The 72089-nt window shown below is 46.7% G+C and overlaps 1 protein-coding gene and 1 pseudogene across 1 annotated transcript; both read left to right on the top strand.

Annotated features, from left to right (window-relative positions):
• Positions 1 to 25223: 25223 nt before the first annotated feature.
• On the top strand, positions 25224 to 26998 carry LOC146210263 (uncharacterized; annotated as a pseudogene).
• An 8634-nt stretch (positions 26999 to 35632) lies between these two features.
• LOC146210262 (uncharacterized) lies at positions 35633 to 38150 on the top strand. Its single transcript, XM_084608724.1, has one exon. It carries the CDS (start codon positions 36044 to 36046, stop codon positions 37349 to 37351), a length of 1308 nt encoding a protein of 435 aa, XP_084464850.1. The 5' UTR covers positions 35633 to 36043; the 3' UTR covers positions 37352 to 38150.
• Positions 38151 to 72089: the final 33939 nt, after the last annotated feature.

The following is a 72089-nucleotide window of genomic DNA, read 5'->3' as shown; positions in this document are numbered from 1 at the left end:
GATATGACGGATGTTGTCGACATCGATTCAAGCTTCATGAACAACCTTCTGGAGCTGCAAAAGGAAGGAGCAGATATAGCACGAGCGAGCAGGAAACTGCTAAATGACCCAGAAAATGAAAAGAATGGCTCTGAAAGCATTCGAAGCAAAGGTTTTTTGGAAGGTAGCCTCACAGAGAGATCCATTAGAAAAGAGGAGGAAAGTAGTGGAGTGCTAAGGCAATGAGCCAAGATGTGGTTAAGCCAGGCGGGCAAGCAGCATTGATCATTACTGAACAACAGGGGAGTGAGGAGTCTCCAGCGACGATCAGACAGAATGACCCAGAAAATGAAAAGAATGGCTCTGAAAGCATTCGAAGCAAAGGTTTTTTGGAAGGTAGCCTCACAGAGAGATCCATTAGAAAAGAGGAGGAAAGTAGTGGAGTGCTAAGGCAATGAGCCAAGATGTGGTTAAGCCAGGCGGGCAAGCAGCATTGATCATTACTGAACAACAGGGGAGTGAGGAGTCTCCAGCGACGATCAGACAGACTCTGGAGACGTCTTTCAAATCTCAAGACTTCGAACTGAACGAGGTCTCTTTACGACCAATCAGAAATGGAGTCGTCGTGTCGGCCCGAAATATCACGGGGCTGCAAAAACTGAAACTGCAAGAGGTGAGCGCATTCACAGTGTCAGCGGCCGCTCGCTGACTCGGCTGCAACGCGCAATGATCCTCCGTGCACGCATTGGATGTGTGTGGCCTGGGGAACGACGGATGCGCCACGGACTTGCCAATAGTGACGTGTGTGACGGCTGTGGCGAGGTAGAAACTCTCGAACATCTTCTACTGCGCTGCACCGCGCTAGCTGAACCACGACGTGAGTTGCTGGCGGCTTACAGAGCGCAGGGGGTAATCCCGGACAGCGTAGCTGTGCTCCTGTGGCCGCCGGGCTGTGTGCGCGCCCGCGAGCGAGCTCACGTGAGCTTGTGTGAGTACATCGAACAGGCGGGCTTGATGACCCGCCTATTTCACCTCGCCAGATAGTGCGCGCTGGGACTGAACGCTCCACGTGTGCTATTTCCCACAATAACGGCTGATCGCCCACGACAGCCGTCAGTGTTTTGTACAGTGTGCAAGTGCGTGCGTAGTGAACAGTTGCCTGGACGTGGAGCTATTGCGGAGGCCCGCCCGACGTGCCGAGTACTCAATGACCTAAGACATTTGCGGGTGGGCCTCAAGCAAACTACTGTATATTCTGCCATAGTGTATATTTTTATTTTTACCTACTCTTTTCTTTCTCCCTATTACTCACCTCTTTGATTTCCTCTACCTTCTCCTCGCTATCCCTTTATTTCCGCCGCCCCAGTTCAGGTGCTTCAGATATAAGATAGCAGATACCGGGGCTGGCAAACATCTTTTCTTTCCTTTTGTACATACAATAAATAACCACTACACATCAAATGGAAAGTGAAACTGTCTGCTGGCAATGGAACCTGAAGATCACTGAAGGAGTTCAGCCAGAAATAAAGGTAGTGGGGATTAGTTCTGATGTGCCTAACGAGGACATAATCGACAAACTAATCATGCAAAACAAACTGCACTGCGAGAAAGCGGCTATGAAAATAGTATACGTAAGAGAGAAGGACTCTCACAAGAACGTGACCATGCGCATTAGTGACCGCTGTGTCGCAAGACACTTAGTGGAGAAAAGAAGAGCATACATTGGATGGAACTGCTGCGCAGTCTATGAAAATGTGTTCCTTAAGAAATGCACGAAATGTGCATCGCTGGGGCACACAATGAAGTTTTGTAAGGCGGAGAGCCCTAGATGCACAGAATGCAGTGGACCACACTTCTACAAGGAATGCACGGCCGAACACCTGAAGTGCCCTCTATGCTTCGAAATGGGTATAAAAGAAAAGGATCACTCGATGTGGGATGGCGCATGCCCCACATTTCAAGAACGCTTCGAACAACGGCGACGAATAATGGGATTCGCACCTGTGGACGAAGGCAACTAGAAATTGCAAGTACACAATTGAAAGAAGCAGAGAAACAGGTCCTTTAGTTCGGTCAGTCGAGGCCGAATACTAGGAAAAAGAAAATAACAAGGTTCTAGAATAGTGAGATCACTGAAGGTAATTCAAATCAACTTAGCAAGATCGTTTAAAGCAACCCAGCACTTAAGTAATGTGGAGTGTCAATTTAAACAGGACATAACTTTTATTCAGGAACCATATGCTCTACAGAATAAAATAATTGGCTTTCCTATAAAACAAAGTCTTGGCAGGTTTAAATAACCCTAAAACAGCAATAGTAGTGCATAACGAAAAGATAGGAATTTTTCCTATAAAGTTAAGTCAAAACATTGTAGTGGTGAAAATTAATTGGTACAACAGGGAGCTTCTATGTATTAATTGCTATATTCCACCAACTCAAGAACTAAATCCAACTTTAATAGAAATAGAAGAAGTAATCAAAAAGTATTCATCACATAACATCATTGCAGGAGACTTCAATGCAAAAAATCATATTTGGGGAGGAAAACAAACTGATGATAAAGGTATACAGATGGCTGAATTTATTATCACAAATAACTTAAAGTTACTAAATCAAAATAAGTCCCTGCCAACATTCGAGACTACTAATGGAAAGAGTTGGATAGATCTATCAATTGTTTCGAACGAACTCCATTCGAATACCAAAACTTGGGAAGTTCTCGATGATCACTCAGCAAGTGATCACAGGTACATAAAACTGGAATTTTTCACAGAACGACATAAGGATGAAATCAGACTGACAAAAATGGGAGAATTTAAGCTTTTGGAGGCACTAAGCAAAGACAAATGGAATGGGACACCAGCCCATACAATCAAAACATCAATTAAATGAGGTAATTAAAACCTTCTATAACAAAGTAGGAGACTTAGTCAAAAAATTCTCAAAGAAGATAAATAATAAAACTGAAAAAGCAAAGGTATGGTGGAAGCCAGAACTTGAGATGGAGAGGAAAAAAGTAAATGCGCACAGAAGAAGATATCAGCATGCTCAAGGAGACATAAGAGATGTTTATAAGAAGATTTATAAAGAGGCCGTTAAGAAAGATGAGCAAAACTTAAATGAAGCAAAAAATAAATCATGGAAAGATCTCTGTTCTCAAACGAGTAAGAATCCATTCACGCTTCCATACAAGCTAGCAGCCAACAAGATTAAAAAAGCAATAATAATACCTAGCATCACAACTCCAACAGGGAATGTCACAAAAACAGAATATGAGGCAGTAGACTGGATTCTGAGAAATTGTAAGATGTGGTCGACAACAACAGTCAAGAAATACAGGCAGAAACTAATAACGAGGCAGACATCAGGCAGACATTTCCCGATTGTGGGAATGAGAGCAGTAGTCGAATTAGGGTAACAGCAACACAATGGGACATAGAGTTCTCTGAAGAAGAGGTCAGTCACGTAGTGGCAACACTAAAGAAATTTATAGCACCAGGCCCTGACAACCTAGCAACACACTTCATTCAAGAATTGTATAAAAAACAAAAGCAATTTTTTATTAACATATTTAATTCGGCATTTAGGTTAGGGGTTATCCCAGATATGTGGAAAATAACTAAAGTAATACTTATTCCAAAGAACAGTGAAAAAGCAGACGGTTGCAATTCCTTCCGACCGATAGCTATTAACTCCATCTTTGGAAAGATACTGGAAAAATTATTAAATGATCGGGCATATTTCTACCTAGCAAGTAACAATCTTCTTCCAAGTAGACAGTTCGGGTTTAAACACAAAACTTCGGCAACAATGGCATTGAGTTACCTCAGAGAGAATATACACCAAGAAATGGAAAGACTTAAGAAGAAAACATAGAACCTATACTCGACAAGGTAAAGTTCCCTAGTAATATAAAAAACCTAATTCTAGATACGTTAAGGAATAGAATAATAAAGTATGAAACAGACAACGTTAAAGTACAGTATGCCTTACAGAAGGGATCCCCTCAAGGGTCCCCTCTAAGCCTGCTCCTTTGGAATCTAATCATTGCAGAATTGTTAACACAAGAAAGGTCAGAGAAGTTTAATATCCAAGCATTTGCGGATGATATTACAGTGACAGTAAGTGGTTGTTTGAGGCTCAAACTAGAACAAAAAAGTGAAGAAGCGCTAAGAGAAATCTCAAAGTGGGCAGAACAGAATCATTTACAATTCAATTATGGTAAATGCAAGTTTATATTAATTGGAAAGCAAAATTATCAAAAGCGACCACCGCGAATAAGGCTAAATAATGTGACTATCCAGAGAGTAAAAGAATTGAGAATCCTGGGAATAATAGCAGATGCATTCAATCACTATATAAAAGAATGTGGGATTACGAGAGCATTAGCTAAAAAACTTAAAGAAGCACTCCCACGTAACAGCACTGGAAACAAAGCGGAAATAGCAGCTAACAAAAAGCTTTAATAATCACAGAAGAAATGACCAAATTGATAAATGAGAAAATGCTCTCAGCTTAAAAAAAAAAAAAACGCTAACCTACGATTTCGTCGCCGGACGGAGGCAAAGGGGAAAGGACAGGCTGTCAAGGAATTCCAACCGGCTCCCTCTGGGTTGAGCAGACTTCACTTGTGTAAACTGCCCTAAAATGTTACTCATAGTATCAATTGAGGTGGCTATCATACCCATCCTTCGACCTCATATGACATGGCTCCCTTCGGGTTGAGCGGCCCCTGATACGGGACCATCAAAGGAACAAGCTCCCTTCGGGTTGAGCACCTCTACTAAGTGGAGATTGAAGATAACTGCTCCCTCCGGGTAGAGCATAAGCCAAGCTTACCCAACCAAGGGTCAACCAATCGAAACAGAGGTCTAGTCCCATCTTGAGGACACTTTGAGTCAGCTCCCTTCGGGAGGAGCATGTTAGACTCATTTGGGGTCAACCATATAGTATTTAGGCCATTCTTTATGAAACGGCAAGCCAGCAATCACTCTTCTGGACTTCCCAGAGGGTCACCTTCCCCAAACCCCGAGGCGGCACGTTCCGCAGTTAGCGACATAATAGTTTCCCATTGGAATAAAATTCCTACGCTGTTACGCTGATATGCTGTTAGAATATATCAAGCCATGGAGGCTAAAAATAACAGCTTTTCTGAACATAGACTTAAGAATGGAAAAAAAAAAAGAAACAATAAAAGAAAGTTAATACAGCTGGAGAGATAGGGTCATAAATGAAGGCCACTCCACCGAGAAAATAAACAGATCGGAACGTATTCACGCAGCCTTTCAAAAAAAAAGAAAAAAGGGTACGTAAAAAAAAAGAAGAAATTGAGGAACATGTAGGTCAAAAAGCAAAAGAAGAAAAACGGTTAGGTTTACAAAATTGAACACTTCAGAATATTCTTCCCAGCATTTTCAATATGGGGAAAAAGGGAACAGTAATTTAGAACAGAGTAAAGGGAAAGAAGGGAAGAGAAAAGAGGGAAATGGGACAATCGAGATGTAGCCTAAAATTGTTACTTTATCAACCAGCTGTTGGAAATTAGCCGTCTAATGCAGCTTAGTATTATACTTATTCTCCCCCCCTTTTTTTTGTGTGTTGTTTTTTAGATATTGTTATTAATATAACTTTTTATTTATTTATTTTAGTAGATAGGGACATATAATATGGTGAGGCTTCCCAAAAAAAAAAACAAAATATTTTGCCTCTGCCCGTGCCACTAGGTATAACGGGCTTAAACCAATAGTAAGAAAAATGAATAGGGATTGCTCCAATAAAAAATTTAAAATAGAAAGAGAAAAAAAAAGGAAGAAAAGAAAATTATCTACTATCCAGCCCAGCCGCCGCCACGGGAACGGGCAAGTCATAGCGGATTTATTTGATTAAATGTTTGAGTGCAGTTATATGAGTTTTACATGGTTCTTGTTGATAACATTTGTAGTTACTGGATTAGATGCTTCAGTGGAATTGTATCGCGTTTTACATGCTTCTGGCTGCTAACAATTGTTAGTTACTGTAGCCTTCGGGGTCGTCTCAGGATCGTCGTGGAGGCCAAGGTTTTGCTGTGTGGAGGGAGCAGGTGGAGCCAAGCTTGTGTTGCCTGGATGTTTCTTGCGAAGATGTTTGGTGGACGGGTAGGACACTGTAAGATCTTAAAAAAGATTACATTAGAGGCCCCCCACCCTTTTGTTCCTAGGTGTTTTCCCCTCCCCCCGCCCTCGTCAAAGGACCCCCACCCGTTTTGTAGTATAGAGGAAACTTTTGTTGCAGAAATTAGGGCGAGGCGGGATGAGGGAAGGCCCTTTGGTTGGGCTTCCTGTTGGGTATGATGGAGGTGTAGGGAGGCGGGGAAGAGAGTTGGAGGGCGATATGAGGGAAGGAGGAAAAGGGAAGGAAAGAGAGAGAGGGAGAAAAAAAGGTAATATAGTATAATTAAAAGTGTGTTTAAGAATAAAAAACATAAAAAAAAATATATATATATATATATATATATACACATACACGAATATATACAGACATATATACCTGTTATGTTGTTTTTGAAAGGGGCGGTTGAGTTGTTGGAATTTTTATGCGAGTAGGGAGTTTGCAGTTTAGGTAGGTAGTTAGTTTAATAGTCCCCCAAGGTTATGAAAGTCAATGCCATCCCCCACTCTCCCGTCCCCTCTAATTTTGGTTTTTCCGTTTTCGTTTGTTTTTTTCTTTTTGAATTAGTAGGGAGGATATTTCGTCCAAGTGAAATGAGTCGAATGCGGAAGCTGATCTCCGCCTCAATGTCCCGTTAGTATTGTTGCCAATTGTGCTTCCCCCTCCCCCTATTATATTTCCATTTTGCAGGTGGGTGGTTTGATGGAGCCCCAGCCTTGATGTTCTGGTTGGTTTGAAGTTCTCGTAGGTTCCGGGCGTGGTTACGGCCTCCGCCCGGGAGCCGCTTCAGTGAGTGACTGACCACTCTCGTCTTACCGGATGTTGCTTGTGCGAGCTCACCCGTCTGCTATCCTGTAGTGGGATAGCCAGTGTACAGCGTACAGTGAAATGGCCATTGCCCTTGCCGAGCCTGATGTTATATTAAAGGCCGGGAGATAGCAGCACTGCGCAGCAGGATGGGTTGGCCCCTGCCACTCGCGCTGGTTGTAGGCGCTAAGTGAGTGCGCAGCACAGATGTCAGTGACTCTGTGCCACTTGCGGGGCCCATCAAGGGTAACCCGCTCTGGTGGTTGGGTGGTGGAGGAGGCATTGTGCCTGATTATGTTGGGCCGGAGCCTCATTGAGTGCATGACTTTGGCCTTAGCCTTGTCGTGCCTGGGGGTGGTTCTTCTCTCCCAGCTAGGGGAGGTTCCTTTTTCTTTTTCCCTTCCCCTCTTCTTCGTTTACCCTTCAGGAGAAGGGGGAGGAGGAATTGCGTGAGTTGTTTTCCCTTTCCTTTTTCTTTTTTTTCCCTTTTCCTTTCTCTTTTTTTTTTGAGTGAATTTGGTTGATTGATTAGATGGAGAAGGCCGGGGAAAGAGGAGATTAATAGTAATACGGAAAAAAAAGTTATATATATAAATATACACATAAAATGTATATAAAAAAAACAAACTAAAAAAAAATATATAGGAGTTCTTTCCCTTCCCTCCCTATACTAAGGAAGGTAGAAAAAGGAGAGCAGAGGAAGAGAAAAAAAGAGTATCGGGGGGGGGGGGGGGAGGATAAAAAAAAAGAAAAAGAAAATAAATTTATCTATATAGATGTATATAAATTGGAAGGGGAGAGGATGGAGATGGGATGATTCATGAGTAAATCTGGCATTACTGGCCTCCTGGGCCCCACTCGGCGCTAATTGGTCAGGATTGGGATGGTTCGGTTTGACTTTGTTTGGGTAGTGAGCTTGCTAATTGGTTTCATCCTCCTGTAAGTGAATTTATGTCTGTGGAATTTCTTGATTAATTTTTTCCATTATTTGTTCCAGCTATGTAAGTTTCTTTGTGTTTTAGGATTTCTGGTTTGTGTTGAAGTGGGTTTGGGTATTTATGTATGATTGGTTGTCTTTCTGTTGCTGTGATGGGGCAGTCTAGGAGGTAGTGGTCTATGCTGTTTGCAGGTGCCCCACATTTACAGTTGTTGTTATTGGTGATTTTGAATCGTTGTAGGTAATGTGGTAAGCGTCCGTGTTCTGTTAGTGCTTGGGTGGTGTAGTAGTTGGTGGGGAAGTGTGGTGGGATGTGTTTTGGATTTTTGATCCAGTTGTATGTGCTTGTGTGTCTGCCTGTTGTATGCCAGTGAGTTACCCATTTTTTGTGCATTTGTGTACGGAGGATTGTTTTAACATATTGCTTTGTGATTGGGGTGTGGAGATGTGTGCCGTGTTTGGTTGCCTCCTTTGCTGCTTCATCTGCTATTTCGTTACCAATTATTCCGGTGTGTGCTTTGACGTAGTGTAGTGTGATATTGTGTTTTTGAGATGTTTGTTGGAGTGATGATTTGATGTTGTGGATGAGTGGGTTGGTGTTTGTTGGATTTTTAAGGCCTTTGAGTGTTGATAAGCTGTCTGTGAGGATGGCTATTGTTATGTGATGGGTGTTGTTTGCATAGTGTATTGCTTGTATGATGGCGTTGGCTCCGGCTTCAAAGTTAGAAGAGTAATTTGGTAGCTTGAATTGTTTCATTTCTATTAATTGGTGTTTAGAATTTAGAATTGCTATTGCTGATCCGGTTCCGTTTTCAGACTGTGAGCCGTCAGTGTATATGTAAAGATCGGCGGAAGTTGGAATTTGTGTGGTGTAGTTAATTGTGGTTAATTTTGCAGGATGTGTGAGCCAGATGTCTGCTTTGTGTGCTATGTTGTCAGAGGTGATGAGGAGATCTTCATGTTGGTATGGCTTGTTGTTGTGTAGAATGCTGTAGAGTGTGTTCTCCCGTTCAATGGTGAGGTGTATGGGGGGTATGTTTGAGAGGATTGGGAGGGCCGAATTTGGTACTGTTCTGAATGCTTTAGTTATTTTGGTGAGTGGAATTCTTTGAATTGTTTGTAGTTTCCTGAGAATTGTTGAGCTAGGTGTGTACCAAATTGGGGCGGAATAAATTATTAGTCTTTCTGTGGCGCGGATGTAGATGTCTCGGAGGTGTGATGATGTCATGCCCCATGTGTGTCCTGTGAATCTAGCGATGTTTGTAGTGATTGTGGAGACTTTTTGTTGGATGTCGTTAAGGTGTGGTAGAAATGAGAGTTTGGAGTCGAATGTAACGCCTAGTATTTTAAGAGTTGTTTTGTGTGTTAGTGTTTGCCCGTCGAATTTAATTTTTGGTGGTCTGGTTTGGTATTTATTGCCAATTATTAAGAATTTGCTTTTGTGAGGGCTGAACTGGATCTGTTTTGTTTCTGCCCAGCGTTGTTCTTGAATGTCCGTGTATTGCGATTGTTATGTCATCTGCAAATGCTTGTATTTGTGTGTGTTGTGGTGTGGTAGTATTGAGCAGATCAGTGATTGTTATGTTCCATAGTAGTGGGCTGAGGGGGGATCCTTGTGGGGAACCTTGTGGAATTTTGTGTGTGATGACTGTGCTGCCTGTGGAAAAGGAAATTGATCTATCTGTGAGGGTTTCAGCTACAATTTTGTTGAGATTAGGTGGGCAGTTATTTTGGTGGAGAAGCTTAGTTATGTGGAATTTTTGAATGAGATTGAAGGCGTTTTTAATGTCCAAGGAGATAATGAGAGTGGTGTGATTTTTGGCTTTGTTTTCTTTGACATTGTTAAGGAGAGATTGGAGTGCAAGTGTTGCGGAAATGTTGTGTGTAAAACCAAATTGGTTGGACGGGAAGAGGTTTTTTGTGTAAAGGAAGTGGTAGATGCGGTTTTTAAGAAGGGTTTCAAGAATTTTTCCGAATATGGAGTTAAGTGCTATTGGTCTAAATTGGTTTGGTGTTGGGTTTTTATGTGAGAATTCTTTTTTGGCAATGAGTATGATCTTGGATTCTTTCCAGTGAGATGGGAAGTGTCCTAATGCAAGACATGAAGAGTAGTTTGTGGTTGTCATATAGCGATTGGATAAATGGTGTTGTTAAATTGTCTGGACCTGGTGCTATATGTTTCGTAAGTGCCTTAATGGTTGTGTCTACTTCTAGTTCTGTGAATGGTATGTCATTTTGAGTGGTAGCGTGAATGTTTGTTGTGTGTTCGGGAGGTACCAGTGATTGTTTTGTTGTACCTGTTATTGTTGTCTGTGGTGTTGAGAAGAGTGATTCGAGAATAAGGTTTACTGATTCTTCTAGTGTTTTTGTTTCGGTGCCGTCGGTTTTCCTAATTGATGGAATGATGACTTGTTTTTTAATTTTATTGGCCGCTATTTTGTAGGGGAGTGTGAATGGGTTTTTTGCCACTTTACTGCAGTATTCTTTCCAGGATTTGTTTCTGGTGTTGGCGATGTTTTGCTGGTATGTTTTAAGCGCTGTTGTGTATTTTGTTTTGAATTCTTCTCTAAGTGTTTCTGGAGCCTTTTGATGTCGTCTTCGCATAGCCCTTACTTTTTTCCTTTCAATTTCAAGTTCGGTTGTCCACCAGGGATTTCGGGTATGTTCGTTGTTCACTGTTTTTTCGAATTTTTTGGTAAATTTTTCTATTTTTCTGTATAGGTGATTGATAATGTGTTCGAGTCGTGTAATTGACGTGATTGGGGTGTTGGCGGTCTCCCTAAGCCATGTGTCTTTGAGGGTTTGGAGTATTTTGTGTGTGCCGTTTTGTGTGAGTCTTTTTTGAGGTGATTGCTTGCCCTTAAATAGTTCGAATAGTATGTATTTGTGATCACTAGAGTTTTCGTAATTCAGGACTTCCCAGTTGTTTATGTGGATTAGTGTGCTTGGTGTTGTTACAGTTATGTCAATCCAGCTGCGTCCATTGGTTGTTTCAAATGTGGGGGGGCTGTTGGGATGATTAAGGATTGTGTAGTTAATTGTGTTAAAAAATTCAATTAGAGCATTGCCTCTTGCATCGCTGATTGGGCCTCCCCATGCTGGATTTTTTGAGTTAAAGTCGCCTGCTATGATTGTGTGTTCGTTGTGTGTGATGAGTTGTTCAATTAGTGAGATGTGTGTTTCAATATCATCTTTTGGTGGAGCGTAGATGTTTAGAAGTAGGAGTTGTTGTTTGTGCCATGTGATTCTTGCAGCTATTAGTGTTTTTGTGACTTTAATTAGGAAGACCTGGATACTTTTGTTGTGTATTATGATTGCAGTTTTTGGTGATTGGTAGAATGCAATAATTTTGTCTTTCAAAGGGAATGATGTGATCTTGTTGTTGTGATAATATGACTCCTGGATAAGTGAGATGTTGTGAAAGTGTTGCGTTTGATATACGTGTAGAATTTCGTTGGCTTTTGAGGCGTGTGCCAGATTTGCTTGTATGATTTTCAGGGGTTTTGTTTTGTGTTGAGAGTGTGTGTTTTGGTCTATGGCTGTGGTGGAGTGTTGTGTGTGTGTGTTGGGTTGCGAGGACGAGTCCAAATTAATAGCCATGTTTCAGAGGATTGCTTTTGTCTTATTGCCAGAGAGCTTCTTGCTTTGCCTGAATTTGTCGGAGGGAGGGGCAGGCTCTGCTGCCCATGGGGTGTTCGGCATTGTGGCAGCCAGAGACAGCGCATGCCCTGCACCTAGGCGTGTCACTGCGGCATTCATCTTTGTGATGGCACTGCGCACATATGGTGCATGCGCGTTCTCTGTTGCGGCAATGCTTTGCCACGTGCCCGTAGGTGGCACACTGCGTGCAGAGTGGCGTGTTGTAGTTGATGTAGATGGGATATGAGGTCCATCCCATCCGAACAAGGTGAGTCTCCCTCAGGCGTTGGAAAGTGTTTGTACTGGTGGCTAGGATAACAACCCTCCTGCCGCTTGGGTTGACATACTCCGTAGTGATCTGGAGTCCCTCCTCGTTTGTGAGGAGGGAGTTATGTCTTTTTAGTTTGGGAACTATGTCCCCACTCTCCTAGTCCCTAGGGAGGCCAACTATCTTAAACGTCGGCCCCCTCAGTGTTGGTTGGTATGTTGTGAGCTCGTGAGCTCTTGGGTTACTTTCCAGAGCGGTCTTAAGCTTCGTTAGCCCCTCCTGGCTGGTGGAGCTGACAGACACCCTGTCCCCAGTGACTCGCATCTCCACATCCGTTAGTCCATATTCTGCCGGATCGAAGTTTTTTTGGAGGAATGTGGCGATGGCGGTTGGTTTTGTGCCACTGGGGGATTTAGCCTGGATAATGATGGTTTTAGATACAGTGGAAATCTCGTTAATCCATTCATGCGCGTCACTAATTAGATGATGAGGCATTTGGCTACTCTTTCGTAGTTTGGTTCGACGATGCCCAAACAGTCTTACTCTCTTGCATGATGATCCGGGCAGAGGTACCCTCTTTGCTGCACTGCAGCGATGGATCAGAATTAGCGATCCAGATGCTCAGCGTCACACCGTCCCAAGCTTACCCGACCACAGCTGACCGCCGCTCACCCCCGTTGACGAACTCATTTTCGTCCCCGTTGGCTTGCAGCTGGATTCTGCCGCTCCGAATCGTGGTCTTCCGCTGATGCACCCAGAAAGCCCTAAGCCCGCCCTCAGTGTGTCAACTGATTTCTTACACCAAACGCCCTGATAAGACACCGTGACACTTCTCACTATCGGTTTGTTAGGACTCTTCCCCTGTACCAGGGCCAAGATCGAGGGCTCACTGTACTTCTGCACCTTTTTGGTGTAACATACTTCCAGCGGTGCCCTCGTCCCGACTACCTGCACATCCAGAATCCAGCACTGCCCCTCGTTTTGAACGACAATGTCTGGCTTCCGATCGCCTACATCGGTCCTGTATAGCGGTTCCACCATGACTTTCATTCCTTTATCATGCAATAGCTTTGCCAAATACCGCACAATTACGTCATGATGACGGATTCTTTCCTGATGCGTGCGGTGGCACTTCTGCAGGATATGCCCCAAGCTTTCGTCGGCGAGACAGTCGGCTCTGCATCTGATACTGGCCTCACGGCCTCTCCGGATCCTTGTAAGGGTTGGGAGAGCATTGATCCAAATCTTTACGAGGTTAATGAACTCCCTCCCTCGAAGGAAGGTCGTCCCCTCGCCCAGCCATCGGGTGCTCCCCTTTGCATGTTTGCATCCCTTCAATGCGTTCCCGTCGGCACTGTTATGGAGACTGTCTCGCCAAGTCGCTTGGTATTCCTTTTTCATGCGGATCTCCTTCCCCCGGTACGTTGAGAGCCGCATGGCAGGTCCAGGCAGAGCCCCACATACGCTCCTGCGGCTGCTTGCCGACACAACAGGCTATCGGAGTCTTTCAGACGTTCAAGCCGCTGGATGCGTAAGCCTGGAATTGAGGTTCACAGGCTGGGGATACCTAGTCCACCATGCATCACCTCCGCGTGGAAGAACCCCACCGGGACGTCATGCGAAAGCATTAGCCACCGGCGGACCGAGGATCGCACTAATCTGTCGATTTTAAGGAGTAGCTTTGCCGAGATAGGACCTAGTACTAGCAGGTGATAAAGCCGCGGCAGGAGATAGAATTTAAGGATAACCAGACGCTGCTGAGGCTTCAGGGGTCCCTTAGACACCCTGGTCAGCAGGTCCTTCACCTCCGTGTCGATGCGGGCTTTCTCCAGTCCCGACGCCGTGTAACGTACTCCCAGGTAACGCCTGCTACTGGCTGTGTCGGCCTTCGGTATGGACTCACCATGCAAGTAATAGGTGTTGGCAGTATCAAGCTTTACCACCTTCCTTCTCCCACTCGGTAACAGGGTGAGGGATAGTGACTTGGCGGCGTTCAGCTTCAACCCACGCTCTACCAAGAAACCTTCGAGGCTGCTCAGCTGCTCCAGCAGCCCTTCAGGCGTAGTTGCCATTATGACGATGTCATCGGCAAATGCCATGGCATTTACCTCTACCGTCGCTCCGACGAACTTTATGTTTGGGTCTAAGGTCTCCAACCATTCGTCCACCACAAAATTAAACGGTAGCGGGGACAGCGGATCGCCTTGCCGTACTCCTACGGTAGGCTTAACTAGCAGACTTTCGTCACCATAGGTGAGCACTGTACTTGACGCCGTGTAGAATGACTCTATGTATCCTACAAATTTCTCCGCAATCCCTTTCCTCCTGAGCCCTCTCAGGATAGCTGCTAGGTTCACCCTGTCAAACGCCTTAGCTATGTCCACTGACGCCATACAAAGCGGCCGGACTCGGCTTTTGGCCTCCTCCAGCGCTGTGGCCAGAATTACATTTTCGGCGCACCCATCCACAGGGATAAAAGCCCTGTGACGTACATCCAGTTTCACGTCTCCGAGTATCCTGCTGGCATAGATCCGATAGAGTAGTCTATTACTGATGACATCGTAATAGGTCTGAAGTCTGCAGCCCGCGAGGCGCCCATCTTCTTAGGGATGAACACAGTTCTCGCGGTCTGCAGACACGTCGGAAGCCTTTTGAGGATCTGTAGTGCATTAAGAAGCACACGGAGTATCGCCATGGGCACCGTTCGCAGCAACTTACCCGTGATGTTATCGGGACCGGCCAAGCTTCCTTGTGACGGCATGCTCGCCTTAATCTCAGCTATGCCGATCGGCCTGTAGGGATTGATTTGGTCATCAAGTACCGGCTCCACCTTGGAAGAAACAGTTCCTGTGGACATCGACTCCATTACCAGTTTCCATTCATTCAGCAACGCTTTGGGGTCCTCCACCGCGGCAGTCACCTCACCATCCAGAATCTTCCGAGCGCATCGCCCCTGGTGGCGTTTGAAACTCTCCTGCGTTTCCGCGTTCATTCTCCTTTTGTACGACCGCCTGCTCTCGGGTTTCCGCGGTGACCTGGGCCGCGGGCGTTATTGACGGCATCTTGCTGAAGAGCCTCGCGCACATAGCTGTTAAGTGCGTCACATAGACCTTCCAAACTGATCTGGCCTTCTAAATAGAGCTTCACGATTTGCCACAGTCTGGGCCCTTCGAAATCAGGCGGCGGTGTTTTAGCCACCAGAGCTTTAAGCTCCTCTTCAATGCCCTTAATCCTTTCATGTGGTGACTGTGGTTGAGGAGGCAGTGTCCCTGCTATTAGAGTGGTCGAGGCAGGGACCCCCCAGTCACCGTCCCCGGAATCGGCGTCCGATCGCAGTTTTGCGACCAGTTCCCTGTACCGGGGACTCTTGCAATGGGACCTGATAGCGTCAAGACTGCGCCCTGGTAGGCGGTCCTTCAGTAATTTATTGATATTAGGCCTCTGACCTGTTCTTGTTAGTTCGGCCTCTTTCCTTGCCATCAGGTACTCCTCCTCCGTACTCCACCGCGGCTTTGTCCGCGTGATATCGATTGCTCTATTGTACTCCGCCAGATGAGCTCTCCGCCTGTGTAGGCCGAGGCCGCTTTTCTTTGAAAAGGCTCTCCCGCATTCTGGACAGATATGGTGGCCGCTGTTTTGGGCCCCGCAGCTGCTCGTTGAATACTCTGAGTCACTGGGATGCATCTCTCCAACTTCAACCCCGTTGCTGTAGAACACAGCTTCGGAGGAGTGAACTGTCTCTGAGACAGGCTTAAGAGTCATCGGCCTGCTCCTTGGTCTATCTCCCGTACCCTCCCAGGCTGACTGCGAATGAGGTGCATCTACCTGTTCAGGCAAAATGGCACCCTCTCTCGCTTCTGGAAGGCCGGAAGGGACCGCGCTAGTCTCCTGGTTGTCATCGATCTGGACCTTGCATTGGTAAGGCCGAGCCCCACTCTTTTGGGGCCCTGCCCTTCCTTTTGTCACTTTTTCCCCCACTCTGTCCTGAGGCAGCATCCACGCTACCTGCATTTTCCCTGGGACAGCATCCCCGCTAGTCCCTGGGTTCACTCCTAACGAAGTCCCTTTCCTCGTCGTCGACAGATTGGGTTCGATTGCTGGGGCACAGCTATTCAATCCCGCCCCAGCTCCTTCTTTTGGAGACCTTTCTGAGTCAATGGCAGTCGCCTCCAGAACCCCTTCAGGCGCCTCAGGGAGGCCCTCAGGTGTGGCCCGTCACCAGGGACGGGTTGACCTGCTTTGTGGACTCTCGCCACATGGATCCTTAGGCCTCGACTGTTTTTCAGCCGCTTCTGGCAAACTGAACATGTCCGTCCATCGTCCACAGGGGGGGCGCTAGACCCCCCAGTGCTCCCACAGGGGGTTTTGTGCGTCCTCCCTCTCCAGACTTGGTGCGACCGCCACTCGGCGGCCGCTTTCTTTCTGATTCTTTTGATTATCCTGGCCAAGTGCTTTAAGGTCGAGGGGCTGGCAACTCCGTCAACCCGATTTCACTGCACATTTGGCCCACAGGACTTAGGGGAGGGCGTTGTTCTGCCATTGCCCCTTGTACCCGATAAGAGGGCGCCATGTGCGGAGGTATCATTGCCCGGGCATAAAAACATCTGCGCCCACTCCCTCGCAATGCACCTCCCGGTTACACCCTTTGTGGGTTCCTTGCGTAACCGTTGCCTTGGCCCGATAAATGAAGGTGAAAAACCATGCCTTCTCTCTCCTGGCTGGTTAAAAAAACACCTCCCAAACGGTTGCCAGTTGGCCCTCTGTGAAATCAGTGGTATCTTCGGGGCTCCGGCTGGCCTGAATGGAAATTACGAGCGCTGCGACGGAGAACAACAACGAGAGAGTAATGACCTGAATCGCTGCAGCGTCAAATCGTCTGAAGACGACTTAGGTAACAGTCGTGGTGCTGTAAGTAGTAGAGCAGCCACCACACTGCGAGCTATTGAGGCTTAGCCTCTGACTGGAAGGTTTGTCCGCAAACAGAATAAGAAATTAAACGTTCATCTTTCCTGCACAATCGCAGCAGAAGACGGGTACAAAAACGCTCGTTTTCCCAGCGCGCGAGCAGGTACAAAAAAGGCTCGTTTTTCCAGCGCGAGCGGGTTAGGTGTGTTTGCAAGCAGAAATGGGCCCTCTGCGTGGCGGCATCTTTAGATGGCCGCTGGGCAGAAAAAAGGCCTGAACGAAAGCCTAAGGCAATTTCCAAGCATGCATCGAGCCAAAGACTCCAGTTCGCAGAATATGGGCGCAAAGAAAATGGGGCAGAGCGAGAGTTGGACTGCGAGAAAGAAAAAAATTTTTTTTTTCTTCTGCGCCGAGAGCGAGTCAAAGACCCTGGCTCGCAGAAAATTTGCAGACGCCGGAGACCCGGCAAACTCATTGCGGTGGTGGAATATGCGGCCGAGGGCCGCATATTCAGCTAAGAGCGAGTGCTCGCCCTCTACAGAGGCCCATATGGGAGCTCGACTCGAATTGTCTGACAGTCAAATCCTACACTGCCCACGCCGGGTTGGCGCAGTGGTTACGGCGCTCGACTACTGTTCCCAAGGACGCGGGATCGAATCCCGGCCTCGGCGGCAGCTTTTCGATGGAGGCGAAAAGCAAGGCTCCCGTGTGCTGTGCGATGTCGGTGCACGTTAAAGAACCCCAGGTGGTCGAAATTTCCGGAGGCCTCCACTACGGCGTCTCTCATAGCCTGAGTCGCTTTGGGACGTTAAACCCCACAAACCAAACCAAACATTCCCCTCCAACTTCCCATAACCCTATCCTAATTCCTATTTCCGATTGCCCTTCAACCCATCCCTTCCGCTACTTCCCAGGGGAGATACGTGGGGTCTCCTCGGGCCCGCTTCCTCCTGGTATCGAGGCACCCTAGCTTCCTCGTCTGTGGGTCGCTTTAGTAGCGCCTCCCCCTTTTATGTAATAACTTCCAAACAAAAATTTTTGTTGCATTGACCTATTCATTTATTTTTCGAATTGCGGAACTTTCTCTCCTCGCGATACATTAGTGGTGCGGGGAGTCTACTTCAATTAGACTCAACTACACTCTGTCCCTACTACTAGGTGGCGCCACCGTCTTTTCGGCCTCGGACGCAAGGGAGCAGAGCTGCGTCGTTTTTTCAACTTTCAAGCATCAAAACGAGTGGCCAAATTTCCTTTTATACTCCAGGTCTATAGACATTTTCTTTTCCTTCTTCCTGGGGGGCACTACGAGCGGCTGAGGCAAGCGGACGTGTCTCACATCGCCTCCGCGGTTTTTCGATGCTTTCTGCGGATTTAAGTCTGCGTCTTCAGAAACATTTGCGGGGACCGACGCCGGAAGTCTGCAGGACTACCGGGATAACAAATCCATGGCAAGTGAACTGACTTTTTGTGCTCACATCATGATCTTCAGTTCGCCAGCTTGACGACCAAGCTAAGCCTAACGTCGACCCCGGCCGCCGACGCCCGTAGGGTGCCGGCGAGGCAAGTCACCGGCCTCTTGTGGCCCAGGACTGCGCTCGGAGGCCGACATGGAAGTTACCGTTGAAGGTGAGACGCTATCTCCGGAGGACTTTTCCATCCAAGCGGGATGGTTCACGATTGATAAGTCGAAACGCAGCGCTCGTAAGAGCGACAGCCTGAGGCAGGGGGAAACCAGGATGGCGTTCCGAACGAAGGAAGACGGCAAGGGGCCGCCAACTCAGTTAAGACGGAGGGCAGGAAGATGGCAATGCGTTCGGTGGAAACGCAGCACGTTCGTCCTCCCCCCGGACTACATAAAGTCGTCATTAGACCGAAAGGAGGACTTCGAACGCTCTCAGCATGCAAAACTGAGACGGTCTCCGACATCGTGAAGTCGGCAGCAGGTATTGCGGTGGCTGACGCAAGAGATGATATCGTCCTTCTGAATCAGAAGCAAAACACCATTCTAGTAGGCACAGACAGCTCTGAACGGGTGCGGAAGTATATGAATATTGGGCATCTCACTTTAGGGACGGAAAAACTTGAAACGTTTGCATATCTTGTGACGCCGGATGGACACGGCAAAGGAGTCATTCACGAAGTTCCGCTGACTCACACGATTGAACGGGTGCGTGAGAACCTGACCAGCAAGTACAACCCTGAGATTGTCGGGGTTAGAAGATGAGGAAAAGACTCCGGCTCTATTCTGCTGCTCTTCGCAGATGAAAAGGTGCCATATTGGATCTATTACGCGAGCACCCCCTTTCGGTGGTGTCTATTATATATAAGAAAAAATACGAAGTGTGTTTCAAGTGTGGCCAGCTCGGACATCGCGCCGATGTCTACCCGAACGCAGGCGTGGTCAAATGTCGAGGATGTGGCATGGACAACCCAACGCCAGACCACTCGTGTGAACTTAAGTGTGCTCTTTGTGACAAGGGACATGAACTGGAACACAAAAAGTGCCGTGAGATGTATAGGATTCCTTACATACTCAAAAAACGCCAGTGGTAGAAGAAGACCCAAGACAAGACGGCAAATTCATCAGAGAATACATCAAACCGGCGAAGCCGACCTAGGACCAAGGAGGACGAGGGCTATCGCGGCCGCTCGGTCTCCTTCTCTCGTCTCGGGTCACGGGGCCACTCCAGCTCTAGGGGCCGTTCAGGATCCAAGACCCACTCTGGTTCCAGGACCGGGTCCCAGTCCAGGGGCCGCTTGAGCTCCCGAGGGCGATCACCGTCTGTGTCTTCAGCGAAGAACAAGACAGCAGCTGACCATAATGAGGTGAGCTGGGTAGGTAGATCCTCCCAAAATAATTTGGATAAGGGGGCAGATGAGCTCCTCCAATCGAGAGATGGTTGAGACCCTTACTGACACCGTAAGTCAACTTACTAAAAAAAAACAGAACAATTAGAGAAGGAAAATTCAGAACTCCGGAAGATGGGGCAAACACGGCTTACTCAACAACCAAAGATAACGCATGCACTGGTGGAGGCGGCGGCCGGTGTCAGTGATGCCTCGGTGGCGTCACCATCGCTTCTCCCACCTACAAAAAAAGAGGACGTGTAATAACACGCTCGCAGAGGTATGCAGGAGGCTAGAGGACAAAGTTGACGCCCAGGTTCAGGCCTCAGATAACAAAATTCAGGCACAAATTCAGTCCATTTTTAACGTTGTTCAGGAAATCACTACAGAAACCAAAAGGCTAGGAAACGAGCTGTTAGCTATGAATGCGTGGCGGCAGGCCGTAGAGAATCAGACACACGCTATTACGATAACCCTTCAACAACTTCAAAATGGCCAGGCAACATAAGGACAATAGATATACGCTCTGGCAGTGGAACTGTCGGGGATACCACCGGAAGCGAGCAGTTCTTCAACAACTCCTCATTGGTAAAGACTGCCCGGATGTGATCGCTCTTCAGGAAACTGGGGGGATTGCAAAATTATCAGGCTATCAATCTTTTAATACCTCTGGCGAGAAGGCGGGAGTTACCACCCTCGTCAAAAGGAACAACGGCTATTGCGCATGACACGGGGATCAGTCACGTAGAGCACGTTCTTCTAGAACTCATTCCGAATAATAAAATTAAGACCAGCCTATTTGTGCTGAATATATACAGCAGAATATATACAGCAGAATATATACACCCATAAAGAAAGGTGTTAGGCAAGGAGACACAATCTCCCCAGTACTATTCACAGCTTGTTTAGAGGAAGTATTCAGAGACTTGGAATGGGAGAAGTTAGGGATAAGGCTAGATGGAGAATACCTCAGTAATCTGCGATTTGCTGATGACATTGCCTTGCTAAGCAACTCGGGAGATGAACTGCAAATAATGATTGATGACCTAGACAGGAAAAGTAGAAAGGTGGGCTTGAAAATCAATATGCAGAAGACTAAGGTAATGTTCAACAGCCTCGGGAAGGAACAGGAGTTTACATTAGGTAGCGAAATACTGGAAGTAGTAGGCGAATACATCTACTTAGGACAGGTAGTAACCGCAGATCCGGACCATGAAAAGGAAATAACAAGAAGAATAAGATTGGGATGGAGCGCATTTGGCAAGCACTCGCAGATTATGACTAGCAGCTTACCGGTATCGCTCAAGAGGAAAGTATACAACAGTTGCATCTTGCCTGTACTCACCTATGGGGCTGAAACGTGGAGGCTAACCAAGAGAGTTCTACTTAAGTTGAGGACAACCCAGAGGGCTATGGAACGAAAAATGGTAGGGGTAACATTAAGAGATAGAAAGCGTGCAGAGTGGGTCAAAGAAATAACTCAAGTTAACGACATTCTAGTGGAAATTAAGAAGAAGAAATGGACATGGGCAGGACATGTAGTGCGAAGAGAGGATAACCGATGGTCGCTGAGGGTAACAAACTGGATTCCAAGGGAAGGAAAGCGTAGCAGGGGGCGGCAGAAAGTTAGGTGGGCGGATGAGATTAAGAAGTTCGCAGGGGTCAAGTGGATGCAGCTAGCACAGAACCGGGTTAAGTGGAGAGATATGGGAGAGGCCTTCGCCCTGCAGTGGGTATAATCAGGCTGATGATGATGATGATGATATACAGCAGTCCAAAACAAAGAAAGACTCGCTTCGGGTCGCTTCTTCAAAAAACTCTACGCATTGCTAACAAACAAGCGGTGGTGGCAATGGGGGACTTCAACGCCCATCATGCTGCTTGGGGGTACCAGAGAGAATGTGTCAAGGGTAGAGAGCTCTGGCTCGATATGCAACAAGGGGCCTTCACCCTACTTACGGACCCTCAGTCTCCCACTAGAACGGAAAATAGCGTCAGTACGGACACATCTCCGGACATCACCCTTGTTAAGAACGTCGGCAGCGCAAACTGGGTTAACACTCAAGAAATCACTTTATTTTGGAAACGGTAATTACTGCTGGGCCCTATAAACGCCCTGGCCGACATCACTCACTCGTCGAGTGGGACGCCTTCCGAAAAATCCGGGAACAGAGTGCTAACACCACAGAAATTGATGACATTGAGGAGTGGATAAGGCAGCTCCAATTGGACGCTCGTAAAGCGACCAAGACTGTGGCGGAAGACTCAGGCCTAGAAACAATGGACACCCGCCTCCTCCATATGTGGCAAGCCAAAACCAGTATGGAAAAGCGACTTAAAAGTCAAAAGTGGAATCGTAACCTTCGCAGAAGGATAGCAAGGCACAACAAAGAGATAGAGGAATATGCGCTCAAACTTTCTAGGCAAAACTGGGAATCGCTATGCGACAAAATGGACGGGAATATAAGTCTGGCCCACACATGAAGTTTACTCAGATACCTACTAGACCCTGACGGATGTAAAACGGCCCAGAGGCAAAACCTCCAAAAGATCCAGCATAAACATGAGGGCACAGAGCAAGAGCTGCTCGATGAGATTCGATTACATAGGGGACAAGGTCAGTTGTTGGGAGAGTTGGTGACGATGTTCCATATCTACAGCGCGATAAACGGGACAAGAGAACACAATAACGACAAACACAGCGCTGTGTTTGTCGTTATTGTGTTCTCTTGTCCCGTTTATCGCGCTGTAGATATGGAACATAGGGGACACCGAGAAGGTACCTCTGCATGGTTACTGTGGGATACCCAACGATCGCTTGGACGAACCCATTACTGATTTCGAAGTGCGAGCAGAGCTCGCTAGATTAAATACTAATTCAGCGCCCGGGCCGGATGGGGTAAGCAACAAATTGCTCAGAAATCTCGACAACAACTCTATAACAGCACTTACTGCCTACATGCAGAAATGTTGGGAGGCGCGTGAGATTCCTAAGCAGTGGAAGTCGGCTAAGGTGGTACTTATTCCTAAACCGGGGAAACCTCTGTCGATCGAGAATCTAAGGCCTATATCCCTAACCTCCTGTGCAGGGAAATTGATGGAGCATGTAGTGCAGACACGTCTCAACAGCTACATGGAAGACCACCATCTTTATCCTATCTCCATGGTGGGATTCAGGTCTCATCCCTCAATGCAGGACGTGATGCTGCAACTAAAACATAAAATTCTGGACTCACAAACGCGGGACACGAAGGTCATCTTGGGTCTTGACCGGGCGAAGGCTTTCGATAACGTCAAGCACAAGGCGATCCTGGATAATCTCAGCCTCCTGGGAGTAGGCCCGAAAACCTACAACTATGTTAAAGTTTTCTTTTTACGACAGAGTGGCCCAAATTAACTTCAGGGAAAGTAAATCAGACTACATAGAGCTAGGTAGCAAGGGGACCCCGCAGGGATCCATACTGTCCCCGCTTCTATTCAACGTGGCCATGATCGGGCTTCCTAGCAAACTAGCAACGATTGAAGGTCTCAGTCATTGTATGTATGCGGATGACATAACTATGTGGATTGGCAAAGGAACCGACGGTCAAATAGAGGAGACTCTCCAAATGGCCATAGGAGAAGTTGAAAAGTACGTAAATGATAGGGGACTTAGGTGCTCCCCGCAAAAATCGGAAATGCTTTTTTACCAACCAAAGAGGAAATCACGGTCGGATCCCCCGCTGATATCTCTTAAGGCTCAGGGACTTGATATCCCGACGGTGGACAGGATTAGAGTCTTAGGGCTGTACATTCAAAACAACGGTTTCAATGGAGAAACAATAAAAAAGTTTGAGATATGCGCGCAACAGACTATGCGGCTCATCCGCAGAATCGCAAATAGGTGCTATGGCATGAAAGAAACGAATTTAATCAGATTAGTTCAAGCCTTTGTAATAAGTAAGATTGCTTACGTAGCTCCTTTCCTTAATCTGAAGGCAGTGGAGAAGTCCAAGCTGGAAGGGATCATTCGCAGAAGTGTCAAGCAGGCGCTGGGTTTACCAGTTCGGACCCCCACCGCAAAACTTTTAGAACTAGGTCTTCACAACACACTGGATGAAATTGTGGAAAGCGTGACAATCTCTCAGTACGAAAGGCTGTCGGGAAGCATTACAGGCAGGAAAATTCTAGCGAAACTAGGAATACATTACGAGAGTCAGCGAGGTCCGAAAGTGGACATGCTTAAGAACGTGCGCGATAGGCTGATGATCCCACCACTACCGAAAAACATGCATCCCGTCCACCACAAAGATCGCAGAGAGAAACGGGCTGAAGCCCTCGGCAAATGTTTTAAAAACTATCTGATAGAAGACGTGGCCTACGTGGAATTCAGCTAATTGCGGGAAGGGGAGAATAATGATAGCGGTAGCTAGCGCCGAGACATATCTCCGAGCCGGCGCCTCGATCACGACGGGCAGTCCCGAAATTGCAGAAGAAGCCGCCATCGCCCTTGCAATAGTGGGCACGGATGCGTCAACGATAGTTAGTGACTCAAAGGTAGCAGTGATGAACTTTGCCAAGGGCAGGGTCTCCCCTCTGACGAACAGAATCCTGCGGACTGCAAGGGACGACCGCAAAATTCGCATAGTCTGGACACCTGCACACGCATCCCTGGCTGGAAATGAAGCAGCTCACGAACTGGCTCGAGGTCTTGCTTTCCGAGTCAGTGGCCATACCGAGCGCTTCGCAGACAGGGATCGTCTTGTGTGTTGCAGAGAGATCACACATTATAGGCTTAATCGAATGAAGTTCCCCGCCGCTGATAAATCATTGACAGAGTCAGGCCACCTCTTGGCGCCGTCTCCAAACTTATACGTTTCCGAACCCGGTTATGTGTAGTCGTTATTATCCGGGACAATATTCAAACGAGTGTAAGCAATGTAAGGCCAAAGCGGACCTCAACCATATTCTCTGGAAATGCCCCTTTTGCCCCCCTGGAGGGACAAAAAATAGTCACTTGAACAATGGAAGGCTCTCCTACTCAGCTCCGATCCGGAGACTCAAACAAAAGTCGTCCAACTGGCCGAAGACGCCGCCAGGAGCCAAGACCTTCTGGCCGTCGTTTAGGCGAGGGGCCTATATGCCCTTCAGACTGTTTGCAATAAACGTTTTACAACCAAAAAAATCCAGGTCTATAAACACTACACGCATTTTTTGACGCAAACCGCATCAAAATCGAACCAGTCTTGGCTGAGAAAAGTCCTTTATTTACATTCACATGGGAGGCTTAAGCCTATTTGCAATTCGGCATTGACTCATATTCCAAGAACTGGGCCATCGAGTGAACAAAAAATACTACCAGAAGATTCCTAAGACATTAGCGAAGCGTAAACAACAAAAAGAAATCACCGGAATAGCCCAATTGTAAAATTACAAGCCTTCGAACACCTTGGGCTGCAGCGGCTTCCCTGACCATGGGCGCGGCCTTCTTGCTGTAAGAGCAAATTCTGGCAAAAACGGCAATAACTTGGAATCTACCCATCCGATTTTCTAGTTCAACCACTCATTTTGAAAAGGAAAATATGGAGAACCCTGCTGCAGAGTTTTTGTGTGCATAGGATTTTTCGTGGTTGAGAAACGAAGCCAGTGACGCAAAACCCAAGGTTTTCCATGTACGGGGTTGCCAGACCAGCAGTAGATTCCACTAAAGTTGAATTTTGAAAGAAAACGCTTAAACTTCAGTCGCGAGTTCAGCGCCCATCGTGTTTGTTCTTCACCGCCGTCCACGTCTGTAGCGCTGTTTTTCCATCATGATACCAATATCAAGAGGAAAAGGACCAAGAAAGGACATCAAACAATGAACAACGAAAAAAAGAAAAAACAAGAGAGAACCAACAGCACACAAAAGCCTCAAACGAAGAGGACAGTGAGGGTCAGAACAACCAACAATGGAGGTCTGGAGAAGAGGAATGGCACTCAGTAAAAGACGATCAGCCAGTGAATCAGGAAAAGTTCCATGAGCCTCCCAGCAAACCACCAAATCGAGCCGAAACTCCTAGGAAGAGCAACGCAAGCGTCGCAAGCGGCACAAGCGACAAAGTACCTCATGGAGAGAAGATATAAAGACCATTACCAAAAAAATGGCAAAGAGCAACCAGTGCATCATGAGAGCCCTCTGTAAGATCTCAGTCATTTGGAGGGAGATGAGACAACGGCAAACCTGCTCAACGCCACCGTGACAGAAGTGTCAAAACTAAAGTCGATGTTACTTGAAGCAACGCATGAAAATCAGTTTCCAAACGGGCAGATTGAGGGGCTGCAAAGACCAACTCCCCCTCAGAGTTATGTAGAGGCCACACAAAAACCTGTGGAAAAACCAGGAATGAAAAGGCAAATGCAAGAAACAACTGCAGTCATCGTCACATCAAAAACCTTGACGAGAAAAAAAGTCATGGACGTCCTAAAGAAAGAAATCGACCCAACTGAACTGAAGATAAAGGATACCACGTTGAGGCCGGGCAAAGGAGTGGTTACCACGTCAACGGACGCAGATTCCCTCGACCGGTTGAAAAACTACGTCGAAGAAAAGGAAAAGCTGAAGAACTTGGACATAAAGAAGCCCAAGGGACGTCGCCTTGAGCTGCAACTAGTTGGCATCGACGAAGGCATACCGCAGGAAGAAGTGGTAAACAAGATCATCTTCCAGAACGACCTCAAATGCAGCCCTGAGGACATCGGACTGAAAGAACAGTAACACGTTCGCAAGGGCACCACGGTCATTCTAGCGGTCAATAAGAATGGATACCAAGAACTTCGAGACAGGCGGACACTGAATCTTGGCTGGGTAAGAACCTCTTCACTGAGCAAGAGGTATTGTCTGTTCTTAAATCCATTTCTAAAAGCTCTGCTCCGGGCCCCGATGGCATCTCTTTTTCAGAAATTTCTAAAATCCCCATCCTGATCTTAACTGCAATCCTTAATAACTGGTTCTCCTTTGGGGTTCTCTCGTTGGAACTTGAGTCGTACTGTGCTCATCCCTAAATGCCCTCGACCCCGAGGTGCTTCAGACTTACACCCTATTTCTATCTCCCCAGCATTCTATCGAATCTTTTCTAAACTTCTTCTCGCACGTCTCGAATCACCTAACACATTCAACTCCTTTCAATCAGGTTTTTCGGAGGACCGCTCTACTTCCACCAACCTTTTGCTTCTTCAGGCATTTATGAAACACCTTAAGAAGTCAAAACGGCCATTTTTTCCAGTAAGCCTAGATCTCCGCAAGGCTTTTGATTCCGTTTGCCATGATGCCATCATTTCAGCTCTTGCATCCAAGCAAGTCTTCTTTAAAATCCAGCTACTATTACTTGAAATGTACACTAATTGTACGACTAAGTTCTGGAGTTCAGCCCGTACGGATAATGCCAAAGTTCCTTTAAAAAGAGGCATCAGCAAGGAGACCCCCTTTCCCTTTTTTTGTTAAATCTTGTTATCGACCCTTTACTCCAACAACTAAACTCCATTCCAGCCGGAGTGCACCTGGACGACACTTCTTTGCCAGCTCTAGCATTTGCCGATGATCTGCTTTTGAATTCCAACAGCCTTGAAGGCCTCAAGGCACTCATCAGCCATACCTCTGATTATCTTTCCAATGTCAACTTAAAAATCAATCCAACAAAAACACAATACTTTGGTTGGCGAGTGGATCACCAAAAGAAATGATTTAATTACAATCTTCCAGATATTTCTATTAACGACTATGTAACCCATAGTAACGAAATAAATCAACCAGTAAAGTATTTGGGCCTATCTTTGACAATAAGTGTCCATTAGTTGAGTCAGAGAAGGCCCGTGCATTGCTGGATCTTGTTTCCAAAGCCTCACTGAAACTGGTTTTACCCGCATTTCTATATGGTTGTTCTAACACCTTACTAGTGAAACAGGAAGCTTGTCGCCTTGACAAGCTTATTTGCCTTAAGGTTAAGCGCACTTTACACCTTCCACTCGGCTTTCCTAACTCCCACGTCTGGTTACCTACCAAATGTGGTGGTTTAGGTTTCATCTGTCTTGAGAAAACATCACAATCCGTTCAACTTAAATCCCTCAATAGAATGCTTCGCCTGAACGAACCCTTTGTTTTCAGATTGTTTGATCTTGAGCTGGAATCCCATTATCGCCACCTAAATGAGTTATTTGACATTCCAGATGGCACCACTAGTGCTAAGTCATTTGAAGCTGCACTAAAGCGGGGTGGCGATAAATGGTGGAACAATTATAGTACTCGATATGAAAATAAAGTTCTGTTCGCCCACCAGCAGCAAGCCCAGGCAAACACCTGGCTTGGGTACAACTCGAAACTCTTGTGCGATGGAGATAGAATTGGAGCTCTTCGCCTCAGAACGAATCTGTATCCAACCTGGTCTTTAACCAATAAACAAAGTTCCGATCCCACTGCTCAACTCTGCCGTAGGTGTGGCCTTCGCCAAGAAACAGCCTTCCATATCTTGCAGGAATGCGAGTCAATTGACCTCCCCCATAAAGAACGCCACAACTACATCGCCAAGCAAATCGCTTGGCTGACCAAAGAGAAGCTCCCGAATGCAACAGTCCGAGAAGAGCCAGTCTTCACCACCAGCTCAGGCACCCGCCTTAAACCGGATCTCGTTGTTGAAATGCCCCATGAAACCCTCATTGTCGATGTCGCTGTGGCATGGGATGCCAATGAGGGCGTCCTTACCAGCAAATGTAGAGACAAAATAAAGAAATATTCGACTCTATGTTCTAAATTTACAACTGCCAAGAAATTCCAAGTATTTGGTATGGCGTTTGGAGCGAGAGGTATGCTTTGCTTTGCTACAAGTGAAGCAGGCAAAGCCCTGGGACTCGCCAAATTTGACCTGATCTGGCTTTCCGCCCGTGTCCTTCTGGGAAGCCTCATCTGCCTTCAAAGGTTTACTAAGAAAACGATCTGCAGCGCGCACGACTGCAAGGGCATGGGGGGGGCTCTCTAATTCTTTTTTTTTTCTCCTATTTTCCTTGTTCCGGCTTGCGTTGGGTTCTTTTCCTCTTTATTCCTTAGTGTATTAGTCGGCCGCTACTTTTTCCATCTTTGTGGTTGTAACATTTATTTATATCTTTTCCCTCCAATAGGTAGCTAAACGCACCTCATGGAGCCGAAGCTGCTCACTTGCCAAACGCAGTGGGGCTACGGCCCCGCTGCTCCGGTCTCGGTGATGCGAAGCCCTGTAGCGGCCACAACCCACTTTTGTTAGCTTTGCGCTGGCAGGAGAAACTGTTTTTTTTAGCCAAATGCCTCGTCATCTAATTAGTGACGCGCATGAATGGATTAACGAGATTCCCACTGGAAAAGGAGTACAAGGCAATCATCATCACGTCGGAACACAAAAGGAAGGAAGCAATTCTGGAGGAACTGAAATGACGACTTGACCCAGTGGAGCTCCAGTTGCAAGATACCACCATGAGGACGGGACGAGATGGGGTCGTTGTGGTCTCACAGCATCCCGAATCGCTGGAGGCAATCTCCAAGAAAGTCCAGGAAGAGAGATAGCAGACAGAGTGGACAATTGGTATTATCATCCAACACAAAAGGTTAAATATGTGTATGAAGAATTCAATCCAGAAGAGCATACTGATGGCTCAAAAACAGACAATAACACAGGAGCAGCATACGTTATGTACGATAACAACAATTCCATTTTCTTTGAACAACAATATAAACTTCCCAACTACAGCAGCAATTTTGAAGCAGAAGCAGTGGCCATCAAGGAAGCAATAGCCTACATTTTAACACAGGAAAAGGACACCAAACATTTCGTAATTACAGATAGCCTAAGTACATTAAATGGATTGAAAAACAGTAATAATAATAATTTCTTCATAAATGAGATTATACAAAAGCTTCAACAGACAAAAGAATACGAAATCACACTATGTTTCACAAGAGGGAATCGGGATGTATTGGAAATGAGAAGGCAGATGAAGTTGCTAAATCTGCCGCAAAAAATGGAAGCATATTGCAAATTCAAATAACAAAACACTTCATCAAACTTCAACTGAAAAAAGAAATCACAGCTAAATGGAACGATATATGGAAAAATGAAGGTAAAAACTCCCAACTGTATCATTGGATTAAAAATATAAAACATATTCCAGCACATTTCACTACAGATCACTACATATCCCAAGCACTCACAGGCCACGGCCGCTTTCCATTCTATCTAGACAGATTTAATATCAGAAATAACATTAAATGTAAATGTGGAATAGATGGAGAAGACTTCGACCATTATCTGAAACTATGCGAGATCACAAAGACACAAAGGAAAAAAATTAACACAAATGTTAGGAAAGGATATCTCCAGAAGAAAACCAGAAATAATTAAAAAAAACAGGAACCATCACCATATTAAAAGAAATGATACAAACCATTCTAGGAAATTCTGACTAACTCCAGTGTGGAAATCATGCGGGCCTCTTAGACCAAGCATGGTGGGTACATCTGTGCCAGCCCGTATGGAGCCCACACACATGTGCAGTCCTTGACCAACACACACACACCCACAAAAAAAAAAAAAACAACCATCAGGAGGACCACAGCAAGCCAAAAACCAAATCAGAAGAAAGAAGTACAAGAGGACAGTCCAAGACAGAAGGAAGAACAGTAAAGAAGAATAATAATTTTGTAATAAAAAAAAAGGGAAAACAATAAAATTTGCTGGTGCGCCGCGACCGTTCCCTGGGCCGGGGGATCGCTGATGGTAGCCTACCCACTTTCATATTCTTTCATTATTTTACAAAAATATCCTTTTGGTTCTATAGCATTTTATTTTATTTTCAATTGACTCACTTCTCCCCGCGATACATCTGTGGTACGGGAGAGGCGATCTCTTCACCTCAAACTACATCTGTCTACTATCATCATCGGTGTCTCCTGGCTGTGTGGCTGCTGGCGGCCGAGCTGCGGCGTTTTTTGCAATTTTCAACCTGCAAACGAGTGAGTCCGGCAATTTCCTTCCACATTCCTCTTTCGAAAAGTGTTGGCGACCATCCAAAAGCAAACCGTGTGAAAATCCGCCCAGTAATTCGGAAAATATCACCAAAAACGACCCTGAACAGGTTGTAAACAAACTAACCCTAATCGAACTCAAGCCGCAATGGAGGGAGGAAAGCTTAGGAGAGGCCCTGACGTCATTTTTTTTTGCAGCGTCCGGTCGCGGCGCGGCCGCGACCGGACGCTGCAACGTCTCTCCTCCTCCTTTACCCTTTCTCCGCGACGCTCACGTACCTAGGGCCCTTAGCAACGCTGTTGCTAGTGGCCCGAGTTTTCATAGCAACGCGTCGCCGTTGCTAATGGCCCGACTTGGCTAACCCTAAATTTTGACGTCACTTCCGCCACACTTTCTCCAATGCATTGGGAATGGCAAGGGCCTCTCCTAAGTTGTTTCCTTCCTCCATGCAAGCCGCCGTGGAAAGGTACTCGAAGCTAGAAAAATAAGGGCACCCGCGGTCTAAAATTGGTCAGCGAATCAGAAAGTGATGGGGAGTCTCAAATAACAAAAACACAGACCTTTCGATAGCCTAAAATAGAAGATATAAGCTAAAATACCATCTTGCCATGGGAGTAGGGGGCCCCTTCCTCGGCAGGATAACTGGCGCGACATAAAGTTGAATAACTTCGTGAATAGTGAAGAAACAGAAAAGTATAATAGTATATCATTTTAAAAGGCTGAGAAAGGGCTATCCAAAAGTGAAATCAGATTTTGTCTATCATTACTGGTTTTCGAGATATTAGATATAGAAGAAAAACAATGGAGCACAGGGTTGCCTGAACTAGTGTTATAAGATACCACTAAAAATGCGTCAAAATTAGCGGAAAAATTTTTTTATTCAGACTTGGAATTGGGAAGAAGAAACTATCCAGGAAAAGTTGTTACAGTGTGGCACAACGCAAGTGAAGATTTCACAACATTTGAAGTTAACCCTTCGTCACCCAAGCAGACGCCACAGGGTGTTGGGATGCGCGCACAATAAGGTAATTGCTGCAGTGGGCACTTAAATTAAAAAGGTGAAGGACAAGAAGATAGTTTGGGCTATGCCCGAAGAAGTGAGGAAGATTAATTAACAACATCAGGAGTGTAGGCTCAGCCGGACTGCAAACAACTCGTTTGGGCTTAACTCGAATTTGGCACAGTGTAGAGCAAGAACCCAAGGAGGGCCATCCTATGCGGACATCGTGAAGGAAAATGAAGAAAAGCAACAAAAAGGGAACCAAAAACAAAGCCAGACAAGAACATTAATCATCACTTCAACGACAAAAAGGAAGGAAAGAATTCTCGAAGACATAAAACGCAACATCAACCCTGTGGAGCTGGCCATCAAGGAAACCTCCCTGAGGACAAGCAGGGAAGGAGTACTGGTGGTTTCATCACATCAGGAGTCTCTTGAGACAATCGCCAAGATGGTGAAAGAAAATGAAGCAACGAAAGATCTGCAAGTGAAAGAACCCAAGGGACGACGACTGGAAATCAAGATCGTGGGAATAGAAGGTGACATTGACGATGAAGACCTTGTGGAAACTATCATCACGCAAAACAATATCAAGTGCAAAAAAAAAGATATGCAAGTGAAAGGAATTAGGGATGGACGAAGAGGAAGGACAGCCATAATTGCTGTCAACAAACGTGCATACGAAGCACTAGAAGGTCGCACGCATGTAAACATCGGATGGGAAAGGTGACAGCATATTTGTCACAAAATGTTCAAAATGTCCATGTCTGGAACACGCAGACAGGTTCTGCAAGGCACCAGCTAGGTGCATAAACTGTTCAAAACCAGGACACAGTGAGTCTTTTTGCTTAGCCTGCCGGCAAGCGGGATATGATGCAGAGGATTGCAATCACCCGTTGTTGGCTTATTCATGCCCATGCTACCAGAAGAAGGTAGAAGAAGAAAAAGAAAGGATTTTGGCAAGGCTGAACTAGGAAGACAAACCACTGCAACCACCATGGCAGACAACACTCTGGAACAAGATCTTGAAAATCAAAGAGGGCAATTGCAATTAACGCAAAAAGGAAACAAAGAAACAATAACAATAATACAAATCAATTTGGCACGATGATTTAAAGCGAATCAATCATTGAAAGATTTTAACAATGAACATTCTCACGATATCTCAGTAATTCAGGAACCGTACATTTTGAACGACAAAATAATTCCATTTCCGATAAAACATAAAATAGTAGCAAACAGTAAAAAGCCAAAGGCAACAATTGTACACCATGATAATATACAAGTTTTCCCAATTAAGGTAGAAGAAAAAGTAGTAATAGCTCGAATAATTAAGGGGAGAAAGAAAATTATTGTAGCAAGTGTATACTGTCCCCCAAATGAAGATATCATACCAATTTTACTCAAAATTGAATTAGATATAGCGCCATTCAAAACAGGAGATCTTAGAAATGGGAGAATTCAATGCAAAAAATGTCATATGGGGAAGCAAAGTAAATGATCAGAGAGGAAATGAAACTTGTGAATTTGTAATACGTAATGACCTTATAATTTTAAACGAAAGGCATTCACCACCCACATTTAAAACAAGTAGAGCCAAAGGATGGATAGATTTAACCCTAGTGAATCAACCATTACGCAGTTCAATTAAAAGTTCGGAAGTTCTAAAACATGCCAATGATAGTGACCATAGATACATTCAAATAGTAATAGAAAAAGTAGAACAACCAGTAACATTTCATTTAACTATGAAGGGAGAAGAAAGAGTACTCAAGGAATTAAAGGAAGATAAATGGTTTGAACAACATCATGAACTAAATTCTGTTGAAGATATAGAAAAATGTAGTAAGCGAATTCTACAAAAAGATCAGGTCACATCAAAGGGAATATCAAACTAAATTGCTGTGTTGCCTGTGTGTGTTGCCTTCTAAGTATAATTTTGACATGTGCATGTATGTGTCCCTGGGCACATTTATTGAATTATCATCCCAACGAAAATTAATAAACCAGCTCTGTGAGGATTGGCCACCCTCTGTGCCAGCTGAACCCTTCGAACACAGATGTGTTACCGTGCCCACTGTTTATTTTTTCAACTGGCTTTTTTCCACCAAATTAAAATTCTTGGCCGACTGGGCCCAATTCATTTATTTTGAGTGGCTTAAGCCCGCAGGTGCAGGCATTTTCTCACTCCGCTTTATTTTTGCATTTATTCTCCAACAGTGTCAGGAGTGAGACTTTGGATTGGGGCGGTACTTACACTCACTTCGAGCTCAAGTCCTATCGCTTCGAGCTGCTCGAAGCGATAGCAGGAGAGTTTTACAGACTTTGGCGGAGGATGCACTCGGACGAGTGACGACATGGGCGAAGACGGCAAGAGTCACTATCTGTGCACAGAAGACAGAGTGCGTCCTAATCACACCTCCTAGGGGAGGCATGGGGCGTACTCCACCAACCGTTCAACTGGATGGCGTCTGTCTTAAGTTCAGACCAGCTATCCGGGTGCTCGGCGTCTTCATTGATTGCACCTTGTCGTTCATAGCCCATGGCGAATACCTCAAAGAGCATTCCAAGATGCTTGCAACTCTCTTGCGCATGAGCGGCACTCTGCCACCGGAGCAGCTCAGAGCATTATATAAACAAGTCATTCTGCCCACTCTCACTTATGCGTCCCCTGTGTGGTGGACTGCGTGTCCCCACTTAGGACTTCGTGCTAGGTTAATAACTGTGCAGCGGGCCCCGTTAATGGCGTTGACGGGAGCCTACTCCGTAACGAGCACGAGGGCGCTCCAAATTTTAATGCATGCTCCTCCTCTGCAGTTTGACCTAGACAGGTTAAACGCAAAGTTTAGACTATTCGTATTAAGATCAGATACCCCATTTGGACAAAAAACGTTCCTCGCTTCTGAAATGGCATCGCCTTTTGATGAGGCTCTTCAGCATCCGTCGGAGGTCACTTCTTTTGAGCACGTTCGTTTGGACATGGCTGCGGCGGCACTTCATGTCTTCACGGATGGCATATACCTCCACGGCTGCAGGTGCTGCATTCGTTGCTCTTACACAAACCGGCCGAATATTAGCAGTAGGCCGCTTTCGGGTCGAATTGGCTAATAGCGCGTATTGCGCAAAAAAAAAATGGCGCTCGAGGAGGCATTACGGTATTTAAAATATCAGAGAGGAATATCACCTGTATATATTTGTACAGATTCTCTCTCGGTACTGAATGCCCTTTCGAACTATCTCATATCGGACCCAGAAATCTATACTATCAAAACTCTTTTAAGAACTGTCGCCTCTGACCGTCCCGTAAAGCTATTTCATGTTCCTGCCCACAGGGGCATTTTAGGAAATGAAATAGCAGATACCATTGCTTCTCAGGCGTATAAATACACAAGAATTAGACATTCTTCAACATCCAAAATTTCTGTACACAACGCCTTCAAACATTCCGTCAAAGCGCAATGGCAGACCTGGTGACGGAAGAACAATCAGGGCACTGTAATTTATGATTGAATTTCGAAAGTTTTTAACATTCCAAAAACATTTCCTGGGGGGAAACCACTCGTTACACTTTTGACAGGACACGGCCGCTTTCCGGCTTATTTCAATCGTTTTGGTATAACAACATCGCCTCAATGTCCGTGCGGTCACCCTGATGGTAACGTCCATCATTACACCAATAACTGTCCCATTACATCTGACGTAACATCACGTCTACCTCGCAACCTTGCTGACGACCAAACGACATTACATTGGAGAGATTGGCTAGATAACAAAAAATGCTGTGCCCTTTTGTTAAGAGTGGTTGCACTCATCAGTGAAAATTTGCCAGATTACAGACGGACACACAGGACCTGACTAATCTGCATTTTCCCTTTTCTGGGATGGGCCACTCAGGCCAATTGAGGCGGACAATCATGTCAGCCCTTTCCAGAACGGAAAATGTAGTTTAAATTATAATAAATGCAAACGTCCCTTTCTTATAAACAGTTTAGGATTCATTTATCTTTTCTACTTTCTTCTCTTTTCTTTCCTTTTCGGTACATATCAGATCTTTAATTCTCTGCACATAACTAGAATGTATATAATGTATATAATTTGTATATACACACTAAAACTTCTTGATTGTATATTTGTAACTGCCATTGCATGCACTACTTCTCTTAGTTATTGTCTCATGACACATATCTCTTTGTACAGTTTTCTCTTCTACATCTGTATTAATGACCATTTCATGACAAATAAAGAAACACCTTGTGTCGGTTTTTTTTTATCCGCCGTTCACCGTTCTAAGCCTCGCAGCCGTGAACGAACTCCTACAGCATGCGCAGTGTAAGCAGTGCGGTAGCCCTGTGACGCTTTCGAAGACGGGCCGGGAGTACGGAATAGCTGTCAGGCTTGTTTTAACCTGTGATTATTGCGGTGAACTTGATGCGCAATGGAGCTCGCCGAGAGCAGGTGGGAATGAGGCCTGCAACCCTTTCGAAGTGAATGTGCTCGCTACTCGTGCAGTGATGAGCACAGGGAACGGGCAGACAGTTTTAAATGACATTTTTTCTTCACTGAACGTCTCACGACGTGGTTTGCACCCGAAAACCTTCCAGAAGTACGTGAAGAAAAAACTTAACCCTGCCGCGCATGTGATGAGCGAGTGCGCCGATGCCGTGAAATCGGTGTACAGCGAGTTAAACTTCGAAAACCCCGGCAATATTGCGGTTTCATATGATGGAACGTGGCTGACAAGGGGCCACTCCTCGCACATCTGCGTAGGCACAGTAATTGAGCTGTTTACCGGCTATGTGCTCGATTTTGTGGTGCTTTCAAACTTTTGTTTGGGATGCCAGCTGGGCCCGAAAGAAGATGACCCTCACTATGAGCAGTGGCGAGCTGACCACCAGTGCCAAAAAAATAGTTTGAGCAAGCCTGGGCAAATGGAAGTGGAGGCTGCACGAATACTGTTTGGGCGATCACTGCAACAGCATGGCCTGCGCTATACAACGATGTTGTGCGACGGCGATAGCCGAGCTTTTAACAGCCTGCACGAAGAAAAGGTATATGGTTTTGTGGAAATCGAAAAAGAAGACTGCATTAACCATATTCACAAACGCATGGGCGCTGCTCTGAGAAATCTCCTGCAAAAGCATAAGAGAAATAGCCAGAAAAGTCTCGGTGGAAAGGGCAAGCTCACAGGGGATCTTATTGCAAAATTATCCACCTACTATGGGCGGGCTCTGAAGGCGAACCTGGGCAACATTGATGACATGAAGAATGCTGTTCTTGCAACGTATCATCATGTGACCTCGACAGATGCAAGGTCGAATCATTCGCTCTGTCCAAAAGGGGAAGGCAGCTGGTGCATCCACAACAAGGCTGTGGCGAAGGAGGAGCCAGCACCAAGGCATCGATACAACCTCCCAGACTATGTCGCTGAGGCATTGCTACCTATATACATACGCCTCTCCGACAAGAAACTACTTGAGCGTTGCCAGAGAGGCAAAACGCAAAATGCAAATGAGTGCCTACACTCTGTGATATGGTCACTCGTACCCAAAACCAAGCATGCCTCTCTCTACACCGTTGAGAGTGCAGTAGGGGAAGCTGTCGCCAGATTCAATGCTGGGAAAGAGCATGCCACTGAGGCTATCCTTAAAGAATTGCATGTGAATCGAAGCAGCATATTGGTACAAAGATGTGCCGAGAAGGACCAGCGCCGGCTGGCTGCATCGGACAGGAAGCATGCAGGTGCTGAAAACTTCCGGAGTGCCATGAAAAGGAAGCAAGGGAAAACTGTTGATAGTGATTATGTTCCTGGAGGCTTCTGACACAGTTTGCAATGAAGTACAAGCCTTGATTTGCAGCAAATAAACTCCGGCCTTGTTTTCAAACTTCTTTTCTTGTTTTTTCAAAATGGATTTTTTAACCACTCCACATCTGTTGCCCAAGATATCTCCAGATGTGGTGGTCAGATTGGAACAATTCTTGTTGTATATTGAAGCTTATGAATTGTTCTCTGCAATAAGGTCTAAAAAGCATAACAATTCCTCTTTGAAATTTAATTAAATTAGTAAGTTATTTGTTGAAATTTTCCCAATTTTTGATGGATGTATTTGGCAAGTATATAACTTCTATGCCAGGGAGGCCAAAATTATAAGAATGGTATGGTTGCACACTCTGGCTCTTGCAGAACATACAGATATCAAATTTGAATCATTTTTTGATCAGGAACTTATTAAAAACTTGGGCACAATGATTAGTCATTAATTAACGAATATTTCAAAATTGACACAAGGTAGATAAAAACAGATTGCATATTTGTGTTCAGCATACAAAAATACATCAGGCATACATTTTTCATCTATGTGCGACAAAAACTAACAAAATTAGTTTAAAGAGCAGTGCCTCCCCTTAAGAGTGGTTGCACTCATCAGTGAAAATTTGCCAGATTACAGACGGACACACAGGACCTGACTAATCTGCATTTTCCCTTTTCTGGGATGGGCCACTCAGGCCAATTGAGGCGAACAATCATGTCAGCCCTTTCCAGAACGGAAAATGTAGTTTAAATTACAATAAATGCAAACGTCCCTTTCTTATAAACAGTTTAGGATTCATTTATCTTTTCTACTTTCTTCTCTTTTCTTTCCTTTTCGGTACATATCAGATCTTTAATTCTCTGCACATAACTAGAATGTATATAATGTATATAATTTGCATATACACACTAAAACTTCTTGATTGTATATTTGTAACTGCCATTGCATGCACTACTTCTCTTAGTTATTGTCTCATGACACATATCTCTTTGTACAGTTTTCTCTTCTACATCTGTATTAATGACCATTTCATGACAAATAAAGAAACACCTTGTGTCGGTTTTTTTTTATCCTTTATTCTATTCAATTTTCTTTCATGTATAATACTTATTTTTTCTCTTTCTTTTTCTCAATTTTGTGTACTTCTTTTATTTTTTATTTTATTTATTATTTCTGTATTATTTGTTTTATAATTTTAATTTTTATTTATTTGTTTTTATATTTTCCACTATTTATTATTCATTTATTTTTCTGCTTGTGTCTGTGTGATTTATTCCTATCACATCCTTTAGGATGTGTATATAAAGGCCACCACTTGGGCACTTCCACTGCTTTTCACCTTTATGAACAATAACAGCTCTGCGAGGCTAGCCCACCCTCTGTGCTCGTTGAGCCCTTCGGACAAAGATGCGTTACCGTGCCCACTTTTTATTTTTTCAATTGGCTTTTCCCACCAAATTAAATCTTTGGCCGAATGGGCCGTTTATTTATTTTTGATTGGTTTAAGCCTGATATAGCTCAGCTAGTGCAGGCTATTTCTCATTCTGCTTTATTTTTTAATTTAATTTCCAACATTGTCAGGAGTGAGACTTTGGATTGGGGCGGTACTTACACTCACAGAGGGAATGCAGGTCGTACTCGCCGGTGATTTTATCGCAAAACATGTAGTATGGGGCCCGGAACAAAGCGATGCGCGTGGCGGAGAACTCCAATTCGCAATGGCTTCCGGGCTTATCGTACTGAACGATCCTGCATCCCCTCTTACATACACAACACCATACACAGACAGCTGAATTGACGTTACACTAGCATCACCTTCAATCACATCAATGGAGACAACATGGCACGTCACAGACACACACACATTCTCAGAACACAAATACATTGTTCTTAAAATTGGAAGTGAGCATATCAGTAAACAAAAACGACTAACGAACCTAGGCATCAAAAGAATTCTCACAGCAATACCAAAATTAAACTTTTTCAAAGCAGTGGTTGGTGCACATTTGGGTTCGTCGGAGACACTGGAATTGATAATAATCAAATTTTACGGCATATTCGACCAATTAAGGCGAAAGAACTTCTCCTCCCGGACAATTACTCAAAATTCAAAACCTAAGTCCCCGTGCGATTGGTGGACAGAAGAATTGGCAACAGAGAAATCAAAAATCAGAGCGATGAGAAGGAGATATCAAAGGACGAAGGATTACATCTTACGTCAACAATTCGGTAAAGGATATTACGATTCATTACGAGTTTACCGATATAGCGTTGCACGAGCTCGAAACTCCGAAATGAAAATTATCGTTTAAGATTCTCTAAAGTCCAATATTTTCAGACATGCGTTTAAAGTTGCATTTTCTAAATTACAGGCTCCCGTAGTCCTCCCTCCCATTAGGACGGATCAATGACTATGTCTACACTAGAAACAGCTCAATTACTATTGGACACACAAGTTGCATCGGACGACTATAGCATTGATACGCAATTGTATAAAGAGCAACGAGCTTTTGCAACAGATTCTTTCACCTATGGCGAGGTTGATTTGGCCGTTTCCAAGGTGAAGGAGGGAACAGCATCGGGACTCGACGGAATTACTCCGAGAATTGTCCGGGAGTTGTGGAAGCTAATACCAGACTTCCTCTTATTTATATTTTCTTCCGCCTTGCGCTTGGGATATTTCCCCGTCCATTGGAGGAAAGGTAGAATCATTTTTCTCCCTAAGCCAGGTAGACCACCAGAGGCGACATCTTCGTATCGACCCATTGTTATGAATTCGACACTGGGCAGAGTGTTGGAGCGTCTCTTGTATGGCCGGTTGTACCATTTCATGGCGAGTAAGGGTTTTTTGCATACAAACCAATTCGGATTTACCAAACAGCGTGGAGCAGTTCACGCTCTCCATGCATTAATTACTAAAATTAGAGAATTAAGGGCAGAAGGACTACACACACTACTAATATCTATCAACTTAAGTGGAGCGTTCGACAGCGGTTGAAATCCCCTAGTTCTTGCTTCGCTCGGACAATGGGGATGCCCGAGAAACCTCTGCGCGCTGCTCAGGTCGTTTCTATCAGACCGAGAGGTGGTGTTCCGCTCTCGAGCGGGAGACGCGATTGCGCGGCCCGCCTTAGGCAGCCCGCAGGGTTTTCCGCTGTCGCCTCTCCTCTGGAACGTAGTGGTGCGTGGATTGCTCGAGCAGCCCATGCCAGAGGGCGTGTCGCTGCAGGCCTATGCGGACGACGTTGTCGTCCTTGTGCCTGGCAGTGGCAGGAAGGCTCTGCAGACTTTGGCAGAGGAAGCACTTTACCGAGCAGCGACGTGGGTGAGATCGGCAAGGGTCACCATCAGTGCGGAGAAGACTGTGTGCGTTCGTCTCCCCTCCCAGGGCGGGCATGGGGTGCACACCTCCAACCGTTCGCCTGGATGGTGTGGGTCTTAAATTCAGACCAGCCACCCGGGTGCTCGGAGTCTTCATAGACCGCACCTTGTCCTTCATAGCCCATGGCGACTACCTAAAGCTTTGAACGCGCTGAAGTGCTTGCTGCGCGTCTTGGAGCGCTTGTCCACATGGGTGGCATGCCGGCTTCGGATCAGCTCAGAGCTCTATACCACCAAGTCGTTCTGCCCACTCTTACGTATGCGTCCCCTGTGTGGTGGACTGAGTGTCCCCACTCAGGACTTCGTGTAAGATCGTTATCCATGCAGCGGGCCCCGCTAATGGCGGGCGCCAACTCCATGACGAGCACGAGGGCGCTTCAAATTTTAATGCATGCACCTCCGCTTCAGTTTGACCTCGGCAGGCTGAATGCGGAGTTCAATTTATTCGTTCTGAGATTAGACAGAACATTCGGACTAAATTCTTTTCTTGCTACAGAAATGGTGCAACCTTTTGACGAAACGCTCTAGCATCCGGCGGATGTCTGTTCTTTCGAGCATGTTCGTTTAGACATGCAGGCAGCGGCAATTGTGGCGTCCTTGCCGACGCTGCATGTCTACACGGACACTTCATATACTTCCACAGCTGCAGGTGCCGCATTTGTAGCTTTGAACCAAACCGGCCGAATTTTATCAGTAGGCCGGTTTAGGGTCGAATTGGCAAACAACGCATATTGCGCCGAAAAAGTTGCATTCGAGGAAGCACTACTTTACATTAAACACAACAGAGGACAAACACACATTTAAAATGCACCATCCTGCATTCTTTTCTTTCCTTGGGAGGGCCATTCTGACCAAATGAGGTGGGCATTCACTATGTCAGCCGTCTCAAGTATTGAAATATGCAGCGCATTTTTTTTTTGTTTGTTTCTTTGTACATATCTGTACATTTCATATCTGTACATTGTACATATCTGTACATATCTGTACAAGAATCAATATGTACACTATCTACAGTATGTACACTATTTACACTTTGTACAATTAAAAACGATAAATATAAATTGATAATAATGATTAAAACAGAAGAAAAAAAAATAAAGAATTTACATTATCTGAAAGCGGCATGAGGGCGAGCACTGGCAGTGCCCACCTCATTTGGCTTGATTAGCCCCCAGCCGATGACAGAATAATGTAAAATGATAGTGTAAGTTGTTTATGAAATTTTATCGTGTGTAATTTTGCCTTTTATAATCTGGGAGCAAAGAACTAACAAAATTTACTAGTCGAATTAACCACGCACAGTTGAATTTATTGTCTAGCCAATGTCTCCAAATTGTTGGGTCATGTAGTGGAGGTGGGGGAGGATTTAAATGGCGACGATGGGTAATGGTTAATGGACATGCGGTGATGTAATGAGTGACGTCACCCTGTGATGCTCCACAGGGGCATTGCGGTGATGGTGAAAGGCCGAAACGGTACAAGTAGTGGGGGAATCGGCCGTGACCAGTTCTGAGATGAATAATTGGCTTCACGGGTGGAAATGAGATGGGTATGTTATTGGCATCGGGAACAAAATCAAATATTCCCGTGCCCTTGTTGTTTTCACGCCACCAAACAGCCCATCTCATTGCAACTACCCGACAGAATTCGGCGCGGACCACAGCTTTTGAAGCTAAAGCCAATCTGGTCCGGCTCGACGTATGAGCTCGCGACGCAACTATGTCAACGAGCTCATTACCTAACACTCCTGCATGTGCAGGGACATGAAATAGTCTAGTCGGCCTTCGTATGATTATCTGTTTTAATAACTGCTTATTTGCATGAATTTTACAGTTTGTAGTTTTTGGTGCGGCTAGGGCTGCAAGAGTCGAAAGGGAGTCTGTGTATATGTGCACAGGCGTCGACCCCTGCAAACCCTGTACACAGCGGAGAGATTCTTCAAACGCTATTTGTTCTACGCCGTATGCGCCAGATGCTCCCTCTACTCTGAAGCGACCGACAGATGTTATACGGCCTGCTGGCGACAACAACGTAGGCCGCCCCGGCAGAGACAGATGTGTACGCGCCATCCGTGTAGACATGTGTTTATTTATATATTACAGGTTCCCGCAGCGCCCGAAGGCATTATTGCAGGGGGGGAGATGACAAACAAACTTGCTGGGAATGCCAGTGGTACAATAAAATACATAAAAATGAAGAAAATAACACGACACAAGTGACAATGCTGAATGAGAAACATGCATCTAAAGGGGGCAACTGCGCGACGTACACAGTGATGAAAACACTCAAAAACAAAGTAATGAAGGAAACACACGCAAGAGAACTGGGCGCCACGTCATACATCCGATAAAAAAGCCCGAAATAAATTTTCAGCGCAACACTCAGTGATGCCAGCTGGCAGCCGGTTCCACTCATTGATCGTCAGTGGAAAAAACGAGGTTTTATACACATCTGTCCGGCATTTTATTTCGCGAATCTTCCACTGATGATCAAGTCGTCTAGATAAAAAGTGAGGTTGAAGCAGGTACCGGTCTTTGTCAATGCTGAACTTTCCAAAATAAATGCGATACGTGATCTGCAGTCTGAAATGTTTTCTGCGGTGAGCTAAAGATTCCCAACCAAGATGGTGTTTAATAGACGTGACACTAGATGAAAAATTGTAATTGTTAGACACAAATCTGGCAGCATTATTTTGGACGCGTTCGCGCATGTCAGATAAGTAAATAAACTGGGGATCACATACAGGGCATGCATATTCAAGGATTGGCCTTATGTAAGTGAAATACAGGAGCTGCTTGACATTTGACTGCGCTTTGTTGAAATTACGCTTTAAGAAATTAAACATTCTGCAGGCTTTCGATGTAATGTGCTCAACTTGTCTCGTCCACGTAAGGTTAGATGTGAAATATACGCTGAGGTACTTATATTCAGAAACTTTTTGCAGCTTTGCAGGGGAACATTATTTATTAACAGGTCTGTAGAGGGGAACGCTTACGAGTGAATGAGGCAAGTTTGTATTTTGAAATGTTCAAAGACATTTGCCATTTTGAGCACCAGTACTGGATAAAATTTAGGTCTCGCTGAAGTTTTAATGCATCAAAAGAACTTTCCACAACATGGTAAAGCACACAGTCATCAGCATATAGCTGAACTTGGCAGATGAGGTCAAGATAAATATCATTAAATGAGAAAAAGAAGGGGTCCAAGGACAGACCCCTGGGGCACACCTGAGGAGACGTTTACGGAATTGAAGTGACAACCATTAATTACAACACGCTGCATGCGGTCCTGGAGATATATATGAATGAAGCCAGTCAATGATATTGGGATGCAGACCAAGACAACGTAACTTATGTAATAATAATATTAGTAGTAATAGTAATAGTAATAGTAATAGCATATAGCATAGCATAGTACACAAGACAGGTGACGACGCCATTGCCTCCGCGCCATCCCTGTCCAAACGGACGTACGCGATTGAAAAGACCTCTGACGGGTGCTCGAGCGAGTCATCGAACTGTGTGGCCACCTCCGATGCGCAGTATGACTTAAAACCAAACGTGGTGTCTAAGCGCTGCGTAAAAACCGCAAACTCTGCGTTGAACGTGTCAAGGTCGAACGAGAGTGGAGGCACGTGCAGCAAAATTTGGAGCGCCCTCGTGCTCGTAGTGGAATACGCGCCCGTAAGTGCCAATAACGGAGAGCGCTGAACTGAAATCAGTCGGGCACGTAAACCCGAATGGGGCGAATCTGTCCACCAAACCGGTGATGCATATGCAAGAAATGAAAGAACGACCTGATGGTAAAGCTGTCTCCGCTGCTCCGGTGCTGGTGTGCCGCTAAGCCCTTAGCATGAAAGAGCTGAGGCGCGCGGCAAGGATCTCTGCTTTCTCCTTGAGCATGTCACCATGGGGTATGAACGACAGGGTACGGTCGAAGACCACATTAAGAATCCTGACGGAGGGCTTGAACTGCAAGCGCACTCCGCCAAGTCGTACGGTGGGAAGTGTGCGCCCCATTCCACCCCTTGGGGGAGCAATAAGGACGCACACTGTCTTCTCCCTTGAGATGTTAACCCTCGCGTTCTTTGCCCATGTTGCTACTCTGCCGAGAGCATTCTCCGCCAATTCCGTCAGCGCCTTCCTGCCGGATGCAAGCACAAGGATGACGAGGTCATCCGCATAAGCCTGCACCGACACACCATCTGGCATCGGGAGCTCTAGCAAACCGCGCACAACTATATTCCACAGCAGCGGCGACAGCGGAGATCCCTGTGGGCTGCCTAAGATGGGACGCGCACCACATCTCCCGCCTGGAAGCGGAATACCATCTCTCGGTCAGATAGAAAAGACCGGAGCAGCGCGCACAGGTTCCTCGGACACCCCCAGTTTGTGAGCGAGCTCAGTACCAGAGGATGCCAAACGCTGTCAAAAGCGCCGCGAAAGTCTATGGAAATGAGCAGTGCGTACAGGCCATTATTGCGCATATCTCTTAATTGAGTGACAAACGAATGCAAGGCCTGGACGGCCCCTCGCTGTCTCGTGAAACCGAATTGTTGCGGATGTAATAACTGACTTCGCGATAGAAAATGGTACAGGCGTCCGTACAAGAGTCGCTCGAGCACCTTACCGAGCGTAGAATTCATGACTATTGGCCGATATAATGTTGTCATCTCCGGAGGCCGACCCGGTTTAGGCAAGAAAATGATGCGTCCCTTACGCCAGGTCATCGGAAAATGGCACAGTGTAAAGGACGCATTGAATATAAATATGTAAAAATTCAAATGACGCTCCCAGAGTTCGCGTACCATGCGCGGCGTTATGCCGTCCAATCCGGACGCCAGGGACTGACTTGCCGCAAGTAGACGTATCTCCCTGTGTGCGTCGCTATCGTTTTCGTCAGAATCTGAAGCAACTTGACCACCAAGAAATGACTGTGCTGTTTCCAGCAGAGACGCCATCATTGTGCCGTTCCACAGGAGCAAGTGTAATGGTGCCGGAAGTTTTTTGAAGGCAATTTTGTATGGTCGCCCGAAGACTCCCGATTTGATCGATTGATGTGCCAATTCTCGCAAGTACGAATTGCGGGCTTCCGTACATAACTAATAATGTCACCATAATGTTTTCGTATTTCTAATTCCGTAGATCTTTGATAACGTCTCCTGAGTGCTCTGGAACGCTCGATGGTCAAATCGGGTGTCCACCATTGGTTCGAATTGTTTGAATTAGGTCGAGAATTCGGACGGGTCGTTGTTAAATTTCGTTTCCGAAAATAATCGAATAAACTCTAAAATTTAGTAAGAATTAAATCTAATGCCGCCGGTGAAGCCAAATTTGCGCCTACAACGGCATCCATGAAACCAGATGAAGATAATGAGTTGATCAGACATCTTATAGTAGCGCGAACAAAAACACACAGCACAGGGTACAGGACTAGCGCTCGTCCTGTACCCTGTCTTGTGTGTTTTTGTTCGCGTTACTATAAGATGTCAGAAGTACTGCACCAACTAGGCCGACAACACATCTTACTGAAAAATAATGAGTTGAGACGTGTTTGTGATGAAAGTGATTGTGGCGAGTGTGCGGGTGGCTCGAAAGGAAGTGAAGTGTGGCCGCGTGCGGGGCGTGCCAGTGCGCGAGTTTGTTCCGGCAAGCGAACGGGTCGGACGTTCCTGGGCGTCGCTGGCGGCGGAGTTCATCGTCCTGGGCCTGGCGTACAAGGCCGGCTCGCCAGCACCTGCCGGGCACCTGGTCCGGGGTCTGGTACTGCCCAGCGCTTCGCCATCCGGCGAACAGCTTGCGGAGGCAGCTCGACCGCCCCATCGTGCCTGGCCGCCGCACTTGTGCTGCCGCACTAGTGCCGCACTTTGCAGTACCCGGGCGTGACGCGGTACCCCGCGGTACACCGCAGTACCCCGGACTGTGAAGCAGACGCCGGACACAGATGCCGGAGTGTGGCCTGCCGCGCTACCGAGTCCTCGGGCGACTGGCGTGAACGAAGGCCGCGTCACACCCCGGCCGCTGGTCTTGCCTCAACCGGACTCGCCTGCACCGGCATCTAGTCCACGAGCGGAAAACCAGAAGTAGGACGGTTTTGTGTTGGGACATATCCTATTAGGATAAGCTAGGCTGTATGCATGTCTGTTGCCAGTTACGTTAATTGGTCAAGAAAAGAAAAGCGTCCGTGTGTCTGTGAACCTGCTCTGCTACCTGCCCAGAGCTCCTGAACGGACCTGGGCCCATATATAACATCACAATTTGGCGAGCCTGCCAGGATCCTAGAAATTAGTAGATTCAAGGAACTAATCATTCAGAGAGAGGGCAGAGAGTCGAGGACGGGTTCACACGCATCGCGACGTTCGAGCAAAGATGGACCTAGAGCGTCTAGCCGCGTTGGGCGCTCAGCTGGGTTTCTCAGGCTCCGAGCTGAGAGACTGGATAGATAAGGAACGCGCGGAGCAAAGGGCCGAACGTGCTGCTGAAAGAGAGCAAAGTCGCATAGCCGCGGAGAGAGAGAAAGAAATCTTGGAATTGAAACTCAGACTCCAAGAAGGAGCGAGGAGCAACACGACAGATGATATCGAGCCCATAGTGTCAGCGCCACAAGTACAGCTTTTCAACCCTCAAAAACTGCTACCCCTATTTGACGAGCGACGAGATGACCTGCATGCCTATTTGCAACGGTTTGAGCGTGTGGCAGTGGGACAGGACTGGCCTCAAGATAAATGGGCGATGGCCGTAAGTATGTGCCTAATTGGGGAAGCCTTGACCGTGATCGGCAGGATGTCAGCTGCAGATTCATTAGATTATCAAAAGGTCAAAAAGGCTCTTCTGCAGCGCTTTAAATTCACGGCTTAAGGTTACCACCAGAAATTTCGAAAAGATCGAGCAGAAGATGGCGAGACGGGAAGGCAGTTAGCCGCCAGGCTTTCGGGTTACTTCGACCATTGGATCGAAATGGCGAGTGTTCCCAAGACATTTGAAGACCTGCGCGATCATGTGATCGGTGAACAGTTCCTGCGGTGTTGCCACCCGAGACTCGTTGTGTTTCTGAAAGAACGGGAGTGCAAGACACTCGACATCATGGCAGACGCAACCGATCGATACTTGGAAGCTCAGAACTATTCGAACATCGGTAAAGTCCCTGACGAAGAGAAACCTCATACCAAGAGTTCCGTCAGCCTGCCGAATAAACCCCAGTTGCGGTGTATGTTATGCAATCGTCCAGGACATCGGGCTTCAGATTGCCGCACGTCCACTAGACCGGTGCTCAAGTGCAACTCGTGTGGAAAGGTCGGACACAAGGCCGAAAACTGCAGGAATCGACACCAAGAGGAAGAACAGAGTGCCGCATGCTCTGCAATTCAGGCTCCCAAACGTGCTGATCATCTTGACTGGCATACGGCCCGGAGCCCATCCGACTCTAGCAGTTGGGCGCAGGTCAGTAAAGACGCACCTCAGAATTCAACAGGAAGAATGCCCATTGTAGAAGGGTTTGTGATGGGGAAACAAGTGTGCGTGCTTCGAGACACTGGTAGTAATGTCGTTATTGTCCGCCGGGGTTTGGTCCCAAAGAACTGCTTCACAGGGCAGACCGAGAGGATAGTACTTGTCAATGGTACGGTAACTCAGTTACCGGTGGCAAGAGTACCAGTGGACACGCCATATTTCAAAGGCGAGGTGACCGCGCTTTGCATGAAGCGGCCCTTGTATGATCTCGTGCTTGGGAATATACCAGGTGTCAGGGCCCCAGATGATCCCAATCACGACTGGATGACCTCAAGCAGCCTAGAGCTTCATACCTCGCAAGATTCCCGAGAACAGGAGCGACCTGTGAATTTTAGACGATGTGTTGCAGCCTTGGCCAAGCCAACAGAAAAGAAAACACCGCTGTGCGTGCCACCCATTCTTCTGTGTGACATGACAAAGGACCAGTTAGCAGAAGAGCAGCAGAAAGATGTATCCTTAAAACGGCTCTTCCTTAAGGTAGATAAGGAATTCCGATCAGGTAAAGGTAATTCGTACCATTTTTGTGAAGAAGAGGATATTCTTTATCGATATTACTGTATGACATCGGGAAGGATCTTCAAGCAGGTTGTTGTTCCACAAAAACTCCGGCAATCAGTCTTACAAATAGCACATGAAAGTATTATGGCCGGACATCAAGGGATCAGACGTACTACTGATCGTATACTTCAGGACTTTTATTGGCCTGACATACATGGAGATGTTAAACGATTCGTTAAGTCATGTGATAAGTGTCAGAGAACAACACCGAAAGGCAAAGTTGGCATTGCCCCTTTAGGCAACATGCCACTGATTACCACTCCTTTCGAACGAGTGGCCGTCGATCTCATAGGACCTTTCTCACCTACGTCTGATAAAGGAAACCGATATGTGCTCACCTTGATTGACTTTGCAACACGGTACCCAGACGCCGTCGCCCTTCCAGCTATTGATGCTGTGCATGTTGCTGAAGCACTCGTTGAGATGTTTTCCCGCATTGGCATACCGAAAGAAATGGTGACCGATCAAGGAGCCACGTTCACCTCAGAGCTCATGAGTGAAGTTGGTCGTCTTCTTTCCATCAAGCTTCTGAAGACATCACCTTACCATGCCATGGCAAATGGTCTTGTGGAGAAGTTCAATGGAACATTGAAAACTATGCTGAAGAGGATGTGCCAAGAAAAACCTAGGTCTTGGGATCGGTATCTGGCACAGTTACTGTTTGCATACCGAGAAGTTCCACAAGCAAGCCTTGGGTTTTCTCCTTTTGAGTTGATTTACGGCCGTCATGTGCGAGGACCACTAACAGTACTGAAGGAGCTCTGGACCAATCAGCATATCGATGGAGATACTCGGTCAACGTACACCTACCTCGTCGAGCTCAGAAACCGTTTGGAGGATACGTGCCAGATTGCTCACGAACAACTAGCACGAGCACGTCAGAAACAGAAACTGTATTATAACCGGAAAAGTCGGCCCAGAAAACTGTTACCAGGTGACAAGGTTCTGATTTTGTTACCGACTGAATCCAATAAGCTGCTCATGCAGTGGAAAGGTCCATACGATGTGATAGACCGTAGAAACGATGTGGACTACATCGTGGACCTAGGACATAAAAGGAAAATTTTTCACATTAACATGTTGAAGAAGTACGAAGAACGAAACCCTCCGACTATTCATCCAGTCTCAGCAGCTGCTGAACTCGACTCCACCTCACTGGACATAGAGACACCTGAAGAGGACTCAGTAGAAATACCTTCTGTGCTTCTCGAAAACCTTCGTGCTTCGTACAGACGCATCCACCATAAGTCTCGGAGCAGTACTCTTGCAAACGGGCAACAATAATATTTTACATCCAGTTGCCTACGCTAGTCGCAATCTGCTGCCCCGAGAAACACGCTATTCAACGATTGAGCGAGAATGTCTAGCTCTTGTCTGGGCAGTGCAGAAGTTTCATATTTATGTGTATGGCAAACATTTCACCATCCAATCTGATCACCAGCCGCTCCAGTACCTGCAATCCGCGAAGCATATGAACAATCGAGTGTTGCGGTGGAGTTTATTCCTCCAGGAATACAACTTCAGCATAGACTACATAAAAGGGAGCGATAATGTTGGTGCCGATTACATGAGCCGTGTGTGAAAGGTGTAGTAGTGTGTTTTTCTGACTGGAACGGGATTTAGAAAAAAAAACAAAAACGAACTCGTGTGTTGCATTGTGGATTTTGAATGGTGTGTGGATTGTGACGAATTCTTGTGTGTTTCTGCTTTGTGGTTATTTGTGTAGTTTGTGCATTTATTCCCCGCCACGTTTTCCCCCTCCCCGGCGCCAGAACAGTTGCAAGAAACTGTCTTGAAACGGGGGGAGGTTGTGATGATGGTGATTGTGGCGAGTGTGCGGGTGGCTCGAAAGGAAGTGAAGTGTGGCCGCGTGCGGGGCGTGCCAGTGCGCGTGAGTTTGTTCCGGCAAGCGAACGGGTCGGACGTTCCTGGGCGTCGCTGGCGGCGGAGTTCATCGTCCTGGGCCTGGCGTACAAGGCCGGCTCGCCAGCACCTGCCGGGCACCTGGTCCGGGGTCTGGTACTGCCCAGCGCTTCGCCATCCGGCGAACAGCTTGCGGAGGCAGCTCGACCGCCCCATCGTGCCTGGCCGCCGCACTTGTGTTGCCGCACTGGTGCCGCACTTTGCAGTACCCGGGCGTGACGCGGTACCCCGCGGTACACCGCAGTACCCCGGACTGTGAAGCAGACGCCGGACACAGATGCCGGAGCGTGGCCTGCCGCGCTACCGAGTCCTCGGGCGACTGGCGTGAACGAAGGCCGCGTCACACCCCGGCCGCTGGTCTTGCCTCAGCGGGACTCGCCTGCACCGGCATCTAGTCCACGAGCGGAAAACCAGAAGTAGGACGGTTTTGTGTTGGGACATATCCTATTAGGATAAGCTAGGCTGTATGCGTGTCTGTTGCCAGTTACGTTAATTGGTCAAGAAAAGAAAAGCGTCCGTGTGTCTGTGAACCTGCTCTGCTACCTGCCCAGAGCTCCTGAACGGACCTGGGCCCATATATAACATCACAGTGTTGTCCCTTTGTATGTAAGCCTACGCTCTTTTGGATGCGTGATAGGACCGAATCAAATCTCTATGTGTTTGTGTTCGGAAAATGTTTTGGTATGTGTAACTGTCCATGTGTAACCTGTTCTAACGAGTGATGGGGAAGCTAAAGAAACGTCTATCCAACTGTGTGTAAATAGTTGTGTATGTCGGAGGGGATTGTGGGTTATTTAGGATGACTAAACCGGAACCCATTGCGAAGCGGAGCAACTCCCCTCCTCTCGCATCGCAGAGTTCCGGACCCCACGCGGTATGCTTGGCATTAAAATCGCCAGCCAGTACCGCCGGTATCCCCTCCGTGGTGATGAGTGTTTGTCGTATGTCGTCAAGCGTAGGTGTCATAGGGTAGTGTGGTTGGAGCGTATGCAGAAATGAGGATGAATGATGCCGTTGTTGTGGAGCAAATGATTGATGTTAACCTGGATGATGCAAATGGAAAAAAGTCAAAACGAGTGGTGCGTGCAATGATACACGTTCTTGAATTTGATGGCGCCCTAAAAATTTGCCAACTATGGGGAATTCCCGGAATGTCGTTTCCTTCGTATATGGGTCGGATACTAATGCAAAGTCTGTGTTAGCCTCTCGTAGCCTTTCTATGAGAATTGGCGTAGCGTTTTTACAGTCGTCCAAATTAGCTTGTATGAGTGAAAAAGATACAAGCGAATTCATTTTAGATTTGAGAAGCCGAATTGGAAAATTAGTGAGAGGCTACAAAACCGCATCATGAAACAGTATCCTAAGCGAAGAAGATACGAGTGTAGTGAAACCTCGTTAATACGTACCCGCTTACCAAGTAGTTGCGGTTAAGACGTAGTTGTGAAGATTCCCCGGCTGAGCCGCTATTGAAACCCACGTATTGGTTGACTGCTTAATGCGTAGTGGCTCGTGAAGTGCCTACCTGTTAATACGCACTTTTCGTTGCAGTTCGGCCGACGCCGTGCTGCGACGCAAAACGTTTTCACCTTTCCAAAAAGCGTTATGAACGTGCGGACTGCCGGTGATACTAGAAAGTATTCCAGAGAAAGCACACGGTTATTTTGACCATGTTCCAACAAACGCTGTTCGCCACGGTGATGTCCATGTCAATAGGCAGCCCGGGAATCGTCGGCCGCTTTGATGTCGTTGGCAGCCCTATTGCAGTAACCATCACAGTCACCCCAAACCCGCCCACGTGACTTCGCGCTACGCATGCAGTTGTGACGTAGCCTATCCTATGGCCTATCTTCCTTTCTTTGCTTCGTGGATGTGGTGCGGAACAGTTGGCTGCATCGTCTGCATTGAGCTGTGGTGCTTTGCGAAGTGGTCGTTGCGTGTGTGTGTGAATGGGCAGCACTATGCTGAAGCCTAGCCACCCGAAGTTGTATCGCGTGATCAGTGTGAAGGAAAAATTGGATATTATTCGTTGCATCGAAAATGGAACTGCGAAGACTGTAGTAGCATGTGCGCGGGACCTGCCCTTGACTACAGTTTGCGGCATTTGGAATGCTCGGGAGAAGTTGAAAAGCAGCGGGGCTGCGTCGAATATGAAGAGATGCCGCCTTAGGGGATCTGCTTTTCCCGACGTGGAAGAAGCTTTGATGTTGTGGCTCAAGAAAGCTAGAGCTCAAAACCTGCCTGTCACCGGGCCCCTTCTCGCAGAAAAAGCAGAAACGTTCGCAGCCCAGCTGAACCACGAAGATTTCGCTTGCAGTAATGGTTGGTTGGCAAGATTCAAAGCACGCTACAGTATAGGTGCGAGGGTGGTTTGCGGAGAGGCAGCACACGCAGACAAAGATGGTGCTGAAGAATGGCAGAATGGGCAGCTGCGACACAAGTTGGCCCACTACGCTGCGGAAGATGTTATCAACTTCGACGAGTCGGCGCTCTTCTACCGACTTCTGCCCAACAGAACGCTGACATTCAAGGTTGAGAACTGCAAAGGTGGCAAGCATGCAAAAGAACGAATATCAGTTGCTTTTGCGGTCAACATGACAGGAAGCCAGAAGTTGCCACTCCTTGTGATTGGAAGGTATGCCACACCAAGGTGCTTCAAAGGTGCCCGACTGCCCTCAGGTGTTTACTACAGAAGCAACCAAAAAGCGTGGATGACAGGAAAGCTTTTTGAGGAATACATCCGGCTGTTGGACCGGCGTTTCATGGCACAAAAAAGAAAAATTCTACTTGTGCTTGACAACGCGTCCTAGCATCTTGATTTGGACAACTTGGGCGTAAACAAGCTCCTTTTTTTGCCACCGAAAACCACTGCGCTTGCTCAACCTCTTGATCAAGGCATCATTCGTTCAGTGAAGCATCACTATAGGAAGAATCTCCTGCGTAGAATGCTTCTGGCAATGGAAAGCGGGAAGGTATACTTTATCGATATGCTAGGTGCGGTGCACCTCCTCGCATTCTCGTGGCAGCAGGTTGATCCGCTGACAGTGCAGAATTGCTTCGCGAAGGCGAAATCCATTGTGCGCTCAAGCGATGCCGAGGTGAGCAACGGCGCCGATGACTGTGACACCCTACTAGCGGAAGTGTTGGAGCAACAGGGCGGTGCTGAGACTGTGGACTGAAATATTCCGTAACATCGACGGCGAGGTTGCAACGTCTCTGGACTGGTCGGGCAGCGAAATTGTTGCCGCTGTTGCCATTCCCCAAAGCGATGAGGATATCGACAATGAGGACAGCGACGATGAGTTGGAAAGTGCCGATTCAGGCCCTACTGTGACGGAAGCTGCTCAGGCATTAACTGTTATGAGAGCGTTTGCCGCAAAGATGGGCCTAATGGACAAGCTTGCTCGCGGTCTCGCTGATTTTGAGACGGCTGTTGTCGCTGCACGACCGCCATGGCGACAACTGAAAATGACCGACTTCTGGTTGGCAGGACGAGAATAAAGTGCATGTAGTACGTGTCTGCATGGGAAATTTACAGTGTCTGGTTTATTCTTCACTTCTGGAGGGTGAGTAATGGCAAAATTTGTTGTAATCGGTTAAGGTGTACTGCCGGATAGTACATACTTTTGCCGCGTCCCCGCCAACTACGTATTAACAGGGTTTTACTGTGGAAACAAAGTGGTGGGAATCTGAAAGCTGTGTTATGAAACACAGGGTCGTAAATTTTAGCCCGACCAAATCAGAAAGTGAATATGGTATAAATGGGATCATTCGAAAAGATGATGGTTTTGAATCAGATGTCATCATATCTTTGTGACGACGTGATCCCAAGTTAACTTTGATAATATAATTTGGTCGGGAGTGCAGAAAACTGCGAGGCCTAATTAGAGAAGTTAGTAATTTAGTTTTAGGACGCCATATTCGTGCGAGGTTAATTTTGATGGGGGACGGGAGAGGAGATCGAACCCGCTGTGGAGAATCCTGAGGTGAACAATGCGTGCGATATCGCAAAGGAATGCGATGACGCACTTTGAATTGGTTGAAATGTTTAGTCTCTCTCCCGTCCCCCTTGGAGTCGACCCGATCGCTACGTGTCATAGTCTGTCCGATTTCGCATGCGGAGCACCCTCACCAGCAAAATCGGACAGACCTTATCACCCGCCCTGTGCAGGGGACCCTGGCGACCCGCACGCGTGCAGACCGCGCAGGCAACCTCCGCGTCCGGCCCGGTGTTCGTACACGCAGTCGTTAAATGATTACCGGCACATCGCGTGCAAGTAGCACGAGATGGATCCGACGCCGCCCGACAATTCCGCCTCGAGTGTCCGTACTGGACGCAGTATGTACACATAGGGACGTCTAGGTCCTCTGCCACCTGCGCTGAGGACCACCCGATGGTAACACGCCGCTTTGCTATAAGTCTGCGGAAGGCGTCGGGCGGCACCGAAATAATATGTGTTTCCGTGCCGTCCCTGGCACGAAACATGTGCCAGCGCGTGCAGGTCGCAGGGTCGAGCTGGAGATCTGAGTTCTTTGAGATTAGATTATTAACTAAATCATCATCCGCCACGTCGGGATCGACTCCCCAGATGCGCACGTGCGGATGACGTCTTTCCGGGATGCGAACGCTCATAACGTTGTTTGTAACCGAGTTATTTCTAATCACGTTGCGGAGGTTCTCTATTGTTGCGCGGTCCTTAGCGACTATAGTTACTCCACTCTGCGTGGTTTTGATAGTGACTGGACTGATTCCCGCGTCTTCGGGGTTGATGTTAGATTTAATGTCTGGACGACCTGTGATGGTGTGGTCGCCTCTGGCGACGTCGCGGTAATAAATGCCAAGTGGCCCGCCACTTGCCCATTTGTTGATGTGGGCGTCGTCGCAGAGGGTGGTGCCTGCGTCGACCGCGGCGAAGTCCCAACGATTTGTGCGAAGGTCGGTCAGGCCGCTGGCTTCGCCGCAACCGCGGATGGTACAAAGGCCCGCAACCGGACCTCCGCCGTCGTCGCTCGCTCGCGCAGCTCGGCGTTCTCTCGCCGCTCCGTCGCCCACATGCCGCGGAGGACCTCGCAGCAGCCTCGGGCATCCGACGCCAACGCATGGTAATCGGCGCAGGCAATCATCACTTCCGCGAAGACCTGGGTGATGTATTTGCGGGCCTGGACACCGACCTTGTTTTCAGGAGCGCTCATAAAGTTTATGAGGCGCTCCTGAAATGACTTGATGCAGTACAGCCGCGGGAGGTGCTCAAATGAATTGGTGTGGCCGGAGGGACCCTCCATAGGAGGCGAGCCCTCCTGGCCGTTGGTCTCGCCTGACCCGGACACGTCCGCGCCGGAGTCCGATGCCCGCGAACCCCTGGCCGAGGAAGCACCGGGCCGTCGTGCTGAGCACCGCCAAGTACGGGGACAAAGGCTCCGGCGGAACAGGAATTGCCGCGATAGCGGCGTAGCCGGAATCAAAGAAGGGCGACATCAAGGGAAGAATACCCTCACCGGAAGGCGATGGTACTGATGCAGCGGCCAGCGACACCGACTGGGTCGCCGCTCGGATGATGTCATCAGCAACCGATGTCGTTGGCTGCGGGGACGCATGTGATGCAGGCGACGCTCCCGGAGAAGGTGGCGACGCCGAAGGGCCCGAGGTCGCCATGGGCGCGGCTGCGGGAGACCGCCTGCCCGGCCACCAGCGGGACAGGGCTAGGCCTAGGCCTAAGCTTCGCTAAGGCAGCGTGGCCAGGCGGGACAAAGTCCAGCCGCCACAAAAAGCGACCGAAAAAGCCGCCACTCCCTGGCGGTAGCCGCGGGCGTGGCGCAGGACCGCGCGGTGGAATCGGCAGGGCGGGACCAACACGCGAACCAGGCGGCTGCCAGCAGCGAGCAGGAACAGCAGCTGCGGCAGGTCAGCGGCCGTGGCTAAGTCCGCAACCGCAAAATTGCGGCCAAAAATACCGCCCGCAGGTCTGCAGGCCCGCAAGCGGAAGTCGCGGCGCCGTCCACGACCGCAGCAGGAGAGCCCCAGAAGCACCGCAGGCAGGTATACAGCAGTAAGGTTGAAAGTTGGGCGAGTTGAAGCTGGTTCATTTTGAAGGTAGCGCGAAAAACGCTTTTTGTGTCGATTGCTCTAACACAAAAAGAACTCGCATATCTAGACTACACATGGAACTAATATCTCCCGTCGCTTCCTTCATCTTTTTTGGTAAGTCTTGTTTGCTTTCGTGACCATGAGGCTTTTGTGCTTCTGTTTTTACATCTTATCTTAGTCAATAAGCACCCCCACCAGCTGTATCATGCCCTACACTTTTCCTGTACTTGATGCTATCACTTTTGTTTCTTGTGTTTTAGTTTCGCGAGATGGGTATTTATTCCGTGTTTTTCAATAAAAAAGTTTAGTTGTGAAAAAGCGCTCGTGTTGTGTCCTCCTACTCTTGGTCCTCGTTTTTCGCGCTACCTTCAAAATGAAAGGTATACAGCAGGCTGGCCTGAAAAAAGATAAGCCTCGCAGCCTGGAGTTAGGCTGCGAGCCGATCGAACAGGTGGGCGAGCTAGGCTAGCGCGAGCCCCTGGAGCGCTGCTCGGACACAACCATTCGCTTCGAGCAGCTCGAAAGCGACTCATTTTTTATTTTCTTCCCAATATCATACCCATCTCATTTCCACCCGTGAAGGCAATTATTCATCTCAGAACTGGTCACGGCCGATTCCCCCACTACTTGCACCGTTTCGGCCTTTCACCATCACCATCGGCCAGCTAACACAAGAACGTTCAAAGAACCACTACCTCGCACCTCCACCAAGATGTTAAGTGCTTTGTACGCACGGGGGGTTTATTTACAGGGATCTGTCCAAACAGGACTGCGGTGAAGCGTACAAACGTCCTTCAGCCCTTGCTCTTCTTTCTTCACCAATCTACCTGACCGTTCATCTTCCGTCGACGTTCTACGAAGGCGCGTGACAATATTATTATAAATTGTGTGTTCCTTGTAATATTGTTGCTTAAATACCTGTCTTAAATCTCCTTGTTTTTTTTTGATAACAAACTCTCATTGCTCTTACTTTCTTTCTATTTCTAATTCCGTATTCCACCATGCATTTAGCTTGTGTTTGCTTTCCTTTAATTTAGTTTGATATTTCCTTTGAAGCGACTTGATCTTTCTATAGAATTCGCTTACTAGATTTTCTATATCTTCAACAGAATTTAGTTCGTGATGTTGTTCAAACCATTTATCTTCCTTTAATTCCTTGAGTATGTTTTGTTCTCCCTTCATAGTTAAATGAAATGTTACTGGTTGTTCTACTTTTCCTATTACTATTTGAATGTATCTATGGTCACTATCATTGGCATGTTTTAGAACTTCCCAACTTTTAATTGAACTGCTTAATGGTTGATTCACTAGGGTTAGATATAGCCATCATTTGGCTCTACTTGTTTTAAATGTGGGTGGTGAATTCCTTTCATTTAAAATTATAAGGTCATTGCGTATTACAAATTCACAAGTTTCATTTCCTCTCTGATCATTTACTTTGCTTCCCCATATGACGTTTTTTTGCGTTGAAATCTCCCATTACTAAGATCTCTTCTGTTTTGAATGGCGCTATATCTAATTCATTTTTGAGTAAAATTGGTATGATATCTTCATTTGGGGGACATCATACACTTGCTACAATAATTTTCTTTCTCCCCTTAATTATTCGAGCTATTACTACTTTTTCTTCAACCTTAATTGGGAAAACTTGTATATTATCTTTATGTACAATAATCGCTGCCTTTGGCTTTTTACTGTTTGCTATTATTTTATGTTTTATCGGAAATGGAATTATTTCGTTGTACAAAATGTACGGTTCCTGAATTGCTGAGATACCGTGAGAATGTTCGTTGTTAAAATCTTTCAATGATTGATTTGCTTTAAATGATCGTGCCAGGTTGATTTGTATTATTGTTATTGTTTCCTTGTTTCCTTTTTGCGTTAATTGCAATTGCCCTCTTTGATTTTCAGATCTTGTTCCAGAGTGTTGTCCGCCATGGTGGTTGCAGTGGTTTGTCTTCCTAGTTCATCATCATCAGCCTGATTATACCCACTGCAGGGCGAAGGCCTCTCCCATATTTCTCCACTTAACTCAGTTCTGTGCTAGCTGCATCCACTTGACCCCTGCGAACTTTTTAATCTCATCCACCCACCTAACTTTCTGCCGCCCCCTGCTACGCTTTCCTTCCCTTGGAATCCAGTTTGTTACCCTCAGCGACCATCGGTTATCCTCTCTTCGCACTACATGTCCTGCCCATGTCCATTTCTTCTTCTTAATTTCCACTAGAATGTCGGTAACATGAGTTATTTCTCTGACCCACTCTGCACGCTTTCTATCTCTTAATGTTACCCGTACCATTTTTTGTTCCATAGCCCGCTGGGTTGTCCTCACCTTAAGTAGAACTCTCTTGGTTAGCCTCGACGTTTCAGCCCCATAGGTGAGTACAGGCAAGATGCAACTGTTGTATACTTTCCTCTTGAGCGATACCGGTGCTTAGCTAGTCATAATCTGCGAGTGCTTGCCAAATGCGCTCCATCCCAATCTTATTCTTCTTGTTATTTCCTTTTCATGGTCCGGATCTGCGGTTACTACCTGTCCTAAGTAGACATATTCGCCTACTACTTCCAGTATTTCGCTACCTAATGTAAACTGCTGTTCCTTCCCGAGGCTGTTGAACATTACCTTAGTCTTCTGCATATTGATTTTCAAGCCGACCTTTCTACTTTTTCTCCCTAGGTCATCAATCATTATTTGCAGTTCATCCCCCGAGTTGCTTAGCAAGGCAATGTCACCAGCAAATCGCAGATTACTGAGGTATTCTCCATCTACCCTTATCCCTAACTGCTCCCATTCCAAGTCTCTGAATACTTCCTCTAAACAAGCTGTGAATAGTACTGGGGAGATTGTGTCTCCTTGCCTAACACCTTTCTTTATGGGAATTTTGTTACTTTCTTTATGCAGAACTATGGTTGCTGTGCAGCCACTATATATATCTTCCAGCACTTTCACGTACGGCTCGTCTACCCCCTGATTTCGCAACGCCTGCATCACCGCCAAGGTTTCAACTGAGTCAAATGCTTTTTCGTAATCAATGAATGCTATGTATAAGGGCTGGTTATATTCCAAGCATTTTTCTATCACCTGATTGATGATATGGATATGATCGATAGTAGAGTACCGTTTCCGAAACCCTGCTTGATCCTTTGCTTGATTGCAGTCTAAGGTTGTCCTGATTCTATTAGCGATTACCTTAGTAAATACCTTATACGTAACAGACAGTAAGCTGATTGGTCAGTAATTTTTAAGGTCCTTATAGTCCCCTTTCTTGTGAATGAGGATAACGTTTGCATTCTTCCATGATTCCGGTACCATCGATGACACCAGGCACTGCGTCTACAGGGTGGCCAGTTTTCCTAACACAATATCCCCTCCATCCTTCAGCAAACCTGTAGTTATCTATCTGATCCTCTCCAGCTGATTTCCCCCTTTTCATAGTTTCTAGTGCTTTCTTGACCTCGTCCTTCGTCACTGGTGGAACGTCTGACTGTTTTTCCCTACCGCCAATCTCATTACGGTCCTGACTACTTTGGCTACTGTTGAGATCTGTATAGAACTCCTCGGCTACTTTGACTATCTTGTCCATATTAGTGATGACGTTGCCCGCCTTGTCCCTTATCGCATATATCTGGCTTTTGCCTATGCCCAATTTCTTCTTTACCGCTTTAAGGCTTCCCCCGTTCATTACAGCATGCTCAATTTTCACCATGTTATACTTCCTTATATCGGCCACCTTGCGTTTATTGATTAGCTTTGATATCTCGGCCAATTCGATCTGGTCTGTTGGATTGGAAGCTTTCATACTCTGGCGTTTCTTAATCAAATCTTTAGTCTCCTTAGACAGCTTCCCGGTATCTTCTCTAACTATCCTACCGCCTACTTCTACCGCGCACTCAGTAATGATATCTCTGAAATTATTGTTCCTTGCCTCTAGGGTAATGTCGCCATCCTCAGTTAGAGCTGAATACCTATTCCGTAGAGAGATCCTGAACTCTTCTGCCCTCCCCCTCACCGCTAATTCGTTGATGGGTTTCTTTCTTACTAATATGTTGCGTTCCTTCTTCAGATTTAGGCTAATTCGGGACCTCACCATCCTGTGGTCACTGCATCGCACTTTCCCGATTACCTCTACATCCTGCACAATGGCGGGGGTTGAACACATTATGAAGTCGATTTCATTTTTAGTCTTTCCGTTAGAACTTTTCCATGTCCATTTCCGGTTCTTCCGTTTGCTGAAGAAGGTATTCATGATTTGTAAGTTATTGCGCTCTGCAAACTCTACTAGTAACTCCCCCCTGCTATTCCTAGAACCAATGCCATAGTCACCTACTGCCTTGTCTCCTGCCTGTTTTTTCCCTACCTTGGCATCGAAGTCGTCCATTAGTACAGTATACTGCGTCTTTACTTTTCGCATTGCCGATTCTACATCTTCATAGAAGCTTTCAACTGCCTGGTCATCATAACTACATGTAGGTGCATAGGCCTGTACAACCTTCAGTTTATACCGCTTATTAAGCCTAATTACGATGCCTGCAACCCTCTCATTAATACTATAGAATTCATCTATATTACCCGCTATTACTTATTGACAAGGAAACCTACTCCTAGTTGTCGCCTCTCTGGTAAACCTCGATAACACAGTACATGCCCATCCTTCAATACAGTATATGCCTCATTCGGCCTCCTAACCTCACTAAGCCCTATGACATCCCATTTCATGCCCTCTAGTTCCTCTAACAGCACTGCTAAACTAGCTTCACTAGCTAGGGTTCTAGCATTAAACGTTGCCAGGGTCAGTTTCCAATGGCGGCCTGTCCAGCGGACAGGCAGCCATTGCTTCATCACCCATTTCCTAGTTCAGCCTTGCCAAAATCCTTTCTTTTTCTTCTTCTACCTTCTTCTGGTAGCATGGGCATGAATAAGCCAACAACGGGTGATTGCAATCCTCTGCATCATATCCCGCTTGCCGGCAGGCTAAGCAAAAAGACTCACGTTCGCACTCGTTTGCAATGTGTCCTGGTTTTGAACAGTTTATGCACCTAGCTGGTGCCTTGCAGAACCTGTCTGCGTGTTCCAGACATGGGCATTTTGAACATTTGATGACAGATATGCTCTCAAAGATGGGACACCTTTCCCATCCGATGTTTACATGTGTGCGACCTTCTAGTGCTTCGTATGCACGTTTGTTGACAGCGATTATGGCTGTTCATCCTCTTCGTCCATCTCTAGTTGTTTTCACGTGCATATCTTCTTTTTCGCACTTGATGTTGCTTTGCTTGACGATGGTTTCCACAAGGTATTCATCGTCGATGTCGCCTTCTATTCCCACGATCTTGATTTCCAATCGTCGTCCCTTGGGTTCTTTCACTTGCAGATCTTTCGTTGCTTCATTTTCTTCCACCATCTTAGCGATTGTCTCAAGAGACTCCTGATGTGATGAAACCACCAGTACTCCTTCCCTGCTTGTCCTCAGGGAGGTTTCCTTGATGGCCAGCTCCACAGGGTTGATGTTGCGTTTTATGTCTTCGAGAATTCTTTCCGTTCTTTTTGTTGTTGAAGTGATGATTAATGCTCCTGTCTGGCTTTGTTTTTGGTTCCCTTTTTGTTCCTTTTCCTCATTTTCCTTCACAATGTTCGCATAGGATGGCCCTCCTTGGGTTCTTGCTCTACACTCCGCCAAACTTCCCTTGAGAAATTCATTCTCATGTGTGGCCTCAAGAGAGTTTTCAGCTTGGTTACTCCAGACACGATGTAGTCAACCTGTCTTCGTGCACTCTCATCTTCTGCCGTCTTGTTAAAGATTTCGATCAGTGCTGAAAAGATCATCTTGTCAGTTACTCCCAACTCATTCAGAATTGATGTGGTTTCCATCCTTGAGGGGTCAGCATTTGCTCGAGTTCTGTTCTTTTCTTGTCGTTCCCTCCTCTCTTCTTCTGAGTCCACCACACTGGTGATTTGTGTCTGAGTCATATGTTGGCTCTTTTGGTCTTCTTTCAGCTGTCTTCTTTTTTACCTTGCTTACAGGCTTCTTGAACATTTCTTTGTCCATTTGCCTCTGTGCCTGCTCTTGATCTGACATGGTTGGCTTCTTCCACACAGCTTGGTTACTGTTGAGTCGTTTTCCTATTGGTATCTCTTCAGGTGAAGCCCAAACAAGTTGTTTGCAGCCCGGCTGAGCCTACACTAATGATGTTGTTAATTAATCTTCCTCACTGCTTCGGGCATAGCCCAAACAATCTTCTTGTCCTTCGCCTTCTTAATTTAAGTGCCCACTGCAGCAATTACCTTATTGTGCGCGCATCCCAACACCCTGTGGCGTCTGCTTGGGTGACAAAGGGTTAACTTCAAATGTACTGAAATCTTCACTTGTGTTGTGCCACACGAGCTAAATGCTTGTCCGTACCTGAATTGTAACAACTTTTCCTGGTTGGTTTCTTCTTCCCGATTCCGAATTAAAAAATGTTTCCGCTAATTTTGACCGATTTTCAGTGGTATCTGATAACACTGCAGTTCAGGCAACCTTGTGCTCCACAGCTTTCTTATATTTCTAATATCTCGAAGACCAGCAATAACAAAATCCCATTTCACTTTTGGATAGCCCTTGCTCAGCCTTTTAAAATGATATATTATACTTTTCTGCAGCTTCACTATTTACGAAGTTATTCAACTTTATGTCGCGCCGGTTATCCTGCCGAGGTACGGGCCCCTACACCTCGGCTTCCATGCCAAGATGGTATTTTAGCTTATATGTTCTATTTTAGGCTATCGAAGGTCTGTTTTTTGTTACTTGAGACTCCCTGTCATTTTGTGATGCTTCGCTGACCTATTTTAGACATCGGGTGCTCTTATTTTTTTAGTTTCGGGTACTTTTCCACGGCGGCTTGAGATCGATTAGGGTTAGTTTGTTTACAACTTGTTCAGGGACATTTTTGGTGATATTTTCCGAATTGCTGGGCGGATTTTCATGGTTTGTTTCTGGATGATCACCAACACTTTGCGAAAGAGAACTGTGGAAGGGCATTATCGGACTCACTCGTTCGCAGGTTTGAACTTGCAAAAAACGCCGCAGCTCGGCCGCCAGCAGCCACAGCACCAGGAGACACTGATGATGATAGCAGATAGGGACATAATTATGGTGAGGCTACCAAAAAACAAAGCATAAAATAGTGTGCCTCTGCCCGTGCCATAGGTATAACGGGCTTAAAGCAATATTAAGAAAAATGAATAGGGATTGCTCCAATAACTAATTTAAAAGAAAAAGGAAAAAATATATAAAAAAATTTAATCTACTATCCCGCCCAGCCGTAGCCACGGGAACGGGCAAGTCATAGCGGATTTATTTCATTAGATGTTTTCATTGCAGTTGTGTCGCGTTATACATGTTTCTTGCTGATAACATTTGTTCGTTGATGTAGTTTTCCGGGTCGGAGCAGGGTCGTCGAGGAGGCCAAGCTTTTGGTGTGTGGAGGGGGCAGGTGATGCCAGGCTTGTATTGCCTGGATGCTGTTTCTTGCGGAGATGGTTGGTGGACGGCTTGGGTACCTGTGAGATCTTGATACAAATTAGATTAGAGGCCCCCCACCCCTTAATTTTGTTCCCAGGTGTTTTTCCCCTCCGCTACCCTCGTCACGCACCCCCCCCCCCCCCCCCCCGTTCCCCCCCCTTCCTTCCTGATTTGTTGGTTTTTCTGAGTCTCGGGATATCGCAGAAGACTTCTGTTGGAGGAATTAGGGCGAGGCGAGATGAGAGAAGGCCCGTTGCTTGGGCTTCCTGTTGAGTATGATGGAGATGTACGAAGGTGGGAAAGAGGGAGTTCGAGGGCGATAGGACGGAAGGAGGGAACGCGGTAGGAGAGAGAGAGAAAAAAAACCGGTAAACTAATAATAATAAAACTGTGTATATAAATATAAAAAAAATAAATGTATCCCCTTCTTCTCTTCTCTTTGAAAGGGGAGGTTGTGTTAAATTGGTACTTTTTATGTGACTAGGGAGTTTGTAGTTTACATAGTTAATTAGTTTAATACTCCCCCACGTTCTCCCACCCCCTCCCGTCCCCCCTCTTTTCTTTTCCCTTCCCCCTATTCTTTTTTTTTCTTTCTTTGTTTGAATAAGTAGGGATGATATTGTGTCCCAATGAAAGGAGTCGAGTCGAGTGCGGAGGCAGACCTCCGCCCCAATGACCCCTGTTAGTGTTATTGCCCATTATGCTTCCCCCTCCCCCTCTTGTATTTCAATTCTATATAGGTGGCTGGTTGGATGGACTCCCAGCCTTGATGTTCTAGTTGTATTTGAAGTTCTGATAGGTCCCGGGCGTGGTTACGAGCCTCCGCCCGGGAGCCGCTTCAGTGAGCGACTGACCACCCTCGTCTTACCGGATGTTGCTTGTGCGAGCTCACCCGTCTGCTATCCTGTAGTGGGATAGCCAGTGTACAGGGTCTTGAATATTTGGGGGCTGTGATTTTAAAACTTCGTGTGCAAAATCTACTACCAAATTCGAGCTGAAATAACGTTCACAGAGTAGCAAAATATCATCTACGTTATCTGATAAGTGATTCAACATTGGTACTTGCCTAGATTTTCCCAAATCGAGAAAGAACTGCTCTCGGCGGCGTGCACAATTTTCGCAGCAGAGAGTCGAAAAGCTATTTTGACATGGCGCGTCATCTGTCGGGCAGCGACGCAAGCGCGCCAACGGCCGGGATGGAGCTTAGAGGAAGCAATAGAGAAAAGCCCCATGGAAGACTGGGATTATGAACAGGTAGAACTACTCATAAGGAGGAAAATTCAGGAGGTTAAAGTAGCAAACCACTGGAATGGAAAGAGGAAGCCACGGAGCTGGTGGAATAAGGAAATCAGGGAAGCTATTGAACGACGGGCTGCATCAAGGGAACACCGAATGGCAAAGAAAGCACAGGTATCTCAGGAGGAAATCGACCAAAAATGGGAATCATATCGACAAAAGAAACTTCAAGTGCAGGCCCTCGTCCAAAGTAAAATAAGACAGTCCACCGATCGCTGGATGGCTGATATACGCGATGCCTCTAGAGGCGGAGCAAGAAAATTCTGGAACCATATAAGCTGGCTAGGGAAGAAGAATCAAAGAAAGCAGGATCGGATTCAAGATAACGAAGGAAATTGTTTAAAGGAAGATAACGCAGTGAACTACATTACATCAGTTATAGCTGAGTCATTTAAGAGCAACGATAGGGTAATCTCCGCAAATCAGGAAGCAACACAAGGTAGCAGAATACAAAGCAGCTTAGAACTGACCAATCTAAACTGGAAAAAGGCAGAAAAAAATATTCCTAAAAACACATCTACAGGAATAGATGGAATTCCGATCAAGCTGATTAATGAACTCGGAAAAGTAAGGAAACGTCATAACGAATAAGCAAATTCCGGACAGCTGGCGGCAGAGTAAAATGAATTTGATTTGTAAAGGGAAAGGAGACAGGATGCACATAATATCCTACAGGCCGATTACCATAACATCTGTTATGTACAGGTTAGCCATGCAGGCGGTGAAATTAAAGGTGCAAGCATGGGTTGAAAGTAACAAGATACTCGGAGAACTTCAGAACGGCTTTAGAAATGGTAGGCGCTTAGATGATAGCCTGTTCGTGCTTACCCAATGCATCGAAATATCTAGAGTGGAAAATAGACCTTTGTATTTGGCCTTCCTGGACATAAATGGGGCGTATGACAATGTAGGCAAGGATCTCCTGTGGAACATATTAAAAGAAGAAGGTATCGGTTATGAGACAATAGAGTTCCTACAGGAAATATACCGGGATAACAAAGTAGAAATTACGTGGGAAGGGATAAGAGGTACCGAGAATGTCAAAGTATGCAAAGGATTAAGACAAGGCTGTCCTCTATCACCGGTGCTGTTCATGCTTTATATGATAAACCTGGAACGGAGGATACAAGACAGTAACCTAAATTTTAACCTGCCATATAGATTAGGTGGAAAGGCGGTAGAGCAGCGCCTCCCCGGTTTGATGTATGCAGACGATATTGTGCTGCTAGCTGAGAGTCTGGAAGAATTGCGAACTCTAGTTAAGTATTGCGGAGACGAAGGGGACGCTCTAGACTTCAGTTTCAGCGCAGTTAAGTCAGGTCTGATGATTTTCAGCGGCTCAACTGATCAGGGTCTTAAAATACAAGGCCTTGAAATACCTAGAGTAGCAGAATATAAATATCTGGGGGTATGGGTAAACGAAGGATTGGCATACATTGGAAAGCATGAGCAATCACTTAAGGCCAAAGGGCGAAGGAATGCCGGGATAATGAAGCATTGTGGGGATACAATACGTATGAGGTTTTGAGGGGTATTTGGAAAGGAATTATGGTGCCCGGACTTACTTTCGGAAATGCGGTTTTGTGCCTAAAATCAGAGGTACAGTCGACATTAGAAACAAATCAGAGATCCGTTGGACGATTAGCACTAGGTGCCCACGGCAAAACTACAAATGAGGCGGTACAGGGAGATATGGGCTGGGCATCTTTCGAAGTGCAGGAAGCTCACAGTAAAATATTATATGAGGAACGCCTGAGGAAATTGGACAGTAACAGATGGGCAGCTAAAGTATTTAAATACCTGTACCTAAAAAGCGTTGACTCATAATGGAGGAAAAGAACTAGGAAACTAACTAGTAAGTATGCTAGTAACAAGGACGGAGAAATAAAGAGCATTAAGCAACAGGTGAAAAACACAGAAGGTAAAAATTGGATAAATTCGATGGAAAAGAAACAGGAGGTGGAATTATACCGAAAGTGGAAAATGCAGATCAGGAAGGAAGATTTCTTTGATAACTCAAGAGGCAGTGCCCTACTTTTTGAAGCTAGATCAGGGTGCCTTAGAACACGCAGCTACAAAAAGAAATTTAACAATGGAGATGACGCATGTGCTGTATGTGGAAACTCCAGTGAAACAATTGCCCATAATATACTCGAATGTAATGGTATCCATCCGGAAGTTGGTGCAGGCGCAATCACTGTTCCTGAAGCTCTGGGGTTTAGAGATAACAGTGGCTGGGTGAATAAACCGGCGGTGAAATCTAGCAAAAAACGACTGGAAGATTGGTGGCTTAAAAGCAGAGAAGTGACATAATGTTAATAATGTAGGAACAAAATGTAATAAATAGAATGATGGTTTAGTTAGCCATTCTAAATCAATAATTAAGATATAGGGAGAAAAATGAGCATGATAGCTACTGCTACCACCCCGTTTCAAAGGGGACGCTCCTATATTCCATCCATCTATCCAGCTTTTCGACTTCTGCGAAAATTGTGCACGCCACCGAGAGCAGTTTTTTCTCGATTTCGAGAAATCTAGGCAAGTACCGATGCTGAATCACTTATCAGATAACATAGACTATATTTTGCTACTTTGTGAACGTTATTTCAGCTCGAATGGGGCAGTAGATTTTGCATAGGAATTTTTTAAATCCCAGCCTCCGAATATTCAACACCCTGAACAGAGTAAAGTGAAATGGCCAGTGCCCTTGCCGAGCCTGATGGTGGTTTAAAGGCCAGCAGATAGCAGCACTGCGCAGCCGGATGACCTAACTGGGTTAGCCCCTGCCACTCGTGCTGGTTGTAGGCGCTAAGTGAGTGCGCAGCACAGATGTCGGTGTGTTACTACTGACTCTGTGCCACTTGCGGGGCCCATCAAGGGTAACCCGCTCTAATGGTTGGGCGTTGCAGGAGACATTATGCCTGATTATGTTGGGCCGGGGCCTCATGAGTGCATGGCTGTTGGCCCTGGCCTTGCCATATGCCGTATGGTGTTGTTGGGCCTGGGGGTGGTTCTTCTCTCCCAGCTAGGGGAGGTCATAGTGGAGGTTTCTTCTTTTCCCCTTCTCCGCTTTTTTCGGGGGAGGGGAGGAGGCATTGGGTGGATTGTTTTTTCGTTGAGTGCCTTTGGATGGCTGATTAGATGGGGAAGGCACGGGAGAGAGGGGAGGTTAAAAAAAAAAAGAAAACGAAATATATATTCCCCCTTTCACTTTCCCTCCCATCCCGCTAGTAAGAACACTAGAAAAAGGAGAGTAGAAAACATGATAGAAATAAAAAAGAGAAAAAATAGGGGAGAGAAGAAAAAAAGGTGGAGAGAAGAGAAAAAAATATATATATATATATTGCGAGCGCAACGCGTGAACTTTCACCTCTATCCATCATCATCATCTTCGCTGACTGCTGCTCGGAACGTCGCGCGCTATGTGCCAGCTGGTTCTGGAATAGAACAGACGTTTTGTGCAAGTGCTGTCCCACAAGTGGCGGAGGTGCGATTCGTATTCCCCACCTCTCGCTTTAGACCCACCTACCGTTCTCCCTGGAGCTCCGTTCAGGCATTCGCTTGCGTCAACGGCCCTGTGCTATGGATGAGGGCAACGGTGCTCACTCACCCCCGGCGTCTCCTCCTCCTACTGCGGCTGACCCTGCCTGGACTGTCACCAGCCACCAGCGCGATCCCCAAATCTTTGCTGGCCTTCGCGGTGAAGATGTCGACGACTGGCTCGACAACTACAACAGGGTCAGTACATTTAACCGTTGGGATGACGCTCATAAACTGCTCAACGTCGTCTTCTACTTGGCTGACGTCGCCAAAACCTGGTTCCTCAATCATGGGGATGACATCACTGACTGGCCTACATTCACGGACCAGCTAAATAAAATTTTCGGCACTCCGGCTGGTCGCTCAGAGCAGGCAAAGAAAAAACTTGAAGCTCGTCTCCAGCAGCCCGGCGAGTCCCATACGTCGTATATCATGGACGTTTTGGCCATTTGTCGCCGTGTCGACGCTGCTATGCCTGAATCTGAGCGTGTTCGCCACTTAATTAAGGGCATCAACACTGCTGCTATCAATGCCTTCGTGTTTAAATATCCGTCGTCCATATCTGACATGACATCCACATGTCAACGTCTGGACCTGCTACAGTCCTGCCGCCTCGTGCAAGTCCCCAGTGATGGTGGCTCCCTTATAGATGAAAATTTGCGGTCCGTAATCAGCACCATGATCCGAGAGAAGCTCTACGGCCTCACCAACCCCTCTGCAGTACCTCCAACTCTTCCGCCAGCAACGGTGAATTTGCGCAGCATCATTAAAGATGAACTGACGAATTTCAACTGCACTGTGGCACCTGTACCCCGCCGGGGTGGCACAGTGGTAAGACGCCCGACTACTGTCCGGAGTTCCCGGGTTCGAACCCGACCTCGGTGGCTGCGTTTCGATGGAGGCGGAACGAAGTGGCGTCCGTGTGCTGTGCGATGTCAGCGCACGTTAAAGATCCCCAGGTGGTCGAAATTACTCCGTAGCCCTCCACTACGGCTCCTCTTTCTCTCTTTCCACTTTAACTCCCACCTTCCTTCCCTCACGGCGCGGTTCAGGTGTCCACAGAAAACGAGTGAGACAGTTACAGCACCTTTCCCTTCCAGTGAACCAATTCTCTGTGGCACCTGCCCCACCTCCCATTGCCTCCCAACCTCCCTCGCCGCCTCCCAACATCCCTTGCCAACCTATGCCGAGATTACTTCACGTCAACCCACCCCGCCTTCCCCGACTTGTTCGGCACCCGTGTGCGGTCACGTCGCTGCCATGGCACCATATCCTACAGTTCACCGTCCTGTTACAGCCTGGCGCCCCTCCCGCCCTGTGTGCTACTATTGTGGGATACGTGGCCACATTGCCCGTGTCTGTCGCCGCCGCCAGCAAGACGAGCAACGGGGTAATGCTCCCTTTGAACGTGCCCGCGTGCGCCAGCCTGATGATTCTACACTGCCCTACTCAGACTTTTACCGGCGTTCTTCCTCTCCTCCGAATTCCACCGATGTTTCACGGCCCTCGCGTCCTTCCCGACGCCGATCCCCTTCGCCTTTTCGCCGCACGTCACCGCTTCGTCCTGCCTTGCAACCCTTCCAACCTATAACGGAAAACTAACCGAAGCAGTTTTTGGAGGGCAAGCTGCTTCGAGTTTGAAATCTACAATTCCTCCTGGGCGACCGTCGAATATGTTAGTAGTGATTGTTGAAGGATTGTACGTTGAGGCCCTCATCGACACCGGCGCCGCTTATTCCGTCATGCATTTCTCTCTGTGTTCTCATCTGTGCAAAGTTCTAACGCCATACATCGGTCCGCCACTTCGTGGAGCTAATGGAACTCTTATGAAACCCACCGGCCAATGCACAGCACGTGTCCTCATCGATAACCAGTGGCATCAAATTGAATTTATTGTGCTCCCCACGTGCGTTCATCTCATCCTCTTGGGGTGGGATTTCTTATCGTCAGTGTCCGCCCTCATCTCTTGCCGTGAGCGCCTTATTCATGTTGCGGACCCCGATATATTATCGACTTCTGATTGTTCACCACCACACGTGTTCGCAGCAGTTGATTTCGTTTTGCCCCCAAGACGCGAGCACCTGATCATCGTGGCATCGGACTACCCTCTCGATGGCGAGGCCTTCGTTATGCCCGATCCTCGGTGGACCTCCGACGGCCTAGCTCTTGCCTCGTGCCTCACCTCCTTCACCCATGGTTGCGCGGTCATTGTGGCCCTCAATACAACTCAATACAAATACTGCCCAGAGGAGCCACAGTTGGGTTTATTTTTGACTGCGATCCCGTTCCCCTCAACACACTTTCCAGCACACCACCGCCTCCTGCCAAGCCTCCATTTCCGACATCCTCTGCGCTCGCAGCCGCCATCAGCCCTGACCTTACATCCGAGCAGTCCACAGCTCTGCTAGACGTCCTCTTGCGGCACCGAGAGTCTTTTGATGTGTGCGCCTCAGCGTTGAGGAAGACCTCCGTCACCTCTCATCGCATAGAGACGGACGGCTCTGCTATTGTTCGACGAAGGGCGTATCGCGTTTCAGCAGCAGAACGCAAAGTCATTGAGGAGCAAGTTGCTGACATGCTTGCTCGAAATGTCATCCAACCATCCACGAGCTTTTGGTCCTCACCTGTGGTCCTCGTTCGAAAAAAATATGGCTCAGTCCGCTTCTGCGTGGATTACCGGGCACTTAACAAGATCACGCGCAAGGATGTTTACTCTTTGCCCTCTTTCATCTGTATAGATCCATCATCATCATCATCGCTGACTGCAGCTCGGAGCCTCGCTAAAAAAACTGCGTGGCACTGGGATTTGAACCCCGGTCCTCTTGCATGCGAGGCAGATTTTTTTGCGTTTTAGGATGTCTGGTTTGTGTTGAAGTGGTTGTGGGTATTTCTGTATGATTGGTTGTGTTTCTGTTGCTGTGATGGGGCAATCTAGGAGGTAGTGGTCTATGTTGTTT

This window comes from Amblyomma maculatum, chromosome 1, assembly GCF_055883805.1.
Source record: "Amblyomma maculatum isolate TAMU_Amacu chromosome 1, ASM5588380v1, whole genome shotgun sequence".
Taxonomy (NCBI): Eukaryota; Metazoa; Arthropoda; class Arachnida; order Ixodida; family Ixodidae; genus Amblyomma; species Amblyomma maculatum.
The sequence above is the reverse complement of the archived record's forward strand: the minus strand, read 5'-3'. Positions and strand labels throughout refer to the sequence as shown.

Bases quoted from the DNA above. Each gene is read 5' to 3' on its own strand.
- LOC146210262 (XM_084608724.1), top strand. From the start codon at position 36,044: ATGAGCACAGGGAACGGGCAGACAGTTTTAAATGACATTTTTTCTTCA.